Source organism: Phaseolus vulgaris, chromosome 7 (assembly GCF_000499845.2).
Source record: "Phaseolus vulgaris cultivar G19833 chromosome 7, P. vulgaris v2.0, whole genome shotgun sequence".
NCBI lineage: Eukaryota > Viridiplantae > Streptophyta > Magnoliopsida > Fabales > Fabaceae > Phaseolus > Phaseolus vulgaris.
Window position 1 is genome coordinate 29,373,364 of NC_023753.2, and position 72,089 is coordinate 29,445,452.

Sequence of the window (72,089 nt, forward strand, 5' to 3'; positions counted from 1 at the left end):
TGACCCTCGTCAAAAATGTTAGATAGAACCCTGATTCTCAATGATTATTGCAGAATATGGATCGAAATTGGATAAATTTTGTTCGTATAAGTGATGAGTACGAAAGAGGAGCAGAAGAATTTATACAATTTGCACAACGTAACGCGATTAATAGTGGTCATGATGGAACAAAGATCAGGTGTCCGTGCGTTAATTGTTTGAATGGAAGGATATTGGATGTTAATTTAATGAGGGAACACCTGTTATGTGATGGGTTTCTTCGATCGTATACAACCTGGACATGGCATGGTGAATTATTAAATTTACCACGTGTTTCCGTAACTGAAGAATATGTGGGGTCCACCATGGATGAAGCAGTACACGATGATGTAGAAGATGATCGATTGGAAGACATGATTCGTGATGTAGGAGCTGAGTCTTTTGCAAAAGTGCATGGATATGGAAGTATGTCAAGCGATGCAGAGACTCCATTGTATCCTGGATCAACTAACTTCACACGGTTGTCGGTGGTATTAAGATTGATGAATTTGAAGGCAATAAATGGATGGACTGATAAAAGCTTCACGGAATTGCTCCAGCTGTTGAAGGATATGCTTCCAGAGGGAAATACTCTACCTAATCGTAATTACGAGGCCAAAAAGATTCTTTGTCCAATGGGTATGGAGTATAAAAAGATACATGCATGTCCTAATGATTGTATATTATACCGGAAAGATTTTGAATTGTTGAAAAGTTGTCCGAGGTGTGGGTTATCACGTTATAAGTTGAAACAAAAAGATGATGATTCTATTGATGAGATGGAAAAGCATGGACCCCCAATGAAGGTTATGTGGTATCTTCCCATCATTCCAAGGATGAAGCGTTTGTTTGCAAACCCAGACGATGCTAAGAATCTTAGATGGCATGCAGATGAGAGGAAATGCGATGGCATGTACCGACATCCAGCTGATTCTATTCAGTGGAAGAAATTTGATGATGAGTTTCCAGAGTTTGGTAAAGAATCAAGAAATATCCGACTTGGTTTAGCTACAGATGGAATGAATCCGTTTGGTAATATGAGTACAAATCACAGTTCATGGCCTGTTATAATGGTTATTTACAACTTACCTTTTGGATTATGCATGAAGCGAAAATACATGATGTTGTCTATGATGATATCCGGTCCGAAACAGCCAGGGAATGACATAGATGTTTATCTTAGTCCCCTAATCGAAGATTTGAAGTTAATGTGGGATCAGGGTGTTGAAGTATTTGACGAATTTGGTAAAGAAACTTTCAGGTTGCATGCCATGTTATTTTGCACCATCAATGACTTTCCGGCATATGGTAACTTATCAGGTTATAGTGTTAAGGGTCATAAAGCGTGTCCAATATGCGAAGAAGACACTGCTTCTCAACAATTGAAACATGGAAGGAAAACAGTATATCTTCGGCATCGGAGGTTTCTTAGAAGTCATCATCCTTACTGGAGGTTGAAAAAAGCCTTTAATGGACACCAAGAGGGTAGTGGTCCACCAACTCCATTAACCGGTGTTGAGGTTTACGAAAAGGTAAATAACATAGACCACATCTTCGGTAAGTCAAAAAAAATTTCATCTGTGACAAATATTTGGAAGAAGAAATCAATCTTCTTTGATCTTCCCTACTGGTCGAGGTTAGAAGTCAGACATTGTATAGATGTAATGCATGTTGAGAAGAATGTGTGTGATAGCTTAATTGGTACACTTCTTAACATTAACGGGAAGACGAAGGATGGTCTAAATGCTCGTTTAGATTTGATTGAGATGAACATACGCGGCGAGTTGGCACCCATAGAAATGGGTAAGCGTACATATTTGCCCCCAGCCTGTTACACAATGTCAAAAGATGAAAAAATTAGTTTTTGTCAATGTCTAAAGGGTGTGAAAGTGCCACAAGGACATTCCTCAATGCAAGATTTGAAGTTAATTGGGTTGAAGTCTCATGATTGTCACATCTTGATGCAACAGTTGTTGCCGGTAGCTATCCGTGGGATCTTACCAAAAAATGTTAGACATACCATAACCCGTTTGTGCTCATTCTTCTCTTCCATCTGTTGTAAAGTCATTGATCCCTCAAAACTAGATGAACTTCAAAATGAAATTGTTGTTATCTTGTGTGAATTGGAGATGTTTTTTCCTCCGTCTTTTTTTGACATCATGGTTCATCTAGTGGTGCATCTGGTAAGAGAGGTTAGATTGTGTGGACCAGTGTACTTAAGATGGATGTATCCTGTTGAGCGGTATATGAAAATTTTGAAAGGTTATGTGAAAAATCATTATCGTCCAGAGGCTTCAATGATTGAAAGGTACATAGCTGAAGAAAGTATTGAATTTTGTTCAGAGTACATGACAAAAGCAAATCCAATAGGTGTTCCAGCTAATTCATGGCACCACAGGCGTTCTACAACTAAATGTTTACGTGGTGTGAATATTGTAAGCAAATCTCGATCAGAAGTCTTGCAAGCACATTTGTACATATTGAATAACACAGATGAAGTTGTACCTTACATAGAAGCTCATAAAGCCATTGTGAAGGCAAATAACCCAAGACAAGCAGAGAAATGGGTCTTGATGGAACACAATAGAACTTTCATGCCTTGGTTTAAAGATAAGGTGTTCAAGGATTCAACGGCATCAGAGACCTTGACTTGGTTGGCTGCTGGATTGAAGTTTGATGTCATCTCATGTACAGCGTACGGAGTGAATAATTGTATATTTTACACGAAGTCCATGGATGAAAAGAGTACAGTTCAAAATTCAGGTGTTACTCTTGAAGTCGAGTCAATGCAGTTTTCGACTTCGAAAGATACAAATCCAGTACTTGGATCAATGGCATACTATGGGTTTATAGAAGAGATATGGGAGATTGACTACACTAAGTTTTTCGTTCCAGTTTTCAAGTGTAAATGGGTTGACAATAAAAGTGGGGTTAAAATTGATGAATCAGGATTCACACTAGTGGACTTTCGAAAGATAGGGTATCGAGATGAGCCATTTATAATGGTTCAACAAACATCTCAGGTTTTCTATGTGAAAGATCCTACGTCAGAACATTGGTATGTCGTTTTACACGGGAAAAAACAAGGGGAAGCCATAGATGATATTGAAAATGGCGAAACTCGTTCATTCACACCAATGATAACTAATAAAGATGACGATGTACTTGATGATGTACATGCAACCCGTAAAGACCACAGTGAAGGAATTTACATATAAACATTCAACCCACATGCAAATAAGACAAAACAAAATTCAAAGGATATTTAACTCTTGAAGATGTACTGGAAACATTAATATTACAATGATAATCCTTTATATACTCAGGTGGTTTTTTTTATTCTTGTGCTCATTCGGACAGACGGATCTGATTCAGAACTTTGTTCTATATCATGATTTTCATTGAGGTTTTTGGTCTATATGTGAACAATCTTCTTCTGAAACCTCATTTTGTGACTCACAATTATTATCACTGCTATTTTCAACATTATAACAAGGTGTATTATCACAAGGTGCAAGAATGGCTTGTGATGGCTGACTTAAGACAAATTGATCTTCAGCATACAAAATTTGATCATTAATGTCGGGACTGTTAGTTTCATTGCTAGTATCTTGAACCCTTTGGTATGGAAAAACATGTTCATAAAAGACAACATAGACACAAAAAATTCTCTTGATTTAATATTCAACAAAATATATCCCTTTGTCCCCTGTTGAAAACCAATAAAAACACATTTTGAGGCTCTTGGATCAAATTTTCTTCTATTTGTTGACAAGGTGCTAGCATAACATAAAGAACCAAACACTTTTAATCCATTAAAATTTGCATCAGTTTTGAAAAGCATTTCATGAGGAGAAGAATAGTTTAAAACAAGTGTGGGAAGCATGTTTATAATATGCGCAACATGTATCACATAATATGACCAATAATTTTTGGGTAAATGAGATTGTATCATAAGAGCTCTTGCTACATCTAATAAATGACCATGTTTCCTTTCAACTATACTATTTTGTTGTGGAGCATTGGCACATGATGTTTGATGTATTATTCCTTTACTGACAAAAAAATTAGTCATGAAAGATTCAGTTTCATTATCACTTCTTATTATTTTTATTGTTGTCTCAAACTGTGTTTGAACAAAAATAACAAAATTTTTCAAAACCTTAACAACTTCCGACTTTTGTTTCAAAAGAAAAATCCATGTGTACCTCGAATAGTCATCAACAATGGTCAAGAAATATTTATGACCATGAATCGATGGTATTGAGTATGGTCCCCAAATATCTGCATGAATCAAATCAAAACATTTTTTTGATTTAGATGTACTAATAGGAAAAGAAAGTTTTTTTTTGCTTTGCAAAATGACAAACTTCACAAACAAAAGATTTGTTATATTTAACAAAAGGAAAATTATTCTTGATAACATCAATACATTTATTTGAAATATGACCTAATCGAAAATGCCAAAGAGTTTCTAGATCACTAGCACTGACATTAACAATATTGATGGTGTGTGTACATTCGAGGGGTTTAATTTGAAGTTTCTAGTAAGATGGGATCCTGAGTATATAAAGTCTATCTTGCGTCTTAGCGATTCCAATCATCTTCATAGATATCTTGTCTTGAATGTGACAACCATTAGAGTCAAAGGTAAGAACACAAGATAGTTTATCAATCAATTTTGCTACAGAAAGAAGATTAAAATTGAAGCAAGGAATGTACAAAACATTGTCTATGACATGATTTTGATTGAGAAAAACACTTCCAGAATAATTGGCAATGACTTGATTTCCATTTGGTAATTTGACATAAATAGGATCAATTTGATGATATGAAGTGAAATAAGTTAATGATGAACAAATGTGATCAGTAGCACCACTATCAATAATCCAAGAACGAAAAGAAGAAATAAAATTATTACCTGTTTGATTGGAGGGAATAACAGAGACTTGATTAGAAGCATTGTCACTGGATTTGGTCTGTTGTAAAAGAGCTAACAATGTTTGATACTGCTCAGGAGTAAAACCAATTTGTTGAGACTCCACTTCTGACTTTGAACCTTCATGATTCTGCTCATTATTATTGAAACTTGTATTCTGAAAAACTACATTAGTATGACTCTGATCATGATTCTGATTTTTAAACTTGAAATGAGGTGGAAAACCATGCTTTTTATAGCATGTATGAATGGTATGCCCTGTCTTTCCACAATGACTACAAATTCTCTTCCATTGCTTCCGCTTCCATATGCAACACCTCTGCCATAGGTTGTAGCATTGTTTTTATAACCTCCTTTTCTAGTAGTAATCATTGCCTTGGATTGATCACCAAATATTTCCCTCTCTTGTTGTGTAACAAGAGAGCAAACTTTATTCAAGGATGGCAAAGGGTCCATCAATAGAATTTGAGTTCTCACAATCGAATAATTATCATTTAGCCCCCTTAGAAATTTGATAATTTGGTCTTGTGTTTTATATTTAGAAACATTCACAAGAGTATTGCATTTAGAGGCACATGAAGAAGCAGATAGCGGGCGGAAAAGATCAAGTTCATCCCAAAGAATTTTTAACTGGGTGAAATAGTTTGTAACAATCAACTCACCTTGTTTAAAAGAAGAAATCATCTCTTGGATATCAGAAATACGAATCATGTCTCCTTGTGAAAACCTTTCCTTTAAATCATTCCATATGTCAAAGGCATTGTCCATATAGATGATGCTCTGCGCGATGGATTGAGAAACATTGTTTAAAAGAAGAAATCATCTCTTGGATATCAGAAATATGAATCATGTCTCCTTGTGAAAACCTTTCCTTTAAATCATTCCATATGTCAAAGGCATTGTCCATATAGATGATGCTCTGCGCGATGGATTGAGAAACAACCTTGAGAATCCACGAAACAACCAACATATTGGCTCTCTACCATGTTGGAAACAATGAGTTGGTACTGTTGGGAGCTTTTATAGTTCCATCAATGAAACCTATTTTGTTCTTTGAAATTAGGCTCATTTGAAACGAACGAGATTAATGATGATAATTTGGTCCCTCAAGAATAATAGGGACAATAAGAAATGAAGGATTATCTCATGAACTAACATGGTAAGGTGAACTAAGATCTTGTGAGCGATCATCAACTTCACCCATGAATAAATGTAGCAAGCAGAGCTCTGATACCATATTACAAAATATTACATAGATGAACAAAAGGGAACAGAGATGAACAAAAGAGTAAATTGAAGACAAAGGATATGAGAATGAATATCTCTTCTTTCTTAATGGTCTGAATATATACAAGTAATACACTCATTCTAGGTTTAACTAAAGAAACACAAAGACAAAATAAAGGTTATTCACCACTATAAAGAGAAACAACTGATAATTAGAAAAAGACACCCAATTATTCTTATTCTCCTCTATAAAGAGAAACAACTGATAATTAGAAAAGACTCCCAATTAATATTAGGATCCTTCTATAACCGTATCCTTTAATAATCTTAATAATCTTTGTATTAATTTTGCCATTATATTAACATGAATATCATGATTAATCTTTGTATTAATTTTGTCATTTAATATGATTTAATTACTCTAGAACATAAATAAAATATTGTTTTAGGTGATCAAGATATATTCAAATACGTTGTTGATATTGGATTTGCTAGACTTTCTCGACTTTTAGTACATTTTATACATGTTAGTTATGAATATTAAGAGGACCTTTATTAAAGTGAACAACAAAGATCCGTTTAGTATATTCAGATCAGAAGTTTTAGTTGATTTTAAAATGGTTTAATTAATTTTTTAAGTGTATAATATAGTGTGTTTTTTTTAGCAGACCTTTCTTACTGGATTGGACCTTTCTTACTGGACCAGATTAGGGAATTAGGTCACGTTTATGAATATATTACCTAACTCTTGATTGTTAGTTAGTCTGACTAACTCTACTTAAACGTAATTGTATTTGTGGTGTCGGTCAGCCCATTGACAAAGACTAAGGCATGGTCTCGGTCGGACGGACTTTACCAGTACAAATATCATAATTAAGAATAATTATGAAACTAAAACTAAAATAATAAAAAAATGTAAATTAGAACCAAAACATTTGTATATTAAGAGTAGGAAAGAGTTAAGTGAATGTGTTAATGTTAATTCATAAAGGAATTATTGAGTAGGTAGGAAGATTAGATGTCGTTTTACAGCAATCTTATTAACGATGGTAATATATTGATTTTATTCCAATATTAAAATTAATTTTTTATGAAGAAGTTGTTTCTATTTAAATTCGTTTCTGGCATTCAGCTTATTAACTTTACTCAACATGCATCATGTTCTTCGTCTAAAAGTAGAATTTTTTATTTATTTTAAATATTTCAAATATTCATTATAAAAATCACATGCAAACGAAAAAAATTACAATTTTACATCATCAAAATAAATAAATAAAATTATAATATTTAAGTTTATAATAAAATTATAAACTTAAATATGATTATTCACATCAATAATCATTCTTACCTTCATACAAAGGTTGTTTTAATATTCACGTAATTCATGTTAATCTTAACTTTCATAAAAGTTTACCAAAATATTTAATCATCACACACTCCCCTTACTTTCATAAAGGTATAATAAATCACACATTCTCAATCTCCACAAAAAATTTACCAATCATGCATAAATATCTAATATCCACAAAAATATGAGGAAATCGAAACATCTTCTATAAGAATCATGTTGAGTAAGTCTTGTAAAAAGTTCATCTAACTTACACTAACACATTGATCCAAAAATCATAATTTGATGTAGTCAAAGTAGTTCATTGCACATGTTCCACAAAGTCATCTCCTTTAACTTTTCACCATATGATAACTTAGCCTACTTGGTTTAGATTGTCACTAAAGTCATAATATCTCATTTTTATTTTTATTTTGCATTGGATTTATTTACTCAACATTACAACCAAAAGAGATGTTAGATTACCATCTTAGATAACCATCTATTTCCCAACCAAGTCACATAACTCATGTTATATTCACATCCCAAATCAACTCATCATTTCAAACCAAATTGCATGATATATATTTTTAAGGATCAACTAATTTAATCCCCCAAAATATATTCACATACACGAAAAAAATGTTGATTGAGTGACTAATGTGACACTTGAACATTATTCTTCTAAGATGATAGAAAATGATATTGGTATCCCTCTCACTTGAATGTCTATTTAGGTGTTTATGTTATCAAACCCTTAAAGGATAAATATTTGTTTAGCTTTTGTATCGCTCACAGAGCCAATGGAGTTTGAGTAGCGAACCTCATCACTCTAGCACAATTGGATGCTTAAAAGATGGTTTTCTCTCGTATCATTAAGGGCATGTTTGCTTCAATAGAAACACTCACGTGGATGGAAGTGCATTGATATCCCTCATTGGTGCGCGGAAGAGGAAGAGAAAGATCATCGTGAACAATGTTTTGAATCCCCCCGATGCAAAGAACCTTGTAGAAAGCCACGTAAGCAAGTGTGTTTTCCCCATTTTAGTCTCATTTTTGTCTTTGCATGAAAATGATAAATTACTTTTTTTCATTATATAGTTAAAATATATAACATAATATAATCCAGATAAATAATATTAAAATTATCTAAATATAAATATTAATTATTGCATAATTTAACTAACACAAATATTTAATGATATTATTAATAAAATGTAATAATAATAATTCATAAAATTAATAATAAAATAAAATTTTAATATAACACAAACATATATTATTATAAATATAATAATACTATTTGCATTTAATACAAAATAATTTTATAATTATACTTTTTAAATTTAAAAATATTTAAATTATTTATTTATATATAACAATTTACTATTTAACGGTACCAGAAATAATTTACAAAATTTTAATTAACTCAAATTAATACAAAAATACATTATATATCATTATTTAAATATTTTTAAAGACAAACGTAAATTTGTAATTTTACAATTTTACACCTTTAAAAAAAATCAAAAGTCTCTCATAATCATCACATTAATCACAAACTTCAATAAATTTTCATCACACGTCCAGTTTAACATGCCTCAGTTCAAATACACACACTTTCTTCACATTTTCCTCTCAAATCTTTACACATTTACTCCCTGAAATCCTCACACATTGACTCCTCAATCCAAATACAATCTAAATGTCACTATTTAAATTTCACTAAAACAATCAACCAATCATTCGATCGCTAAAGTGACAACTCAAAATTTTTCAAACCAACTTCATTTCCAAATTAAAATGAGTTTTATTTTCCTAAACATTTCTCCACAAAAGACTAAACAATATCTTCTTGTATTGATTTAATTTGGTTCAAACATTTTATGTACTTTTTAAATGATAAAACAACAAGTCATCACGCAATGAAAATAACAATTACAACCAAAAATATTTAAGGGTTATGCAAACTTTATTTCCATATCAACATAATCACCTGTATGATTCAATTACCACAATATAACATAATGCAGTTATATTACAATCTATGGGTTATATAATCCCATACGCATCCATAATATATTTTTTCTCGTCTACTTTTATTGGAGATCTCAAATCGACTAGAGATAAAGACATTTAGTAGCATATAAATGGATGCAAATTTTACCTTATAAGTCAGTTTTATAAGGTTGAGATAGGCTTAAAGTCAACTTCTTAATATAGTACTAGGGTCATTTAAAATCTATTATAATGAGTGTTTGTTGGGCTTATCAGGTCACTTGCTATCGAATTATTATCGAATCACCCATAATATATAGTCTCACGCAGTGGATACAAACCTTACCTTATAAGCTAATTTTATAGTGACCTAAAATCCATTTCTTAATATGGTATATAAAAAAATATAAACAATTATAATAAAATATCCTAATACACGTTCTACATATTTTTATACAAGCTTAGAGGTTTTCAAAACATTCCTAATAAATGATTAGGACTTATAGAAATACAGATATTTACAAATCCATAACTCAAAATAAAACTTTAAAGCCTTTAAGACTCTCCTGTACCTGTATGATCATCTGGTTGTGTACGTAGTACAGTCATCACATTTCAAACACAACAAGAAAAACAAGGGTAAGTTAATGAAAAGAAATTCCATAACATATTTAATTCATGCAAAAAGAACCAATCAAATTAATCATTTATAAACATTTCTTTAAATGTTGTTATATAAAATTTCAATACCAATTCCATCATTCATATAGACCACACAAGGATCTATTTTCAATCACAATCATTGGATTTCATTTCAATCTTATCGTCTCCCGAAAGACTCATTAAGTATGCACTTACTAGAGACTAACACCTAATCCAAAGATTACCATTGAATCCAATAGAAAGGATCAGGATAAGTTCAAACATTCAATACCGAGTGTCTACAGCAGAACCCGGTGTGTATGAACTCCCTCCCACCTTATCACCATCTAATATCTTAGTCTACATGACTTAGATCACCAGTGAAGCTAGAGGATCTTTGTTAAACATAGGTTTTTCATACTTAATGTCATAAAACAACAACTCATACATTGTCTCAAATGTATGACATCAATTTCATACTATTTTCATCATTCATATATAATACATATCATTCAATCACATAACATTTAAAAATTCATAAAATTCAAGAACCATTCCAACATCAAAAACAATATTTACCTTTCAAAGTATCAAATATAGTATTTATACATGTTCACACAGTATAAATCAAACAATTTTATCAACTAACATCTCTGCAAGAGAAATTGAAACTTGGGACCACGTCCCCTCCACATTCATATATTCTAGTCTAAGGTACTATTGAAAGTTAAAGTTAGCTTCCCTTATTTGAAATTCCTTATTCGGATGGAAATTCTACCTCAAATAGGGAAACCACTCAAAAATTTAGGAACCTAGAGCAAGTTATTCAAACATTACCAAATTTTAGTATAAGCTTAATCAAGTTGAGAGAAACATTTTTCTCAACCGACCCTACTAAGATTAATGTCTAAATCAGGGAGAAAAACAGAGAATAAGTGATCTTTAGAGTAAAAATGAACTTACTCTGTTTGAAAATCTGATCGAGTAGAAATGTATCATAACTCCTCAGCTACATCATGATGTTATTAGATTTTAGAATATATGAGATATGGAAGAAAAATTGAAAAGAAAAGAGAGAGGGAGAGAGAAAAAAAAGGTGGGGGAGTGGGGTTTCAGGTCCTTATTATTTTATTTTTTTACGAAGGGGTTTAAAAAAACAACCACAACTTTATGTTAACATCAATTACCTCAAAATTTCATAATTCAAAACAATGCCAAAGAACAAGAGAGATTATGGAATTCCAAACTTTCTTCGAATAAACCTGATTTAAAAACGAAATCTATTATTAGAATCTTAAACTAACAGGAAATTATTCCTACCAATAATTTTTTCCATGCAGACAAAAAATTAGACTCATACAACAAAGTTTAAAGATGGGTCAAAGATTTGAGAAGATTTATAAAAGCTTATTCAGATAAAAACTTCAATTAAACAAACTTATTTTAGTCTTGACCATTATCAGAAAAGAATATGAGGTTGGCTTTTGAAAGTTAAAAAGAATTCATGCTTACAAATTTGAGTTTTTCTTTTTTCTTAACTTTCATAATTTAGAAATTGTATATTTATTTTATTTTTAAATTAAAGGTTAAAATTAGAAAGAAAAAAAAAAGTAATGAAGTAGAAGTAGTTATAAAAAAAATGAAAAATGAAAAATTACAATTTACGATTTTCATTATATATTATGAAGATTATTATCTTCATTTTGACAAAATGAATTATTATTTTTACTTATTTATAATTGGTTCCTTCAAAGTTAATTCAACATAAGTCATAATTTTTCATTTAGAAAACGTAGATAATATATTGTGATATTTCAATATTTGTATGTATAATAACTTCTATTTAATAATTATTTTTTTAATATTTCATTTTTTCACATTTAATTTTAAAAAAATATACAATTTCTAAACTATCATATAAAAAAAATTAAAAAAAGTGAAAATTGTATTTCCAAACACAATTTCAAAAAAGTAAATAATAATAATAAATCAAAGCCACATTAACTCGTACTACTTCTACATAATCTACTAAAAAAACTATATAATAAGCAAAGTCATATTAGAAAATATGAATTCATATTTAAAGAAATAAAATAAAATTGAAGTTATTCCTTTATTATTTTGTGTTCTTTGGTTCTTACATTGAACCAAACATCTTTCCATTTTCAAGAAAGGTCCAGGTTAATATCACATGGTTACACAAATAATATAATTTTCGGGAAATAAAAGTTATATTCATATAAAAAAAATTAAAATGTGATTTTTTTTTCTACAAATGTTGTCGTTTAAAATATACGTTATCATGAAAACGATTTTATTGTTCATTTTCTTATACTTATTTGTTCCTGCTAGGGAGATGGACCTAAAAAACTATTGAACACTTCGTCTTCCTCCTTCCTTCGGACAGGTTGCTAAGGTTTCAGTGTAATCCTTCTGGTCTTCGCGCTACTCCTTCAGTTCTTAGTCTTGGGTGAGTGCCAAATGGGGAGGTACCTGCAGAAGACACTCCAACGCTCAAGTCAATAAAGAGGGTATTCGACATTCGGGTGTGTACAGTAATAATGACGTACCTTATTCCTTAAAATGTGTGTTATTTATATTATTTTAATGGATTTACCTTATTGGACTCGATTAATGGAATGGATCACACTTATGATTGCATTACCTCATTCTTAATGGTAGTTTAACTTCATTGAACTTGGTTTGAGCGTTAATAGTTAAGTGTGTCGGTCGTCAGGCCATCCGTGAGGTCTCAATCAGCTCAGTCAGGAAGACCGAGTCTCGGTCATCTCAGTCTCATCCCATGCCATTACACTATTAAACATTTTAAGTTCTATTCTTTTATCACTATATCATACTATTTTATATATTTTTATAAGTAGTCTCAAAGAAACTTAATATATTTAAAAGCTCAAGAGATCATTTCTGTTTCATTGATATTTCTTATATCAGCAACTTATATTTTATTAACGAAAAAAAGAAGAGATTGTGATGTTTTGAATCACTACGACGTGACGACGACGTTGTAGGTTATAAGGAGTTTTAATATATTTTTATTTATCCGTAAAAGAAAGTGTTTCGTTTACAATTTAAGGAACCCAAATTAAAACATATAACTGTTGGTATTTTAGTTTTTCAACACTCAAACCCAACAAATAAGTGATATGAATTTTTTAGTAATATTTTTTAACCTAACTCATCAAATGCTTGATCAAGCTTACTCATTTAACTGAACAAAAAGTAATAGTAAAACATTTTAGAACAATTTTAATATATTTTTTATGAATTGTTATTTTTTCAAAATAAAAAAATGCCAATAAATGTTTATTAAATTAAAAACGATACTTCCGAAAATTTCTAAATTTTAATAAATTTCAATTAATATTAAAGAGTGATTATGAATATTTAAATGAACTCAAACTTTATAATTTATATACTAATGACTTATACATATGCTCCCTAAGACGATTAAATCAAGATAACTTCATATTTTTTATTAGAGTAAATATTCAGTTTTTACTATTGATTAACTTATTCTTCTTTTTCTTTTGGATTTTGAGATAGATTAATAAACAAAAATATTTAGAAATTAATATAATCTCAAATCCTAAGTGGAATGAAACTTCTAGATACATTAAAACAGTTTTTCTAATTAACACGTAAGAAATAAAAAAATAAAAAATAAAAACTTTTTTTATCGATGATAAATGAAGACAAAATTATGAACTAAAATAAATTAAAATTTAGATCTACTATTTCTTTAGCAAATATTGCAGGATTATCTGATGGTGCTAGTAGTTCGGATACAGTCTCTCAGTTTTGGACAGGTGCTGATTGGAATATTCCATTGTCTTTACAACATATGCCTCATCTTTTTAGTCATATCATGGTTAGGGCAGTACAGGATATTCCTAATTGGATTCTGATGAGTCTGGTCGTCTCACTCTTAAATCAGCTAGGACTTTTTTCTTGGATCCAGGGGTTTTCTGTAGTTGGGGTAAATTTATTTGGTCTTCATATATTCCGCCTTCCAAAACTCTTGTCCTTTGGAAAGTTTTTCATGGGCGGCTTTCTACAGATCAGCATATTCAAAATAAAGGTTTGCATATTTGTTCTATGTGTACGCTTTGTGAAAAGCACGAGGAATCTATTCAACATTTATTTTTTGAATGTGCTAATGCTTTGCGTATTTGGAGTTGGGTTCAACACATTTTTCCTACTTATCATTCCTCTAATAAGGATGATCTTCTTTCTTTTATTAAGAGTGATGGTAGTCCGTTGGTTAAATTGATTAAGCTAGCTGTGATAACTTTTTCTATTTGTATGATATGGCGTATGAGGAATTATGTTCGTTTTCAGGATAAGATTGAAGTTTCTAGGGCTATTTTGGTTATTAAAGATTTAACTTGTCTAGTGGGTAATTCGTCTAAAGCTTCAATGAAGAATGATATGTTCGATTTCAATGTGCTCAAGTTTTTTGGTATTAACACTCGTACTGGTAAAGTTTTACGTTCTCTTCCTGTTAGATGGGAGTTTCCTTCACCAGACTGGGTTAAAATTAACATTGATGGGGCTGCTAGGGGGTATCCTGGTCTTGCTACTTGCGGAGGTATTTTTCGTGGGAGTATGGGGGAATTTATTGGAGCTTTTTCTGCATTTCTTGAAGTTCAGACTGCTCTGGTTGCTGAGTTTTATGGGGTTATACATGCTATGGAGGAAGCTCAAAAGATGGGGCTTACTAATGTCTGGTTGGAATGTGATTCTGCTTTGGTTTGTGCTGTGTTTACTGCTAGGACAACTGTTCCTTGGATGCTTCGTAATTGATGAAATGCTTGTCTTAATTACTGTGGGAAAATTAGGTTTACGGTTACTCATATTTTTCGTGAAGGAAATGTGTGTGCTGATAAGTTGGCTAATTTATGATTTTTTTCATAGAGAGCCTTTTCTTTGGTATAATAGGCTTCCACCTTGTCTATTCTTAGAATTCTTTATGAATAGGTATAGTCTACCTATGTATCGTTTTTGTTAATATATGAGTTTTGGTATAGTCCCCCGTATTTTTGTTATTTTTTTATTATTTTTCTTTTGTTCAATAATATTTTTTTCATGTGATGGTAAATGATTGTTGTAACTTGAGGTGTCAGCCTAGCTAAGATTTTAAGTTGCATAGTGATACCTAACATGGAAGCTTTTATTTAAAAAAAAATTAAAATTTAGATTAAAAGGTAAAAAAAAAAACTATGCAAATTTTAAAGGAAATAAATGGTAAATCTAATCTAAATATTTTCAAACTATAAAAACCTTCAAAGAAGTATCTTATATGTTTTTCACAGATTAAAAAATTAATATTTAAAAAAATATTCTATGACAAAAAAAATTAAAACAAAGAGCTTATTTGAAATACTTAAAAAATTCATACACATTTTAATCTCATAAATAGTGTATCAGGATATATTTAATATTACTGTATGAAAAATAATAACAGATTAAATAAAGTAAAAATAAAGAGCATGATTGAAATGATTAAATATAGAAAATTTCTGTGTGCAGAAGTAATGGTAAAATACACATTCAAAGAAAAAAACATTGACAATATTAGAATGTTTGTTATAAGAAAACAACGAGTCACTAAATTTGACGTTTACCAGCATGTTTGAATAGAAACAAAAACATTTATTTATTTTATTTCTAAAATAAAGGTAAAGTCTAATTAAAGTAGTCGCTTTTTATATATTTTTATTATGTTAAATATACATTATTCATATCTTAAATCAAACTAAAAAGTTGAAAATAGGAAAGTTTTTTTCCCACTATAATATATCATCAATTCCCACCCTACAATTCATGGTTTCTAAAAAAAGAATATAATTAATTATTTATAAACAAACTTTGTTAACCACATTTTACATTCATAAAGTTTGAGCTTCAAATATTATTTAAAATATTAAAACTTGATTTCACTCAATAAATAAAATAATGAATTATTGTTATTAGAAGTTATGTCATAAATGAGTAAAGAATAGAAGAGTGATAAATGAATGTGATTAAGAAAAGGTGTTATATAATTTTATTATTATATAATAAAGAAGAATAAGTTATATGGGTAAGGGAAAAGTTACGACCCACCCACCTCCGAAAGTCGCGCGGTTTCTCTCCCTTTGAAGTTTGAATGATCAATGGGGGCCACTTTCACGCGCTTTCCCATGTTACGTGGACCCCACTAAACCTATATACTTTCAAATGCCCTTTTTTCCTTAATTTTTTCCCTCTCATTTCTAAGTGTTTTCTGTCATCTCACATTCTGTCACTCTCATCTCAGTTTCTACTCTCCCACGCGCCACCGCCACCAGCACCACCAATCCGGTAACATGGAGCTTACAATCAAAACGAAAATACATTTCATAATTCAAATTAGGTTTGAATACATTTTTTATTTTTTAAATGTTTTATTTTAATTTTTAAATAATATTTATTTAAGTTTTCGACAATAACCTTATAAGATGACATATAAATCTAATAAACCTTACTATAAAATATCATATTAGAAAATGACCTTTAAGATAAAGTTTACCTTTACTTTAATATTATGATATATATTATAATTTTCTATCATTTTTAATTGATTTAATTTTTTTATACAGTTACTCACATCTCAAACATAAAAACTAAGAGAACTAATAAAAAATAACATAAAATCCAACAATTTATTAATATAGACTATACATAGTAAAAGTTTTGCCAATACCTTGATGTGTCCTTTTGTGTTGCTTAATACTGTAAGCATAATCATAATAATAATACTAACAATAAGAATGGATCTTTCGTGAAATCAGTATTCATGGCACTGTCACATAGAATAAATGAATAATAATGTTTTAGGATCTGCATGTGTTGTAAGTAAACTGTTGTAACTTGTCACCAAACTTTTAATTCTGACATTATCTTAAATTCAAAGAAAAAAAAAAGAGAAGTTGTTGAAAGTGACAAAAGTTGTTAATTATTTGTCTATTTTGAACTTGCAGCCAAACGACCATGTATCTTAAACAACGTTTCATTCTTTTTGTAATTGTCTTATGTTAGGTATCAGGTTAGTCTTTAACCCTAATTCTCTTTTGGATTCATACTACATCACTATCAAAATATCAAAATATATAAATATATTTATATATATATATATTTATTTATTGATTGAATACACATTTAAAGCAATTACAATAAATAACAGTTAACGCAATTGTAATAATTTTTTAAAAATTCGAGACACGTCCCACTAAATTTAGGTAATGAAATTTGAGAATCTTCCTAAAAATCGACTAACACTGATATATAATTGTTCCTGCCGGTTGACTCAAGGGCCTTCGTACGTCTCACGATACTCCCATGCCCGATTCTTTGTGTCTTCGTTTGTGTCTTTCTTTCGATCAAACACCTAAAATCACAAAGACAGGGGGACCCTAGAGGTCGTTTGCACTCCGACGCTCAAGTCAATCTTAGGGCTAGGAAACACCAAAACTGTTAAGCGTAAAAGCTCTGTGTAAACTGTTTGTGTGAAGCGGCGCAAATGAATAGCGTACATTACTAGGTTTGTTACTTCCCTTTATATAGCCTAGGGTTTCCACTGTTTCTATTACCCAAAATAGGCTTTCTGAGGGTGGGCCTCAGCGCCGCTATTACCCACTCTTAGGGCAACCTAGCGCGTAGGGCTCCCTAACTAAAGTGTAACCTCTGACAGGATGACCACCAAGATGCCACCTCGTGCACCTGATCTCTGGGGTCACCCGTCCTGGGAGCGTCCTAGTTGTTCACGTGCCATGGATGCGGCTCACCCCTGGAACGTGACCCTCACAGGTCGTATATTTTCCAGTGGCTCTTTACTTGTGTTACGCCTAAACGCGTCATCCACACCACACGCATGGACCCTCGTGACCTAGGCTTCTCCCTAACTGATAACTGGTGAGTGGTTTGGGATCCACCTCTCGTGGCCCAGCTCTGCTGTTTGACTTGCCGAGATCCGAGGTCAACATATCCTGATGACCGATGTCTGACCACTCCTCGACGCCCTAGGCGTGCCGTCTGCAAGGCGCTAGCCTCTTGCTGCTCGTGGGACCCAACTTACGTAGCCCCACATCCACTAGCAGTCAACTACGTTCGAGCACTGGTCGGTACAATAATAAATTGTGTTCATTACAACAAAAGAGACATGATCAAACACTAGAAATAAACCCTCTACAAAGGAGTAAGATACCGTTCTTAATATATACTCCATATATTAAACATTTACTTGATCGTCGGAGTACTTTTTGCAAATCAACACCAACTGAGCATCAATAACTAAAGGTAGGAAACTTAAAATAAAGAGCAAAAGAACGACCGAACAACCAACACCTCAACAATTATACAACTAATTTCAAATAGTATCTAGACTCACTTTTTCTATACAAGTAAATTTTTTAACTTCTAATGTATTTCCATAAAATAGCATAAAACGATTAAAATAAATAGCCAACATAATTAGGATGATTTAATTAATAGTGTTATATGTTTCTATTTCTCTAAACTACTATCTAATATAACCCGTATTGTTGATGAAATACATATATGAGTGATATGGTTTATAAAAAAACTACAATTCACTTTTTTTATATTGATTCCTTTTTTTCTATAATTTATCTTTAATTCTTTGTTAAATTATTCTACCAGTTAAATGCCTTTTTCTAATCCGATTGATATATTTAAATATAAATCAATTAAATTTAGAGAATTTATAAACTTAAGTATTTGTAAATATGTTTCTATTGAAAAAATATATATTTTATTCACAGTTAAAAATAACTTTTATTTTCATTTAATGAAATGACGTGACTATTATTTGTATTTTTTCATTTCAACTCGATAATTAATTTAACTTGTTTATTCTCTTCAATATCTTCCAAACTCCTTTGTTCCCTTCTCTACAAATAGTGATTTGTGGTGACCCATCACAATGAGAGGAGAGGACCCCACCTACAAAAATTCTTTGACATTCAAGTCGGTAAGAGCAAGAGTATTTTTTTAGTATAAATAGTGTAATCAACAAGTATAATGAGTATGAAAAGAACTCAAATACTCTCGGATAGTGACATACTATTTATTAGGTCTTCGTTGATTCAAACTGTTTAGGAGGCAATGAAGAACATTTATGATTTATATGTAAATATTTCGCAAATGACTGTTTAGTCTTAATTGGGAATTAAAACAATTTATTCAGAATCAGAATTTTTTTCGTTAATAATTGAATCTTCTAAACTTTTGTTAATGATGAGATTGAGCCCTCGAGAGTGGTCACCCTTCACCCGAACTCGAACTGAAACACAAAAATGATGTTCAATCGCCAACCAAACATTATATCTTGTCATGGGCCACGACCTAATGTTGACTTGAGTTAGAATGACACAATGAGTATTGATGGATTTACACATTATTGAAGCTCAAAAAATACATATACTTCTGATTTCTCTTACTCATTACTCAATTTGTCATTATACCCAGCACAATAAAATTATTGATTAAATGTAATTATTATAATGTCAGAAAACACACATGAAAATATTACTTACATGAACCAAAGTTGTATGACTTAAATATTTAACACAAAGGTTCCCTCAATAACCTTTAATGTGTCCGTAAGAAAATGTTTCCCACTGTATAATTATAAAGGTTTCCTTCTCAACCTTGGTAATGTGTTCAAAATTTGAGCTATGAGATCATCCTTAACTTTTGTCATATCATCAATCACAAGTTCTCTCCTAACCTACATGTCCATATTGTATAATTCTTAACAACACCAAAGATAAACATGTAACCACTTATCTCCCCAAGTTCCTGACCCATCTGATTTGGATAATGAATGCATGGATAATAATGTCTCATTCATTGGCTTTTCCATTTTGTTGAGCAAATATAAAGATTTCATCAACTCCTTTTTTTCATACTCTTCACTTATGTGACACATTTTAATCCAACTTCAACCCACAACTACGTATGTTACAAACTCCATCATCATCAATCATGTAAAGTGATCCCCACTTTTGTAATTGAATATAGGACCATACTCATTAAGAAAAACATTTTTCATGATTCATTAATGCGTACAATCTATGTCTATTATCTTAAATTTTGACAGCATTCCACATTGGTCTCCAAAGTACGTGAAATTAAAGTGGTCACAAAAAACACTTCACAATCAAGTATGCACTCATAGATCAACATTAAGTATTTGTTTGCTTCAACATAAATATTGCATCCGAGGATGGAAGAGTGCAAATTGATTATGTTTGGAACAAAAAGATTGCGATGATTTGCGAACAAAGAAATGTGGAAAATATAGGAAAACGAATCCTCACTCAAGTACGAATAAATACGACGAAAGTTAAGCGACTTATTTTAAAAAGTCTCACTTATTCTCAAATGTACACTACTCTAATTTTTGTTGGCATGTGATATTTTTTAAAATTTGTTTTAGCTAAATTAATTATTTGTAATTATTTATAAAAACATAATTTTATATAATAATAATAATATTGATTATAAAAATAATAATAAAATATTATTATTTAAATTTGATATAGAATTCTTTTTAATTAAATTTTTTATAATTAGGAATATTTAAATATTATTTATTTATTTTTATAATTTTTTATGTTTATGAAAACTTTTCATATTTCGACAATAATAAGTAACTTGTATTTTTTTTTAAATAATTATTCAACAGTATTGGAAATAATTATAAAATTTTAATTAACACAAATTTACATAAAAATACTTCATATTTTATTATTGAAATATTTTAAAAACAAGAGTAAATTTGTAAACTTACCTTTTAAAACCTTTTAAAAAAATTAAAAATTCTCTCACAATCATAAATCACTCACAAGCTTCAATAAATTTTTCACTAAATTCCACTTTAGATATCTTAATCCATACAACTTTCTTTACATTTTTATCTCAAATAATTTCAAATTCACTCTCTCAACTCCTCACACAACCCCTCCCTAATCCAAACATATCATAAATGGTTTGAAGTGAAAGTACACTAAATTTGAAACTAGACATAATGTGTGTGAAAAATATTTTTCCTAAACTATTCCATTGTACAACTCAAGATTTAATACAAATTATTAATATTTAATCACTTTTACTACATTTCAAACTACAACTAAAATTTACTGCATGTGTATATCAAAATAAAATAAAATATAAATGAAATTACAAAAAAGAAAACAACAAATGAAAGTCTTAACATGATTAAAACATTTACCAAAACACATTTTGGTCTAATATGTTCCTTATCTCTTTAGAGACGTAATTTGACTGAGTAACCATAATCGAATCTTCCTTTAAAAATAATTAAAAAATTAAATAGAAAGATGGATCTCTAAATAAATAAATTTCTATAATCTATTTATATTTTTTTATTCTTTATTAGTTAACATTTATCTTTAAAAAATGTAAGTCTTGTAAACTAAATTATTATAAATTTGAAAAATATGATTTAAAACCATATTTATTAATAATAGTTCAAATAATTAAATTCAGTTCATTTTACTAATTTAATTATAATCATGTGAATAATTATATAATTTAATTCAATTCAGTATTTTCAAAGTTTAATTCTGCAATAATTCAGTTATTTATATGGTAACTTTATGTATTTGTTTCAAGACTTGAATTTTAGGAAATCAAGTTAAGGAAAAATGTTGTTTTATAATTTAAGTCCATGTTAAATATTTTTTTTAAAATATAAATTTACAGTGATTGATATAATATTTTTTTTGTACGTGGTATTTCCAGATTCATCAATTTTTTACATTTTCATTCTCCTGCTCTAGTTTATTGATTATTCAACCATTGACCTCGATCAATACAGTCAAAGTTTTGGATACAGAATATTTTTTCCATAGACACCAGGATTATGGGTGCTTTTGAAGATTATATTTAAAAATATAAAAACATAATTAACTTAATAATAAATTTATTTATTTTTTAAAAAATTACATAAGAGATAATTTTTACAAATCATCTATGTAAATATATAAAAAAAACATTCTCATATATCTATATATATATATATATATTATTGTTGGAAACATTTTATTGCCAATTATTTTAAATTCATTGTATCAGCTTTAAAATGAATATAGATTCATATGGAATTAACCAATGTAAACTTTCTATTTTTTCCCTCATGAATAAAAAAAAACATGTTTCACTCAAACTATAATTTATCTGTTGTAAACTATTATTTTTTAATTGATATACACTTTCTGTTATGATGAAATGTGTATTTTTTTTATGAGATTAGATATTTGTGTGTGATTTAATAAGAGTTTTATAACAAATACACGATAAATTTATCAAACCTCATTATAATAAATTATTATTCATATTAAAAAATAAATTTAAGACTAATTCATAATAAGAAAATAAGTTATAAGATGATAATTGTTTTGACTTATATAGAAAATATTAACTTGATTTTATCTATAATCATTGTAAGATTTTTAATATTTACTGTAAATCCGATTAAAAAATAAGGTAATAAATGTTCATATTACAATCATGAGCTAATCACTAGAACTAGTCTCTAAAAACATATGTTACTAACGTTTAAAAGTGATTATAATATATAAAGTCACAATTTTTAATTTATAAATGTGTATTGGTGATGTTAAATTAATTTAAAGTTCAATTTATAATATAACCAAGTTTGTTTAAGTAAAATTTGTTTAGTCAATGTTATTAAATCATTTATTTAATTTTACGTTTAAAATATTATATTATCAACACAAAAGAATGTGTTAAAAATTACATATTAATTAAAAATATAATAAAAAAATAATTTTTATAAAATTGAATTAAATATATTATTAATTTAAATAAGTATACAAAATTTATTATATTTATCAAATTATCACTGTTTGACTTATTATAATAAATTAATTATAATTTTCATAATACATAATCATAATTTTTTTTATAATATATACATTTATATATATAAAAGATGAGACTAATTTTTGTTTCATCACAATTATTTTAAGTAGAATGAGTGAGTAATTATATTTCTGAGTTCTATTTTTAGAGAAATATATATACATAAAAGACGAGACTAATTTTTGTTTCATCACAATTATTTTAAGTAGAATGAGTGAGTAATTATATTTCTGAGTTCAATTTTTAGAGAAAAATTTATTGGTTATTGTTGATAATTTTATATGTATTTCTTTTAACGTGTTATTCATATTGAGAAGTTGATGATAAATTTGATCTACACTTAATGTTACCTGTTTGTGCATAATTTTTCAAAGTGTTTTTTTTAAGTTTGTTTTGTTATTAGGACAAATTTATAAGATTGAGTTAAAGTTTAAATTTCATTCTCAAAAAAGTATTAATAATTTTTTTAAAAAAATGTACACTGTTAATGATAATAAGAATATCTAATTTTTTAAATGGAAAACGTATCATTAAAAGTAATTATTTGTTTTAATTCACCTACTATTTTTAAAACTAAATCAAATGGTTGAAAGAAAAACCCACCTAAACCACTTAGTTTTAGAACATTTTAAACTCATTTTGGTCTTTTTAACAGCTCATATGCCATTTGAGACGTCAAAAGTCTCACAATTGTCACCTCAGTTACTATTCATGTTATGACTATGGTCATGCTTATTACTATGATATATGCATGCAATATGATTTATTTTAATTTACATAAATTACTTTATTTTCCATTTGTATATACACATACCATATGATTTGTTCTAGCTGAAATGTCATGTAATTTATACAAATTAATTTATATTTTTCTTTCTTTAATTTATATTTAATATATTAACAGCCCATTCCTTTCAATATGAATGTTCTTTAGTTATATATATATATATATATATATATATATATATAAATAAATAAATTCATGGTTTATATTAAACAAATATATTTTATTTGTCTAATTAGATATTTTTATTTTTATTAAAAAGAATTAATAAATAACAACTAATTTTTAAAAAAAATATAATTAGTTATTATAATAACTAAGTTAGATATTATTTTATAAATTAATAATTATTGGTATTTAAAGTAGTTTTTATAATTAATAAAAATTTATAAATTGGTTTCTAAGTTGATAAATTAACTATCAAACTTTTAACTACCAACAATTTTAAATTCTAAATTAGTTGACTAATTTCTGAAATTCTCCATATTTGGTTGGTCAGTTTATTGAGAAGTTGTAAAACCTCTCAAGTCTTTCCAAATTGTGTTCCACTGAAAAGGAAAAAATTATAAGTCAAATTATGAGGTGACAAAAGAACATTGTTATAATTGGGTTAAGAGCTTTCGCGTGGAGCTCAAATTGTCTAGGCAGATTCTTCCTACACCATATTATTTCAGATTGGCATCCAACAAGTTAATGTGAAATTATTATTGTACCTTAATGAAGTAGAAACTAGGTTAAATTTAAGGTGCATCCAACAACCTGTTGAAGATGGTTGCTGCCCCTTCAAGACATGTGTTTGATGAAGACTTTTGTATACATTTCATGTATATTTACATTTGTTTTAAGAATGTCTTAGGTTGTGTTTAGAGGTTGTTTAAGAGTATGCTTTTTGCTGAGTAACTCACCTCTTAACCACTAGCCATGTGATAAGAACAAACACAAAATTCCTTAAACTGTTTTTCACTTGTTTTACAAAAAACACGTTTACTGCATAAAAATAAATTTGTTCTTTTCTAAATAAACAGATTCATTTTTAAACTGATGACTTGGCTAAGTCTTGTGAAAATTAGATTTTGTGCATCAAGCATTTTGACTAAGTCTTCTACCTTTCAAAACGACTGTGTTTTAAATAGTTAAGCTTTTTCTGTTTTCGTTTTGAAAAATAAATCATTTCATCTGTAAATGAATAGATTTTGACTCTGGTGCCATGTCTAGCTTAAACGATTTTCAGTTTTGTCCCTGCACCAGAATGGCTGACTAAGTCTCCTCACATAACAAATTCTCTAACTGTTTTTTGAAAATAAATCTGTTCATTTTATTTTCAATCTGTTCATTTTATAACAACTTTAACTGTTTTTCAAAAATCTGTTATAAGTTGGTTTTCTATAAAATGAAAACTTGTTTCTGAGTTTAAACACCGATCACACAATTGAGAAAACAAGTTTTGCATCAGAGAATTGAGAGTTTAAAAAGGATTAGCATCTGTTCTTAAAAGATTTCGAAAATCACAAAGTGCTTGTTCTTGTTTGGTTCCAAAAGCTTGGTGAGAGGTGTTGCTACTGTTCTAGCAATCTGTTCTACTGGTTTAAGGCAGATTTCTACATCCTCAATCAGGTGTAGTCGTTTCACATTTCTTTTCTTGTAAAAGTTTGGTTGTACACTCTTCTTGATAGGGTTTCTTGAAGAGTGTGTGTGCTGAAATAGGATTTTTCAGCAAGTGTACCTAAGTTCTTGTAGGGTTCAAGAACAGTGGGATTTGTGTTTGTTTGAATTGTGATTTAGTGAATTTCACCTTGGTTTAGGTGAAGACTGGATGTAGCTCAGTTGAGTGAACCAGTATAATTGCCTTGTGTTCATTCTCCCTCAATCTCTGCACTTAAATTTCGGCTTATCTGTTAAACTGTCAAGAAATAAATCTGTTCAATTAATAATAAATTTGTTCTTTCTGGGCTTGTTTCATATTGTTCTTAATTTTTGAAAAAGCTGTTTGATTCTGATAAGAACATATAACATTTGTTAAAAGCCACTGGAACAGATTGATTGTGATAGGTTACTCAAGTAATTGTCAAGCTATTAATTGAACCTTAATCACTTGCTTAAATTGAAGCTTGTTGTTTTGTGATTCACTGTTTTTCTTCACAATATCAGTGTGTGTATATGGAAAATCAATATGCATAATCGTGTGATTAACTTGACTGTATAAACGTTTTTTTTCAAACACAAATAGTGCCAAAATAAATCTGTTCATTTCCAAATAAATCGATTTATTTTCTGTAAACTCTGTTAAACACTGATTCTGCGAGAAACTTTTAAAAGATCAATTCACCCCCCTCTTGAACTTTGGCACTATTAAACCCAACACAACCAACAACCAACACTGCATGCATTCATTCTTTCAGACCTTTGAGGCAAGGGGGCGAAACTCATATCCAGAATTCCTACACACAGTCAGCCAGCGTTCTTGAGGCACGACGGCGACGATAGAGAGTGGCAACATAGCGAGAAGGAGGTGTCGTCGACGGAGGAGAAGCAGTGTGCACCGGAGAAGGAGACATAGTGCAAAATGGTAAGTTTTTGTGAACTTTTTGGCTTTTGGATATGTATATCCGTAATTGTATTATTGTGTTCTGGACGTGTATATCCGGATCAATTTCGGATGGTTATGTCCGGAAGAATTTTTTGCTTTATTGGTTTTGGATATGAATATCCACATGGGTCCTGAATGAGAAAATGCGGAAGGTAGTGTTTTGGAGTGGTTCCAAATGTGGAAATCCGAAAGTCAGTATATGTGCGTTTTTTTTGCCCTTGTCATCAAAGATGTTCCCACTGCCTCTGCCCTAAAAACATTGGCCTTATTTTAGGTCAAAGTTTCTTTCTTTTGTTTCTCACTGAGTTGCTTTTCTAGTTGTCTTTTGGGTTAAAGTCCATATTTTAATTTAACTTGAAATATAAATTTCACACTAAATCACGACTATTTTGTTATTAATTTATAATATCAGTGATTAATTTAAATTTGTTACACATTCATGACTAAATCAATTTTTTCATTCTCTACCAAATTAGTCATTGCTTTTACTTCTGTAGTTTTCGTTTAGTGCACTTAGCTATTTATGACTGAACAAGTGTTTTATTTGGTTTTCAGTTTGGAACGATTAGTTCCTCAAATTACCCTTAATAACTTGTCTATTTTTTAGGGAACCAATTTTGTTTTTGATTTGATGGTATTTTATGATTAGTAAGATGGTTAGGACTAGAGGAGGATAATCTTCTAATTTGGACAGTGTGCGACTAGCTGCATTTGTGAGAAGAATGTGTGGTGGTCTTAGTACTTCAGTTCCAAATGAGGACTTTGAAGATTATATTGAACAAGAAGAAGTTAAAATTGATGACGAAGGCTATCCAGGAGGACGAATGGATAAGTCATTACTGATTAATTATGAAGATAATGTGGCTAGACAGTTATGGGATGACTTGGTAAGTAATGAACATTAATTGATAAGACATGTGTCCTTCACTGCATTTTTTACTTGAATAACTATCATGTTGTGAGTGTATGAAATCCACGTGTTCAAAATAAGAAGAGATTCTCTTAGTTGATCTCATGAATTTGGTAGGATGAGCCATCTTTATAGCACATTTTGTTTTGACCTTATCATGTAGCGCGTAGATAAATGTCTTCTCTGGAAAGACAATCTCTTGCAATTTATGTTAACCTTACCTGCAACGTCCAACTCTTTAAAGCGCTTCGCGATCACCTCAAATTCTTTCTCAATTGATAACTCAGATGAACATTGTTGAATTGCAATATCTTCAGAGCTTAATTGAGACCATATGACATGTACTGATTTAAGTGGTACGCTACCCACACCAAATGAAGCCAATTGACACGTACACGGAAGATTATGAGTACATGTAAGACTACATCCACCACACCTATTTTTATCAAACCCCACATATTTAACTCTATCAAGCTCTTCGACAATAAGGTTCAAAGCATATTTAGACACAAAATATAACAATTTTTTGTATGTTGTAACCTTAAACTGATGTCCAACCACATGCAAACTCTTTTGAAATGAAGCTTTCATTGCATTATGTTGTAAAATAATCATCTTGTTGATCGAATCCCAATAGAAACATAAATCTCTCAAGGAATTTTGAAGAATTCTCTTTAGACTCCAATGTGCTTCCTCAACCCTGTTACTTGTTGTGTTTTCTAAGTGCATCACCTTATATGTCCATGCCATCACAAATTTTTCTTTATGTAGACGTAACCATGTACCCATCACATAATTAACAAATATAGGCCATGAAGAACAAACAACTTGAAAAACATTGACACGATCTTCAATGGCCTCAACAATATCACAATTCACAACAGATCCACAAGCTTGCATTACTTGATCTCATGCCTCTCTTAGATGCACTAACATTTTACATTTTACTTTCACATTTTTATCTATGTGAAATCGACAGAGCAAATTATAAGCTTCAGGAAACACAATTATGATTGCATTCATTAAGGTAATATCTTTATCACATACCACCACCATAGGGTATGGATCACCTTTAAAAAACAACCCTTTAAGTATGTCAATGACCCACACAAAATTATTTTCCTTTTCAGCTGGTAGTAAACAAAATGCAACAGAAAAAATCAAACTAGTTGATGTAGTCCCAAAACCTCAGGTAACGACATCCTATACTTGTTCGTTTTGTACGTACTATCCATCGATATGACAATGTTAAATGAGTTCACTAGCTTTACTAAATTTAGGCGTGTCCAAAATATATATTGCACGACATTTGACACCTCTTCACACCTACACCAATGCACATACATGTCTTGCTCCAGTAACAACATGAATTGTTGCATTTCTGTTATGTGACCTCGTTGGGATCTTCACTAACACTCATTACATTATAAACTTGCTTTATCGTCGTTACATTCTTCTCATTTCTCTCTTTTATGGTTAGTAAAATATTTATTGGTTTCACTTAAGTCTTAGTCATATCCTCAACCATAGCTTTTTTCTCAACACTTAACCTTCCAGCATACAGATGACCCACCAATGTCTCTGTCAAATCATGATTGTGAGAATCACAAATTAATTCAACCATCCACCCTTGACCACCTTTGACGAGTTTGCCTCGCAATCTGAATGGACACTCACATTTCTTACTTCTAGTTTGATTGATATCTACGTCTTTTTTATATTGTTTGTATTTACCTCCTATCTCACAACCTAATAATATGTACGTCATCCTTTCTTGTTGCCCCGTCCATGTATCTGACCTTAATATAACAATAACAAATCCATAACTATAGTCAATACTTCTCGCCCACTCTAACAACTAATCTAGATTACGAAATCCACTCTTACAGCAGAACAATGTGCACCGCAACTAAGAGTGAAACTTTCTCTCCACCACCACACCAACATTGCCCCAACAACAACTCCTCTATAGCTTTTTTTTCAAAAGAAAGGAGACAATGGCAAAGTTGGATTTAGAAAGTTGTGTTGGATGCATATAAAAAATGATATGGTGCAGAGAGAATTTGCCAATTATCTAATTTCATTAACCTATATATGATTTTTTTGGATTCATTCTAAAATTGTAATCAATTTTCTTATTTTAATGTGTTTTTATGTTTATAATCGATTATTGTTGTTATTGGGGTAAAAGTTCTTACGTGGAGCTGAAACCCTATATTGTTATTGCCATAAAGGTGTGTTTTCTAATATATATTCTAATTTTTTTCCAAATTATTGAACTTTGACAATATATTGTAGGAAAATAATTTGTTTAAATTCATATTGAACTCTAACCTATATAGTATATGGACCACTACATTAAAATATCCCCTTTGTAAACAACTTTAAATTCACATCCTAACAATTTTTCTAACTATTTTTGTTACATTTGTGTTGTAATTATCTCCTCGAACAAGTATACCAGGCTTTTCTTTTCAAGATCGAGTAATACATTTTAAACTTGCAAAACAAAATCATATAAAATTGAAACACTATGAATTTTGCAATGTTCTAAAGTTGTAATGTAAAAGTTGGTTGTCTGATATTTTAGACTTTGAAACCTTTATTGTGTTTCATTTTCAGTTGTAATTTTGTTGCATATTTTATGGTTTGAAGTGAGACATTTTCAGTTCATATGGGATCTATTATCGTTACTATGAGGACATTCCTTGGACTGTGAGTTTTCCTAGTAGTAGGAATTTATTTATTATTATAATTGTTTGAACTCAATCACATTTATAATTTGAAAATTAATGACAATAGTTATTTCAAAAGAACTTTTTAGTTACGACTAAGTGGGTGTCTCATTAACAAACAAGCTTGTTAGATTATAACTTATAGTGTCCTCATAAATTGATCCACCTTTAGTTACGTCACATATCAATTAATGTCACTTGTAATAATCTTCCCTTTAGTAGTTACCCCATTGAGAATAATTGATGCACCTACAACCAATTGACTTATATGTTATGTTACGAGGATTGACTCATAAGAATATCAAATTAAAACATTTTTACAATCTAAACATTGACTTATATGTTATATTACGAGGATTGACCCATAAGAATGTCAAATTAAAACATTTTTACAACTTAAACATTGTCTTATATGTTTTTGTTATACTTATGTTTCCACTTATAATTGTTTCAAATTAAATTTACAATTAATTTGTATGTTCTACTATACTTATGTTTTCACTGTTATTTCTTATTGGTTTATTGGTTTGGTTACTAATGGCATTAAAAAGTATACCGTTGTATTTTTTTAGTTTGATTTTTAAAAATTTTCAAGTTTGTATTCTATTAACATCTTTTTAGTGATTGACAAGTGATATATGACACATAATATTTTCCATGATAGATTTTAAGTTAAATTTCAAAGTGCCTAATAATCATTATACTTTATTTTGATTTAATCATTGCATAATATTTTGATTACTCATGGTTTATAATCTCTCATTTCAAGTCCCTGTGACGGTTGAATTGAAGTCTTTTTCCTTTTGATGTTGTAATTAAAATTGAATGCATTCTTACTTCAAATTATTTTATACAAATTTTATCAAATTGAAGTGATTGCACATTTGGAGGTCTTTTAATTAGGTGTTGCTCATAAAATGGATATATACTTATTATATTTTGATGTTTTCATAATCTATTTTGGCATTTTTAATTATCAATTTCAATTTATTTTCTTGTTATTTTTATTTCAACAAATAACGTAATAAGTATACAAGTTAGTAATTATACAGATGCTTAATCAAATACTAAACAAAGAGCACTTGGAGTAGACAGAAAATTCGATTTTATAAATTTTTACAGCGTTGACTATTATTTTTAACAGACTAATGCTATATTTATTAATTATATTTAAAATTTATAACATTGGTTAGTGATGCTACAATTATATTATTTAAAATATTTGAAATTAGTGTCATTGACAAGTTTTAATAATTATTTTAATTGCACATCTTTATAACATTATGCCCAAATAATATTATACTAATTTATTTATATTGTAGCTACGTTCCCTTGGTTAATTCGATTAGTATTTGATCCTTCACGCTGCAGCTAGTGTCATAGTTTCCAATATTTTAGAATCGGTATGTCACGAGACACAATGCCAATACTAATAACTAGTTAGTGTCAATCATTCTACATTAATTTTCAATTTTTTAATGTTAGTTACGGTAGTCTCATTTTACTTACGAGTTGAGATGAATGATATTTTTTTTTTAATTATGATGTTTTTTAAGGATAAAATCGAGACGGAACACTAATTTTTAAAGTGGATAATATTTTGGATACGATGATTGATCTTAGTCACATGTAAAAACAGTGACGCAGAATACAAATGTGTCCCAAATCCTAAACTAGGAGAATTCCTTTCACTTAGACAATTTATATACTCATTCCTTGAACGCATCTAAATACTAAATATTCTTAAAATAAAAAATAAAAATAATAAAATTGAGTATTATATACATAAACATTCTTGTCTATTAAAAAACTATAATATATATTACACATATTTTGTATTATACATTTTCATTAATATAGAATAAATGTTTATTGTTTTCAGAAGAAGATACTCGTTCATTCAAAATTCTCCCATAACTCGAATTTTTTTTCTTTTTAAATATATGCACTTAATGGATAAGAGTGAACAGAGGCGAGATTAACTTATGATATCAACTGAGTACATAGGATTAGTAAGTTTTAATCATATAATCACACACGAACTATAAATAAAATTTATTTTATAATTTCATGATTGAATTAATTAAAATTTAATATCTAAATGACTTATTTAATGATAGAATAAATTGATCTGCCACCCCCAGCACAGTATAACGTTTGCAAACCTACTGTTCAATAAAGTGATATAATTCGTGTAAGTTAAATTTTTGACAAATTAATTATTTAAAACATATTATATGTATGTCTATATAATTAAACCATTTAATGGTTCATAAATAGGTTTTGTGTCATAAATAGATTAATGTAACGTACTGTCTATAAAAAAGAGCCCTGCAATTAATCAAATCTACCACCATGGATGAAAAAATCTAGAATCCTCCACACTTGATTAAATACTAGTTATGTACAGTATTTTTGGATCTTCTTCCAACTCAATTATATTTTTATATTAGGAATTAAAAATGTAACGTATATTAAATATTTTTTTTAATTTTATCTAGTAATACGGGAATTAACCTTTGCTTACAGAAAAAGGAATAGTTTTGGTGTGAGCTGCATTGGAAATAAATAAATAAATAGGGAAAGTATAGCGTGTTAAAGAACTTAATATAATGTAAGAAGAGTGTTTGATTTTGGTTGGTAAGGTGAAAAAGTAAAAATGAAATAGGGCAACAACTCCATTGCCATTTCTCCGACGCTAAGAAACCTTGGCGTCTTTGCCATTAAGAAATATGCAAAAATGTTTTCAAAATAAATAAATAAATAAATGTGTGACGTGGCAAAGAAGATTACAGTGATTTGAATCGAAGGGTATTGCATGAAGAAGAAAAGAGAGTGGGAGGGACGAGGGTTTCACGTATTGTCCTTCAATCACGGGATTCCACGTGGACCCTTCTCACTGGTGGACCCCACGATGACGTGGTGGAGGTGTGTGCGCGAAAACTCAAAACTCAAGAGATAGAGTTGATTATATTAATATGAGAAACGCGATTTGTTGATGCAACACCGCGGTGCGAGTGGCCGTCCGAAAGAGGAACACACAATTACACAGACACAGAGAGAGAAACGATTTCCGAATATTTATTTATTTTTATTTATTTTTAATTTTGAAAAAACTTAGAAACTGGCATTTATTTTTGTTTCTCTACCGAAACAACACTACTCATCTTTTTTGTTTATCTTTCGTTAGCTCCCCCTGCTTTCTAGGGCTGCGAACAACCCAAACATTTTCCGAAAAATTAGAAAAAATTAGATTGATCGAACCGAGTTAAAAAATAAAAATAAAAAAAAGATTAGGAAAAGGAAACGCGGAGAAGAACTGAATTGACAAATCGGAAAGAAGAGCCTGGGAATCGCAATCTGGTAGATCTTGCTGCCATTTTTGATCGGCACGGAGGGGCGCATTTGCTGCTGCTGGAATCGGAGATTGTTTGGTTTGGGAGATTGGTTTGAATGGTGTTTTGGTTTTTCCCTTTTCGGAGGGAAATCGGAGGGTGTGGTAGGTAGTTGGCGGATCTGGTGAATGGTCATCGGATGATAGAGGTGTTCATATGTTTAAAGGATCGAAAGGGAAAACGATGAAATGGGTTACATTGCTTAAGGACTTCAAAGAGAAGGTTGGCCTCACTCAATCGCCATCCTCTGCTGCTCCTTCTGCTTCTCCTCCCCCCTCTTCTTCCCGCGACAACAATGTCTTTTCAGCTTCGCAATCCTCTTCTTCTTCGTCCCCTACCAGGTCCTTATATTTATATCTTTTTTTTTAATTTTCTTTTTTGGGTTTATGGTACACTTAGTTACGTGGTTAAGTTTGAGCAATGAAAAATTGTTGTTCGAGTGGGATGATTTGAGTGTTGCATTGGCTTTGATTTGCTCGCAAACAGAGATTAAAATATACAATGGAAGATAGAGAGAGGTGGTTGTAGTTTCTGTCTTTTCAACTGTGGAAGGATGGAATAGATTATGGTTAAGGCATATCGTAGAGTTCGGTGCAGTTGTAAGATCCTATTACTTTCTATTTGCTGTTTTTTTTTTTTGAGGTGCTGTCTATGTGGGTTGTCAATGCTAAGTTGTAAGGAGCTAAGGATTGTTCTGAGGCCAGTTTTTGGTATATGAAAGGGACAGTGCTGGGCAGAAAAAAACTTGGTTCTTGAAGTATGGTGCTCAAAATTGTGTTTTCCGTATCTTATCAATTTCCTTGTAGAATTTGCAGTTGATTTACATGCGATAGTTGTATTTTTTGTTGCTGCACAAGATTGCCGTTTTTTATGATAGTTTTAACTTGTCCGCATGGTTACTAAATCTATTTCCCTGTGTGGGAGTCTGCAACTAGCTCCATTTGTTGACTTTTTTTCACTACTAACGTTCCAGTTTTGAACTGGTGCATGGTGCAAATAGTGGTTTATTTGTTAGTTATTGGAGCTTAACTGCATGATAGGTCATTCATGGGTATCCTAATTTCGGAATGGGGGTTTGGATTTTTGGGCATGTTGGCTTTTCTGCTTATTTAGTTATTTGCGGCTGCCAAAGCATTCTTATTTATTGGTTGCAAGATGGAAGACTAGCCAATTGTTTAAAATGATGAAAACATGTTAGTTTTTGGTTTTACACATCCATTCGACATGTTAGTTGATGCATGATTTTGTTGCCACATTGCAGCATTGACAGATTTCAGCACATTTCCTGCATTATATTACGTTTTGGTGAATTAGTGTATTAATTGTACTGTATATTAAAATACTTTTATTTGATGCATCAAATTTCGAGTTCTAATGTGTTTCATAATTGGTTAGAAATGATTTTCATGGATTGTTTTTTGTTATGACACACTCTCGTTAAGATGTTAGACGAGATTTTGACCTTTTATATATTTAAATCAGGGACAAACATGAACTGGAATTGGACTTCAAGAGATTCTGGGAAGAGTTTCGGTCATCCAGCTCTGAGAAGGTTTTTGTCATTGCTTATTTCTTTTGACGGTCTCATGCAAATTTGACATGTTGTAGTTGATGATGATAAATCAGGAGTTGCTCATGCTTTCTCATTTCCTTGCAGGAAAAAGAAGCGGCCTTGAATTTGAGCATAGATGCCTTTTGTAGATTAGTGAAGCAGCATGCTAATGTAGCTCAGTTAGTTACAATGTAATGAAACACTTTTTTCCTTAGCTTAATTGCACTGCTACCCATAACTTAATCTATATGAACATCATTGTTTTGATTAGGTTGTAGGAGGAAATGTTTTTTCCTCAAGTAATAGGGTTATTGGATTTGTAGAATGATAAGCCTAAACCTACTATGCATCGTCAGTTAGAAGTGTTTACATTCTTTTGCATGTATTTGCTTTGGTTGTTTATGGTGCAGTAATGCTACTCATCTGCTTAACTGTTATGTTCTAGTGTTTTGGAATGAATATATGAGGGCGAACATTGTGATATTTAAGGTTTTTGTAACTTAAGTGGAAGTGTTCTTGGTTATCAAGTGAACTTTAAATATCTAGTTGATGCACCTTGTGTTTCAGAAGACTAAAATCTATTTTAAAATTATGGATGTTCTTTGGTTGAAGGTGAGAACTTGTCTCATTCTGTTACAAAGTAGCGATTTAGGACCAAGAAAGAAAAGAAAGATTTTACATTATAGGATTAAAAGAACAATGAATAGAAGGGCAATCTCTCCTCTAAGGGTTTCCCCTTCTCAAAGAGCTAATACTCTATTTACAAACGAGTGTTAATCCTTTCTCCTTACATCCTCTTATTTATTTAACTCATTAGCCCCTTAACTAACTAATTAATATCCTGACTGTTTTAACTAACTGCCCTTTCCCAAAGTTGTAACAACTTCTGCCACGAGTATATGTCTGGATACCATTATCATAAAATGAACTTGGGAGTTGGTTTACATCTTCCCATTTTCATTCTGAAGATTTTGAAAAATATAGATTGCATATTCCTGGTTAGATATATATGGCATTCTTAAAAAGGCTAAAATATGTTAATTCATCTTGGTGATTGGAGTTTATTAACCGGCTTTTGCAATGTTGGTGGGAAACAGGTTAGTTGAAACCCATATATTCTCATTTGTTGTGGGGAGAGCATTTGTGACGGACATAGAGAAGTTAAAAATCAGCAGTAAAACAAGATCTTTGGATGCTGCTCAAGTTTTAAAGTTTTTCTCAGAAGTCACAAAGGTTTCTCTTAGTCATTTCTTTATGTCTTTCTTTTTCCTGCTTTTCTATTTGCTTTTAATATTTACAGAGATTCCTTTCCATGCAGGATGGAATCAGTCCAGGGGCAAATTTATTAACTTCAGTGGAAATCCTTGTTTCTGGGGTATGCTTCTAAAAAAGTTTTTTTTTTGCCAAGTCAGTTTTTATTAGGAGCTATAGAATGAATACGTGTTAATTTATTTACAGAAAAAAATATGTATGTGTTTCCATCTGTTATTTGTTTGGATTGAAATATTTGTGTAATCAATACTGGTGATCTTGATCTTGGTGTTACTGAGACCCATTGTGTTTGTGTAATTGTATATTGCTAAATTGTCTCATGAACTTTAAGCAGTAGTTTTTATGTATATAATTTTTTTGTAGCCTATTGACAAGCAATCTCTACTTGACTCTGGGATATTTTGCTGTCTCATTCAAGCTCTGAATGCCCTTCTCGATCCTGATGTAACCATTCAAAGGTCAAATAGTGCTATCGATCGGGAAGAAAACCTCATATTACAAAAAGATTTTGATGAAGTTGGGAAAAACCGCCGACTTGAGGTTCTGTTCTCTGCATGATATACGTTCCTTGAATATGTATTTTTATTTTTTTGCACATGATTGTAGGACAAACAAACCATTTATTTTTAAAGAGTTCCTCCTGTTTATTCTATTTGTGGTTTTGTAAACTCTATATTTCCTTAGCCTGAGAGCATAAACCATAAAAAATGACTTGGTTATGAGTAACTGGGATATTCTAAAATCACTTTTGTGCATTTTCTTAATTTGCATTTTAAACTATTTTGCTGATGCAGGTAGAAGGAAGTGTTGTGCATGTCATGAAAGCTCTAGCAAGTCATCCATCAGCAGCACAGAGTTTGATAGAAGATGATTCACTTCAGTTGCTTTTTCAAATGGTTGCCAAGGGATCTTTGATTGTTTTCTCTCGTTATAAGGCAGGACTTGTTCCATTGCACAGCATACAACTTCACAGACATGCTATGCAGGTAAACTGTGGTACATTTTTCTGCAGTAAAAAATGATATAAATATTGCATATGATAACGAATTTGAGCTGATATTATTATTCTGATGCTTGAATATTGAATATTTATGTTTTTTCTGCTCATAATTCTAGATACTTGGTCTTCTTTTGGTAAATGACTATGGAAGCACGGCTAAATACATCCGCAAGCATCATTTGGTATGTCATCTATCTTTCAAATCTAAATACTTCTGTATGTCAAAGAAGTTGTCTTAGAACTGATATTGTATTTCTTGTTTATATATTAATACCATGCAGTTTTTGTTCATTTTTTTATCACTTTGATGTCATATGTCAATGTTCAACAGCATCTGTGGGGTAATTTGCAATGATACATTATTATGTTATGTTTCCAAGAGGAGAAGCTTAAATTATTTATTATTGTTATTGTTGTTATTTTGCTTTTAGTAAATGGTGAAGGGGAGGGTTGGTGTAGTTTTAAGATTTATTGTTGTGACAAAAGGATCTCCTTTTGGTCTATTGCAATCTCATGTAACCGGAGGAGCAAACTGGTTTGCTATGCTATAAGATGTTCTACTCTTTACAAAACATTATATCACATGATCTTTTGCACTAATTACATACATGCAAAATATGTTGCGGGTTTGAGAAAAATGTGTTCTGTAGTAGAAATTAAGATTTGTTATCAACTGCAAAAAAATCTGTAAGGTCATGTCATGTTAGGCTCTTCCTTGCAAAGCTTAAGGGATGGGCGAGGAAAAAAAATTATAAACATGATGCAAGGGTACTAACAATTTAGCTTGGGGGAGAAATTATGAACAAATATAGAGTACTTGGATTTATAGTAACAGTCAATACTGTTCTTGAATGATTGATTTGGTTTCTTGACCAGTTTGATTATTCAGAGAAAAATACAATGGGATTGGTCTTACATTGACTAAGTTCTGCATTTGCCGTAAAATATGTATCTAACCAGTTTAGAACTTTTAGAAACATATCTCCAGCAATCAACTGGCCACACTAGATATTTCTACATAAATCTAGCAATCTTGGCAGTCTTAACATAATAATTACAATGTCATGAAACATTAATACTGAATTTTTCTTGTGTTCAAGCAAAAGACTGTTCTGAAAGTTGTCATATAGTTAAAGAAATTGTTGTAATTGAACTCATAACTCTGGTGTGCTCAAATCACATCTTAATAAAATAAATAAAATTATTAAACAATCATGTCTGATTGTTTTAAATTTGAAAGTTCTGTGTTCCCTGACTCTATTGGATGATGCTTTAACTGACTTGTCAATTATGAAGTTAGTGCACGTGGCTTTTATGCAGTTTCATTTTTGTAGAATATTGCACTAAGGTTGATCCATATTGTTCATAGTATTCATTATATGATTTTGAAATTAATCCTGTGATTACTTTTCCTCCATGCAGATAAAAGTTCTTTTATTGGCTGTGAAAGATTTTGATCCTGATTGTGGAGATGCTGCATATACAGTAGGCATTGTTGATTTGTTACTCAAGTGTGTAGAGTTGTCATATAGAGCAGGTAATTTTCTAATTTTATCAGAAGAGCAACGTATGGTGTTCAAATACACAAACAATATCATTGGCTAAACTGTAGTTAAATATATTTATTTTACGGTTATTTTTTAAAGGATGCCAACGTTTTGTAGTTCTGATTTGTTATATTGGTTCTGCAGAGGCTGCTAGTGTCAGACTTCGAGAGGATATGCATAACGGCCATGGATATCAATTCCTAGTTCAATTTGCACTAACCCTGTCCAACATGACAAAGAATCAGGGCTTTCAATCTGCTCATTCAGATACATTTGATGAGCAAAATATTGCTTCAGATGGATCCCAAAATAGCAGAGAACAAAATTCCAATGAACAAGAACAGTCCTCCGGTCAATATCTTTCGCCCACATTGTCTAGGTTGCTAGATGTCCTTGTTAGTCTAGCTCAAACTGGACCAAATGAGTCTCCACGTGCTTATGTAGGTAAGGGTTCTAAATCTACTCAGAACAAGGGTGGTGGTCATAGCAAAAGTCGTACCTTATCTTCTGATTGGCTCGGTGATGAACCTTGGGAGAAGGAAAATGATAAAATTAAAGACCTTGAAGCAGTCCAGATGTTACAAGATATTCTCCTCAAAGCTAATAGCTGGAAGTTGCAGGCTGAAGTATTAAATAGACTTTTTAAACTATTTTCAGGCCACATAGAGAACTATAGCTTGTGTCAGCAATTACGAACTGTTCCACTTTTAATCCTAAATATGGCCGGTTTTCCTTCTCATTTGCAAGAGATAATCTTGAAAATTCTAGAGTATGCTGTGACTGTAGTAAATTGTGTTCCTGAACAAGAGCTACTTTCACTTTGCTGTTTGTTGCAGCAACCAATAACCTCAGCGTTGAAGCAGACAATTCTTTCTTTCTTTGTAAAACTCTTGTCCTTTGACCAACAGTACAAGAAAGTTTTGCGAGAAGTTGGTGTTTTGGAAGTTATGCTAGATGATCTGAAGCAACACAGGATTTTGGCTCCTGATCAACAGACTGTTAACGCAGAGCAGTTGGAGAGGAAAAATAGCTCAAACAATTTCAAGAAACATATGGACAATAAGGATGTTATCATTACTTCACCCAAGCTTATGGAATCTGGTTCTGGCAAGTTTCCTATTTTTGATGTAGAAGGTACAATTGCTATTGCCTGGGACTGCATGGTGTCTTTATTGAAGAAAGCAGAGGCTAATCAAGCTTCATTCCGCTCAGCTAGTGGTGTGAATGTGATATTACCTTTTCTGGTGTCTGATGTACATCGATCAGGGGTCCTTAGGATATTGTCATGTCTTATAATTGAAGATACATCTCAGGTTTGTTCATATTCTCTAAAATAAATTCTGTTCTAAATTTGGACTGGATTTGTGCAGTTATTGGCTCATAATGATTGTTTATTAATCAGAAAACAGTAATTCTTGAATGTGTGCGGATGCATCCTGTCTACAAAACTACTTAAGTGTTGTTTCACTTTAAATCATCATGATGACTATCCGATTGTAACTTTTTCCAGGCTCATCCTGATGAATTAGGTGTGTTGATTGAAATTTTGAAAAGTGGAATGGTTACCGGTGCTTCAGGATCACAATACCGACTTTCCCTTGATGCAAAGTGTGACACTATGGGAGCACTATGGCGGATCCTGGGAGTTAATAATTCTGCTCAGAAGGTTTTTGGGGAAGCCACTGGTTTTTCCCTTTTACTAACAACACTCCATGGGTTCCAAAGCGACGGGGAGGACTCGGATCAATCTTCATTGAATGTTTACATTAAGGTGTTTACGTATTTGTTGCGTGTTGTAACTGCTGGAGTATCCGACAATGCTGTTAATAGAATGAAGTTACACACAATTATATCATCACAAACTTTCTTTGATCTTCTTAGTGAGTCTGGCTTGTTGTGTGTTGAGCATGAAAAACAAGTCATCCAGTTGATGTTGGAACTTGGCCTTGAAATTGTTATTCCGCCTTTCTTAACATCCGAGGGTTTGACAAAATCAAATGCAATTGAGAATGAGTCATCTCATAATCTTTTATCGACTCCATCAGGTCCAGTTAATCCTGACAAAGAGCGGGTTTACAATGCCAGTGCTGTTAGAGTTCTGATTCGTTCATTATTGCTGCTTACGCCGATGGTGCAGTTAAAACTTCTAGACCTGATTGAAAAGTTGGCCCGTGCTGGTCCGTTCAATCAGGAAAGCCTCACATCTATAGGTATGTACTATATTGTTTGTTGTTATTTGTTATTCCTTAATGCTAACTTGATTATTTATGTTATATATAGGCTGTGTGGAACTTTTGCTGGACACAATCCACCCTTTCCTTTTGGGTTCGTCTTCTTTACTCACTTATGCATTGAAAATTGTGGAAGTCCTTGGTTCTTACAGGTATGGAGAATATTCTTACTGCCGTTGTTCTAAAATTATGGCATTTTAATCTACAACTATACTTATATTAATAAAAATATGTTTCTATTGATTAGGCTATCTGCTTCTGAACTCCGTATGCTCATTAGATATGTGCTGCAAATGAGGATGAAAAATTCAGGTCATATAATTGTTGAAATTATCGAAAAGTTAATTCTGATGGAAGACATGACCTCAGAAAATATTTCTATGGCACCATTTGTGGAGATGGATATGAGCAAGATTGGGCATGCAGCCATTCAGGTTTCCTTGGGTGAAAGATCATGGCCCCCAGCTGCTGGTTATTCGTTTGTTTGTTGGTTCCAGTTTCGTAATTTTTTAAAATCACAATCAAAAGACACTGACGTTTCAAAATTTGCCTCTTCCAAGAAGCGCTCTGGTTCAAGTGGGTTGCATGAACGACATATCTTAAGGTTTTTTTCGGTTGGTGCTACAAACAATGATACTGCAACCTATGCAGAACTATATCTCCAGGAGGATGGTGTTTTAACCCTTGCAACCAGCAACTCTTCGTTCTTATCAATTTCTGGTTTAGAACTTGAAGAAGGAAGGTGGCATCACCTTGCAGTCATTCACAGCAAACCAAATGCTCTTGCTGGGCTGTTCCAAGCTAGTTTTGCGTATGTTTATCTTAATGGAAAGCTAAGACACACTGGGAAATTAGGATATTCACCATGCCCACCTGGTAAACAATTGCAGGTAACTATTGGGACATCAGTTGGAAATGCTAGAGTTAGTGACTTGACATGGAAACTACGCTCTTGCTATCTTTTTGAGGAAGTGCTTACACCAGGATGTATTTGTTTTATGTACATACTTGGTAGAGGATACAGGGGACTCTTCCAGGACACAGATCTTCTTCAATTTGTACCTAATCAGGCCTGTGGTGGTGGTAGTATGGCCATATTAGATTCTTTAGATGCTGATTTGACTTTGGCTGCCAATGGGGGTCAGAGACAGGATTCTACCAGCAAGCAAGGAGATTTAAAAGCAGATGGGAGTGGAATTGTTTGGGATTTGGAGAGACTTGGAAACCTTTCTTTACAGCTTTCTGGAAAGAAACTTATTTTTGCATTTGATGGAACTACCACGGAATTCATTCGATCATCGGGTAGCTTTTCAATGCTGAATCTGGTAGATCCTATGTCTGCTGCGGCCTCTCCAATTGGAGGTGTGTAACTAAATTTAGAAAGTTACCTGTTATGTTTCATTCTCTTATTTTGTTTGTTTCTTCAATCTCAGTCTTATTTTGATTTTGGGGATTGCAGGTATTCCACGCCTTGGACGTCTCTGTGGAGATATTTATATTTGCAAGCAAGGTGTGATTGGAGAGACAATCCGCCCTATTGGTGGGATGGAACTTGTTCTTGCTCTTGTTGAAGCAGCAGAAACAAGGGATATGCTACATATGGCCCTAACTCTCCTTGCATGTGCACTTCATCAAAATACTCAGAATCTTAAGGACATGCAAACTTATAGGGGCTACCATCTGCTTACCCTTTTTCTGCGTCGTAGAATGTCATTATTTGACATGCAATCTCTTGAGATCTTCTTTCAGATTGCTGCATGTGAAGCTTCTTTTTCTGAACCAAAAAAGTTGGAGACTATTCAGACTATTCTGTCTCCTGCTTCATCTCTGCTGGAAACTGGTCTCGAGGATAATTTTTTGTCGAAGTTTTCGGATGAGAATTCTTCAGTTGGATCTCCAGGGGACATGGATGATTTTTCTGCACAAAAGGATTCATTTAGTCACATTTCAGAGCTGGAAAATACTGATGTTGCTGCTGAAACTTCAAATTGCATTGTCTTGTCAAATGCAGACATGGTTGAACATGTTTTATTGGATTGGACGTTGTGGGTAACTGCCTCAGTTTCAATCCAAATTGCATTACTTGGATTTCTTGAAAATTTAGTGTCCATGCATTGGTACAGAAATCACAATCTTACAATTTTGCGGCGAATTAACCTTGTTCAACATTTACTAGTGACGTTGCAAAGGGGTGATGTTGAGGTTCCCGTCCTTGAAAAATTGGTTGTACTGCTTGGGGTCATTTTGGAGGATGGTTTTCTATCTTCTGAGCTTGAAAATGTGGTTAGATTTGTGATTATGACGTTTGATCCCCCCGGGTTGGTTCCACAGCGTCCAATTATGAGAGAATCAATGGGTAAACATGTAATTGTCAGAAATATGTTGCTAGAGATGTTTATTGATCTACAGGTCACTATTAGATCAGAAGAGTTGCTTGAGCTGTGGCATAAAGTTGTTTCATCAAAGTTAATTACGTATTTTCTTGATGAAGCTGTTCATCCCACAAGTATGAGATGGGTCATGACTCTACTTGGTGTGTGTCTTACTTCCTCTCCAACGTTTGCAATTAAATTTCGCACAGGTGGAGGTTATCAAGGTTTAGTTCGGGTGCTACCCAGTTTCTATGATTCCCCAGACATCTACTATATTCTATTTTGTTTGATATTTGGCAAACCAGTTTACCCAAGGTTACCAGAGGTCCGAATGCTGGACTTTCATGCCCTTATGCCAAATGATGGAAGTTTTACAGAACTGAAGTTTGTAGAGTTGTTGGATTCTGTAATTGCCATGGCAAAAACAACTTTTGATAGAGTAAGCATGCAAGCAATGCGTGCCCACCAAACTGGTAATCTTTCCCAGGTTGGTGCAAGCCTTGTGGCTGAACTTGTAGAGGGAAATTCAGACATGGCTGGTGAGCTTCAGGGGGAAGCTCTGATGCACAAGACATATGCTGCTCGCCTTATGGGTGGAGAGGCATCAGCCCCTGCTGCTGCAACTGCCGTTCTAAGATTTATGGTTGATCTGGCTAAAATGTGTCCCCCTTTTACTGCTGTTTGTAGACGTGCAGAATTTCTTGAAAGCTGCATAGATCTATATTTTTCTTGTGTGAGGTTTGTTACGAGATAACCTCTGTATCCTTTATTTTTATTGTATTAATTTGTATTCTCCAATTTTTTGTTTCCTCTTTAATCATATGTTGACTACTTAACCTGGTGATCATCAGTCCAATTGAATTGAGTTGTTGTTATTGAACCAAAACCTTTTGCTTTTGCAGGGCTGCACATGCTGTTAAAATGGCCAAAGAACTTTCGGCAGTGACAGAAGAGAAAACCTTAAATGATTGTGATGATACATGCAGTTCCCAAAATACATTTTCTAGCTTGCCTCTGGATCAGGACCAGTCTATCAAAACCTCCATCAGTGTTGGAAGTTTTCCTCAAGGACAGGTAAGTTCAAGTTCTGATGATATGATTGCACCACCAAACTCTATGGCTGGTGAGAGATCACAGAATAATATCCCTGTCTCCGAGCTGGAGTCAAATAAATCTGTCCGTGAAGACATACAAACTGTTCAGAGCTTGGATGGTGATAATGCTGATCTAGCCTCTGTTGCTTCCAGTGCCCACGAATTCAGCTTTCACAGCATCAAAGGCAATTTGGACATTCTCCAACCAACAGATTCCCAGAGTTCAGCCTCTTTTGTTGCGCTGGATTCTCCCGTATTTTCGGAAAAGTCCAGTTCAAGAATTCCCCATACCCCTTCTTCGGCACCAGTTGTTGCATTGACATCTTGGCTGGGAAGTGCAAGCCATAATGAAGCTAAGTCTCCCTTGACTGCCACTCCTTCTTTTGACTCTTCCATGTCTGCTACAGAGTTTGATTTATCTTCAAATCAAAAGTCTAGTTCTCAAGGGCCATCTTCTGCGAATGCTCACTTTACTGTTACGTCGAAGTTGCTTTTGGACACAGATGATTCTGGATATGGTGGTGGTCCATGTTCTGCTGGAGCTACTGCTGTGTTAGATTTCATTGCAGAAGTCCTTTCTGATTTTGTGACCGAACAGATCAAAGCATCACAGCTCATAGAGAACATCTTGGAAAGTGTTCATCTGCATGTTGATGGTGAGTCTGTGTTAGTTTTCCAAGGTCTATGCCTTAGTAGGTTTATAAACTTCCTTGAAAGACGACTGCTACGTGATGATGAAGAAGATGAGGAAAAATTGGATAAGATTCGCTGGTCCACAAATTTGGATGCTTTGTGCGGGATGATTGTGGATCGGGTATACATGGGTGCTTTTCCTCAGCCTTCAGGGGTACTGAAAACTCTTGAGTTCTTATTATCAATGCTGCAATTGGCAAACAAAGATGGTAGAATTGAAGAAGCTGCTCCTATTGAAAAAAGGCTTTTATCAATATCAAGAGGAAGTAAGCAATTAGAGGCTTATGTCCATTCAATTCTTAGAAACACTAATCGAATGATATTATATTGCTTTCTCCCATCATTCTTAGTCAATATAGGGGAAGATGATCTTCTTCTACGGTTGGGTTTGCTTAATGAACCAAAAAAGAGATTGTCCTCTACTTCCTCTCAAGATGAAACGGGAATTGACATTGGTACAGTCTTACAGTTGTTGGTTGCTCATAAAAGAATTATATTCTGTCCCAGCAACAATGATACAGATATTAATCGCTGTCTATGTGTGAATCTGATATCTCTTCTTCATGATAGAAGACAAAATGTACTCAATATTTCCATTGATGTGTTCAAGTATCTTCTGGTACATAGGAGAGCTGCATTAGAAGACTTTCTTGTTTATAGGTCTAATCAAGGGCAGCAGCTTGATGTGCTCCATGGTGGTTTTGATAAATTATTGACTAGAAGTTTATCTGAGTTTTTTGAGTGGTATCAAAATGTTGAACAGGTTGTGAATAAGGTATTGGAGCAGTGTGCTGGAATGATGTGGGCGCAGCATATTGCAGGATCAGCAAAGATTCCAGGAGCGAAAATCAAAGGCATGGAAGGTCGTCGTAAGAAAGAAATGGCAAGGAAGTCTCGAGAAGCTGCAAAATTGGATTTAAGGCACTGGGAGCAGGTAAATGAGCAAAGATATGCACTGGATTTAGTTCGTGATGCAATGTCCACAGAGTTGAGAGTTGTTAGGCAAGATAAGTATGGATGGATTCTGCATGCAGAGAGCGAGTGGCAATGCCATCTACAACAACTTGTGCATGAACGTGGGATTTTCCCACTAAGTAAATCCTTTTTCACAGAAGAGCCAGAATGCCAGCTTTGTCCCATTGAAGGTCCTTATCGAATGCGGAAAAAACTTGAATGCTGCAAACTTAAAATTGATACCATACAGAATATTCTCGATGGACAGTTTGAATTAGAGAAAGCTGAATTTTCTAAAGGAAAAATTGAAAATGGTCATGATGCATCAGACTCAAAACCTTATTTTCAACTTTTGACTGATGATAGCAAACATAATGGTTCTGAATGTGAGCAGTTTGATGAACCTTTCTTTGATAAGTTGGATAGTGTGAAAGATTCTGTTTATGATAAGAATGAGTGGAATGATGACAAGGCAAGCAGCATAAATGAAGCAAGCCTCCATTCTGCACTTGAGCATGGTGCTAAATCTAGTGCAATATCTATCCCAATAGAAGGAAGATCTGATATGGGTTCTCCAAGGCAATCCTCTTTAATGAGAATTGATGATGTTAAGATTGCTGATGATAAATCTGATAAAGAACTGCATGACAATGGTGAATACTTAATCAGACCTTTTCTGGAACCATTTGAGAAAATCCGATTTAAATACAACTGTGAACGGGTTATGGGTCTTGACAAACATGATGGCATATTCCTGATAGGTGAATTCTGTTTGTATGTGATTGAAAACTTCTATATTGATGATTCTGGTTGCTTTTGTGAGAAGGAATATGAAGATGAGCTCTCAGTTATTGATCAGGCTTTGGGTGTCAAGAAAGATTTTTCTGGCAGTGTGGATTTTCAATCCAAATCAACTTTGTCATGGAACACACCAGTTAAATCATTGGTTGGGGGAAGAGCATGGGCGTATAGTGGTGGTGCATGGGGTAAGGAGAAAGTACATACCAGTGGAAACTTACCTCATCCTTGGCGCATGTGGAAGTTTGACAGTGTTCATGAGATTTTGAAACGTGATTACCAGCTTCGTCCTGTTGCTATTGAAATATTTAGCATGGATGGATGTAATGATCTCTTGGTTTTCCACAAAAAAGAGAGAGAAGAAGTTTTTAAAAATCTAGTTGCCTTAAATCTTCCTCGGAATAGCATGTAAGAATTATCTCCTTGGCTTTAATAATTTGCTTGGTACTGGATTTTTTGTGTAGTTTTATGTCTTTCATAACGTATTTGCAATTGCAAGTAGCATATCTTTTGAAATTATTGCTAGTTTTTTTTTTGTCGTAGCATTTGTGCTACAATATTGATGAGTTGTAGCATAAAAAACCGAGGAATTAAAATATGTACAGTCATTCTGGTGCTTTTCTTTTTAAGCTGTTTAATACTCTCTCTGTCCATAATTATGAGACATAGTTTTTGAAATTTCCTGATCCCCTTTCTGTAAGACTCTTCTTTTATTGTACCTTGCATTATTTAAATTTTGACCAAAATAACCTTGATTATTTTAGTTGATAAATAATAAATGCTATGAACTGTTTCTTCCTCAAAATTTAGTTTTAAAATGTAAAACTCCACTACTATTACTATCTACCTACATAGATTAGTTATTTAAGGGTAGTTTGGAAATATATTACTATTAAAGATAAATTTATTGTTATTAAATTAGCCAACTTTCTTAACACCTGTGTATTAGTTATCAATGCCTTATATCTACAGACGGAGGGAATGTTGCACCATTTTAGCTTTTTTTCTAATTTGGTCCTCATACCACACGCTTTTGGTGTGTGGGTGCATCTCTTAACCTGTTTCATATGTTTTTTAATGTAATTTGTCTGCTTTGTATATCAGGTTGGACACAACTATTTCAGGATCATCAAAACAAGAAAGCAACGAGGGTGGCCGTCTTTTCAAGATAATGGCAAAATCATTTTCTAAAAGGTGGCAAAGTGGTGAAATAAGTAATTTCCAGTACCTCATGCATCTAAACACCTTGGCAGGACGTGGATATAGTGATCTCACCCAATATCCAGTTTTTCCATGGGTACTTGCAGATTATGAGAGTGAAAATCTTGATTTGTCCAATCCAAAAACGTTTCGCAGGCTTGATAAACCAATGGGTTGCCAGACACCTGAAGGTGAAGATGAGTTTAGAAAAAGGTTGGTCTTTTTTAATGTTCTATGATTTTGTTGTATGTTGTAATTTTTCATTTGTTATATATGTTGTGTTGTTGTGGTCATGCATAGCGTGGGGATTATTTGCTAAATGTTTTATGGGATTTCAGCAGCACGCAGACAAGTTTATTCCATTCAAAAAGAATTAGAAATATCGGGCTTACTCTAGAATTATAATACCAGGAAGGATACGCAAGACATTATTTGTATTTGCATGAAATTTATTTATAGTTTATACACTTATCCCTAAAGTAATATATATGATAATTATTAAATCGTACAAAGATAATTGTGACCATGGAATGTGATCACAGAGGTCAGTTTTTTTCTCCTACTGACACCCATTAACTAAACTTTTTTTTAGATATGAGAGCTGGGATGATCCGGAGGTCCCGAAGTTTCACTATGGATCTCATTATTCTAGTGCTGGAATTGTCCTATTCTATCTTCTTCGCTTGCCACCATTTAGTACAGAGAATCAAAAACTTCAGGGTGGTCAGTTTGACCATGCTGATCGCCTTTTCAATAGCATAAGGGATACTTGGCTAAGTGCTGCTGGGAAGGGAAACACATCTGATGTGAAGGAATTGATTCCAGAATTTTTCTACATGCCCGAGTTCTTGGAAAATCGGTTTGATCTTGACTTGGGAGAGAAACAGTCTGGCGAGAAGGTTATCCTATTATGAATATATACTTTGCTATTTCTAAATTATCCAGGAATCAAATATGCAAGTGAACTGACTAGTAAATTTAATTATTATGGTGTTTTTCAGGTTGGCGATGTTATCCTACCTCCATGGGCCAAAGGAAGCACTCGAGAGTTCATCAGTAAGCATAGGGAAGCTCTTGAATCAGATTATGTCTCAGAAAATTTGCATCACTGGATGGACCTCATTTTTGGATATAAGCAAAGAGGGAAGGTGGGTGTGTGTATCGTCTTGTTTGCTGTATTCTTGTCCCTCTATGACTATTATTTCTTATAATTTTTAAATCGTGTTATTACATTGTTACAGGCTTAGCTCTACAATCTAATGTCAGTTTCTTTAATTGTTCACATGTATTAAATTTCAGAGTTTGAGAGAAGTTTCTGTTTGGTAAAAAATAAATTCACTGCTCAAGTGTTTCTGAGTTAAAGTAGGTTTATACATTACTAAGAATATAGTCACTAGCTTCTAAAAGCTGTTATCAAACTCAAACTCTAGGTTAGTTAGAGAAGTCAGCAATGAAAGACCTTCTAAACTATCTGACTACTGCTGTACAAGAAAAGTAATAAATGGCAGTAAAACTATACTCCAATAATGACATGCATTTATGTATTAGGAGGGCGTGATGTAGTTAGTTGTAGAGCATGACCATTATGGAATTCCACGATGTCTTTATATTTTTTTTCGTTATGAAATTATGGGAAAATAATGCTTTTCTTTTTAGTAGTTCACTACCTTCTGTATAATTCCATGTCCTATTTGCCTCCATTCTGTTGATTGTCTTAATGTTCTATATTAGAATGAGTTGCATTAATTACTGCATTTAATTTTGTGCAATATTTTGCATTTACACTCTATTTGATAACCAGGATTTTGTAGTGATCACCAATGTCTTATTACTTGTTAATAGATTACAATGGTTAAACTGAGACATGACATCTCTTGATGATTGGGTCAATAAAAATGTTCTCAACAAATGTGATATAAAGACATACTCCTTCATTTTCTATTTTGTTTATAATATAATTTCTTTTACAATGGACAGGCCGCTGAGGAATCAGTTAATGTATTCTATCATTATACATATGAAGGAAGTGTAGACATAGACTCTGTTACAGATCCCGCTATGAAAGCATCCATTTTAGCCCAAATTAATCATTTTGGGCAGACACCTAAACAATTGTTCCTCAAGCCCCATGTGAAAAGACGAACTGACAGAAAACTTCCTCCCCATCCCCTTAAACATTCCAGTCATCTTGCTGCACATGAGATTCGCAAAAGCTCTTCACCTATCACACAAATTGTCACTCTTCATGATAAAATTCTCATGGCTGGAACTAACAATCTGCTTAAACCAAGAACATATACCAAATATGTTGCTTGGGGTTTTCCTGATCGTAGTTTGAGATTTATGAGCTATGAACAAGATAAACTTCTTTCAACACATGAAAATTTACATGGAGGTAATCAAATTCACTGTGTTAGTGCTAGTCATGATGGTCAAATTCTGGTTACTGGTGCTGATGATGGACTGGTTAATGTATGGAGAGTTAGCAAGTTTGGGCCCCGTGCACTTCGACGCTTGAAGTTGGAGAAGGCACTTTGTGGTCACACAGCCAAAATTACATGCCTTCAAGTTAGCCAGCCTTACATGCTTATTGTGAGTGGATCAGATGATTGCACAGTTATTATATGGGATCTCAGCTCCATGGCATTTGTGCGGCAGCTCCCAGAATTTCCAGCACCAGTTTCAGCAATTTTTGTGAATGATTTGACGGGAGAGATTGTTACAGCAGCTGGTATTCTTCTGGCTGTTTGGAGTATAAATGGGGATTGCCTGGCACTAATCAAAACGTCACAACTGCCATCTGATTCCATTCTCTCAGTGACAAGCAGTACATTTTCTGATTGGTTGGACATAAAGTGGTATGCTACAGGTCATCAGAGTGGAGCTGTGAAGGTGTGGCAGATGGTTCACTGCTCCAACCCAGATAGCTCACTTAGCAAATCAGGTTTTGGAGGGGCGGGAGTGTTAAATCTTGGTGGAACCGAACCAGAATACAAGTTGATTTTACGCAAAGTACTGAAGTTCCATAAGCATCCTGTTACTGCCCTTCACCTCACAACTGACCTGAAACAGTTATTGAGCGGGGATTCAGGTGGACATTTGCTTTCCTGGACGTTGCCTGAAGAGAGTCTACGAGGGTCATTTAATCGGGGGTGAAACTGGTAAATGGTGGTTCATTCTGCCGACTTCAGCTTTTGGCCAGCCTTTAATTGTTGAATCCTAACGTTGCTTCTTAGTGGATCTCAATTGTTGAAAGATGGATTCATCTTCATAATTTGAGAGAATTGCAAAAGAATGCTGGCCAGATTCAAACAGAGCTAACAAGGTTGTAAAAGAAAAGGTGAGAACACAGGGTATAGAGGGCTAAACATAATGCGTGTAAGAGTACAATGTATTCACTTGGTGGGTGATGCATCTGTGAAGAAAGATGGATTGTAGGTGGAAGAAGAGAAAGCAAATGTTGCCCGCGGTCTTGTATTTTGGATGACTGGCGGAGAATATTTTTTGATTTTGCCAGAGAAGTCTACTCTTTTTTCTTTCATGTAAATATGTGATTGTAGTGTGTAATAAAGTTGTATAGTAAATGGCTAGTCGTTAAATGAATTGCGATTGCAATTATAGGCCCAATGTGAGGTATGATTGTGGGTTGAGTGCAATCCTTTCTCCGGAATTCTTTTTCCATGATGACATTGGGGCATTTCTTTTATTGAGCCCCTGAAAGAAAACGAGGAAACTAAGATCATTGCCTTTCATTTGTACATCTTTTTTTTCTTCTGAATCTTCCTCCCATTTAATTATTTGCTTTGCTAGTTGGCTCACTTTTTATGTTCGCAGCTCCATAGTTTGTAGTCTAATGCGTTCGTACTCATAATTTCAACAGTTGCGTACTTTCTCAGTGGCTGCTCTGATCTCCTTCGTGTTAATATACATTGTAATACTGTAAAATATATGTTTTCATCAGTTAACATTTGGTAGTTATAATTATTACTTATCTTAACATTACACCATCTTATACTACCATAAAAATATGGTTGTTAAATATAGTCAAGCTTTATCTGATTGCGAAAAAAGCATGGTATTGAACACGTTATTTTTTTTTTTCATTTCAGGTTTGATGTAAGAAAATATCACGTACATTAGTTTGTTTGCTGCTGAGATTTCTAACACTACTTTGTAACTTGACTAGATATGGGTGAATAATTTACCTATTCAACATATATATATATATATATATATATATATATATATATATTCATAGACTAGAATCACTTTTAATATGGACAGAAATTTTCACTATTTTGTAACTGGAGAGTCCAGAAATCCCCTTAGTGTGCCCCCCTATGTCTTCAAACATGGACTACATACTTAACAATTTTTTGCTCACGGAATTTTGATTATTCATGAAAGTAGAAAAAAGACGAACATAAAAGAAAGGAAAACAGTATAGATTTAATTGAACATACTTTTATAATGAATGAAAATTATAAGAGTGCAGAAGGACAAAAGACATAACAGCTCAGCATAGGTACATTACATTAATCCATAAGAGCAGGAAAAAAAGGAGAAACATCGACACCAAGATAACAAATTCAAAGTTGCATGACTACGTGTAGGAGGCAGAATAATATATAGATGGATAATGGAAAAACAAGAGCTACGACCGAAATTAAATTCCTAATTTCTTTCTCCCAAAATTTTCTGTTCATTGTTGCTTTCATAACTCTATATACAACAAATCCCAGAGGTAGCCAACACTTCATTATATGAAATCCATATAACTAATACAGACTTATCATTCACAAAATTGATTTTTTTTTTCTATTAATATTGATAGAAGAGATTTATCAAAAAAAAGTATAAGTTGTCCATACAAGAGATAATATGATTTTTTTTAAAATCTTTGTGTTTATGGATTTTTTTTCTTTACTCAACTTTCTCATTTTATTCCATATGAGACTTTTAATACATATTATAAATTAGTGCTTTCGTTGCTGAGAATATATGCATGAAGAAACTCTTTACTAATGTCAAAAGGATCTTGGAGCTTATGGAAGCTAGAAATACAAATGATTTAAAATGGTTTGAAATAATTGAAGCTATTATTAATGCATCCATTAAGCACAAATTTGAGGAACAATAATAACATGGTTCAACATTAATCAATTTAGGTATAAAATGTGAAACTCAATTATTTTGATATTAAAAATGTTCTTTAATATTCTTTAAGGTTGGACAATTTTTCATTTTAACATGGATGTGTTTTACTTAGAGGTCTCGAGTTTGAATTCAAACCCTCTCCGTATGAATGTTCTTACACTATATTGTTTCAATTGACAGAAATTGTAGAGTGTTTGGTGGGATTGTTAAGACTCTTTTGGATTGCTTCATTGTGGGTTGAAACCAAATATCCGTCAAGATGTGATTTCATAAGCTTATAAGATCAAATCAATATCATTACCAAAATTGTATGGTGAAAAATAACTCCTAAACCAAAAATATATATATTTGTAACTACATTCCCAAATTACAAGCCACAAACACAAGCCTTCCCTTTACCACCACTTTTGCCTAGATCCAACATGAGTTCTCCAAATTCAAACCAAGGACCTCCAACGTTAAAAAGATGTCATAAATGATAACAAGGAAAAATGGACTAAGATTTACATGTAATGATAAATTTTCACCAAGTCATAAATGACCCCATCAAACACGACTTTTTGTTGGACTTAGAAAAGGATGATATTGTGAGACTCTTACTTGACCCTCTTGATAATGTAGAAAATAAGGAGATTCAACCCTTATAGCAATACCACTTGTCTTACAATGCTTTGGAGTGATCTTAGGATTGAGTACAATGAGATTTTAGGGTCCATCAATAACATGTTTTTAAGTCTTTGTTGCACATCAAAAGTGCTTATAACTTCCTTCAGTCAAGATTGTTTATTGTCTCAAATTTCATATTGAGCTTATTCCTAAAATCTAGGTGTAAAATATCGACTATTATATATAATAAATAATTATTATTTAATTAGATATTATGAGTAATTTTTTTATATAATAAGATTTTCTTATAAAGAACATTAATCATAACATAAGCTATGTCAATATTTTTTTTAAGCTTTAAATATCAATAATAATAAATTTAACGTACAAAACCAACAATGAGGGTTTCAGATTTGGAAACATAAGGATCCATATTGTATTTCCGGTGATGCACAATAAACTTCTAAAGTTACTTCATAAGTGATTAAAAAATTGATACAACCATAATTATTTTTCTCGAGAATATTGATAATATTGATGTTTATCATATCACAAAAGAGATATCAACTCACTACATAACATTGACAATGCTAGACAGGTATTAAATAGTCTCAAGTTTGACCTATAAATATTCTAGTTCATGGCATTATCTTCAACTATCTAGTGATTACAATTAAGATATGTCATATTTGTTTTAATCAATGATATACACACATCATCTAAAGAAATAAAAAAAATATATAAAAATAATAATAATACAAGATATAGGTAATTTTTTTTATTCAAGTTCATTGAATAAAAAAATTTACTTTTATTATTACTTTGTGTGTTTCTTCAAATTATAAAAGGATGGTACAAAATAAAAAAAATAAGAATCCAAATAATAAATTTAGATAAATAATTAGATATGGGTATATATTTCACAGATAAATAAAAATAAATAAAAATAAATTAATAAAAATGATCAATGTGTAACTAGAGATAAATTAAATAACATAATTATAAATTTAATAAGGAGGACCAATATCTAACTATAGAGAAATTAAATGACATAAATATAAATTTAATAAAAAGAACTAGTACGTAATTGGAGATAAATTAAATAACATAAATATAAATTTAATAAAAAGAATCAATGTGTAATTGGAGATAACACTACAAGAAAATTTAGAGACCAAAATAATTAGTAGCAATAGTAACTAAATTCGAGACCATTTTAGAAACTAAAAAAAATGGTTTCTAAATTAGTTTATATTATTGTTAAATAATTTCTAAATTGGTATCTAATTAGCAACCAAGGTTTTGCTACCAAATTTAGAAACTAAATAATTTGTAGTTAAAACCTTGATTGCTAATTAGATACCAATTTAGAAACTATTTAACAATAATAGAAACTAATTTAAAAACCATATTTTTTAGTTTTTAAAATGGTATCTAATTTAGTTACTATTGTAACTAATTATTTTGGTTTTTAAAAATTGGTTTATATTTGATAATTTTCTTGTAGTGTAAATTAAATTACATAAATATAAATTTAATAAAGAGAACGAGTGCACAACTAAAAATAAATTAAATGTTATAAATATAAATCTAATATAGAGAACTTGTGACTAAATATAAATTAAATGACATAATTATAATTTTAGTATTGAGTATAATGTATAAATGGAGATAAATTATATGACATGATTATAAATTAATAAGTAGGAGATGTGTAACTAGAGATAAGTTAGATAACATAATTAGTGGTTAGAATTTTATCTCGAATGTGACGTGTGACGTGTGACGTGAAAGAGTTATTTTGCTGCAAACTTATAAGCAAGTTTTTACTATCCTTATTCATTTACTTCCTAATAGATCTCAAAAAATCACTTTATTCCTTTGATACATTTGTTGGACCTGATAAAATGGGACCCTTAAGGTATCCTTACAATAAAAACTACAAATTGAGATTGTGATTTAAGACCTACTAAATGAAGGTATCAATGTTCCTAGTAGTAGTCCCTTTTCTTCCCTTATTCTTCTGGTTAAGAAGAAAAGTGAAAACAAGAGGATTTGTACAAATTATAAGGCATTGAATGTCATTATAATTAAATATAGTTTTTTTAATCCCAACTATAGATGAATTATATCACACTCATTACTTTCAAAGTTGGATCTTAGGTTAAGATAACATTCACATTTGGTTTTAAAAATATCTATGTTATATTTTAGTGTTTGATGAATGAAATGTTCCAAGTTCTTGAGGAGATTTGAGTTAGTATTCTTTAATGATATACTTGTGTATAATCTCTCTTAATATTCTCATCAATCCTTCTTAGTATTCTTTAATGATATATTTTGCAACTCTTATAGAAGCATAAATTATAGGGTATTTGGTTCACACTTTGTGAGGAACCGGTGTAACTATGGATGAAGAGAGTTTAGGTAGTTGTTGAGTTGACTACTCCTTTGAATCTAAAATATTTGATAGATTTTCTTTTCTTAATGTTTTGTTTGTTTCTATCTATTTACTGTTATCGAATAAAGATTTGTGGGAGGATTTGTGTTTGTTTCCACAAATTGGTAGAGATTTGTGAGCGGAGAAATGAGCTGATTCCTTGGAATGTGTTCATTGCATATAAACAAAGAAACTTCAGAGAAGAGATGAGAAAGACGCGTAACATTTATTTTTCCTACTTTGCCCATAGTTCATTTTTTAATTTTTAAAGCATAACCAAATTTCAAAAATAAAAAGATAAATAAATTTACAAAATTTTCAATTCTAAAAAATAAATATTTTATTATATGTATTTATAATAAAAATAAATATTTTTTTACATGAAATACTTTAATTAACTCAAATCTACAAAAAAAATATCTTATATTTATTATTTAAATATTTTTAAAGATAAGGATAAATTTGTAAATTTACATTTTACACATTTTAAAAAAATTAAAAATTTCCTTACAACCATCATATAACTCACAAACTTCAACAAACTTTCTTCAAAAATCCACTATAACATACTTTAATCCAAACAACTTCACTTTCTTCTTAAATCACTTCAAATCCATTCTCTCAAATCCTCTTCCCAATTCAAACACAATCTAAGTGACTAGTATAAAAAATTATTAAATGTTATACACCTATAGCCTGACCAATGACCAACTAACTAGAATTGGTCAATTTCAAGTTAGACTCCATGGTTGTTGGAACACTTGAACAAACTAAAGACAATTAAAAACAATTATTGCTCAAACTATTAGTTAAGCGTACTAGATTTTCTTCCAACCCTTCCTTTGAAAATAAATGCTTCAAATAGAATAGGTGCAATTTAGAGAACATTCCATTGCATTCTTTTCTAAGAATTTGATATTAAGACTACGACACCAATCAACATACATTAGAAAATTTAAGTTTAGAAATACTCGATCATCAATTTATCATCAAAACTTATGAAAAAAGGTTGAAAGATTGACAAGTTCTGAATAATAAAATTAGCTAAATAGAGAGTAAAAACGAATTAAGGAAAGATGAAGTGTCAATTCATATATTTAAAAATCAAACAATTATTCTTATTATATTTCTTTAAAAATTCAGATCCTACCCGGCTTTTATCTAATTATATGCAATCTAAATTTAATTAATTAAATTGAATTTAAAATTCATAATTTTAGATTTAGATTTAAGATAAACACATTAAAATAAATTTAAAATAATATGTATTTGAATAATTATAAATTAAATTTAACCACCTCATTCTTGTATTAATTGCTTGTGAATTTCTTACCTTTATTTTTTTTATTAATGATATTCCACTCTTTTAAGTTAAGTATTATTTTCAGAATATTTTTTTCATTGAAACATTAAATTAATTTCAAAATAATGTTTCAATGGAATATTAAATTATTTGTGGAGTGACATTTTAGAAAAAGGAAAAAAAATGTAGAGTAAAGTTTAGAAAACATTAAAGGTTAAATTGATAATTTCATTAAGGAAAAAAGGCCCTTACTAGAAGACTAGTAAAATCCCCATCTATGTGGATCCATTCTTGTGATCCTAGATGCCTCTGCCTTAAGAAGGGTTTCACCATCATTTTGTTTGGAGGAGTTAAAGTAAAATTTTAAAAAATCGATTTTAAGGGTTATTAAAAAGATAAACTAGGAAATATTTTTCAAGTAATAAAGACATAGCATTGAAAACACTAGGAAAAGTATCGTCATTTAATATACAGTTTTTTAAAATTTATCATATGAAAAATATGAAAAAAATTATTATATGTCGATCGATAAGTTATAAAGATTTTGAAGACAAATGGTGTGTTTGGATTCCCGCTTAAACGCAAAATTTCACTTTTTAAGGAAAAATGAGAAGCAATAACATTTTCTGGGAACGCAATAACGCAATCTATTTTTCCAACATGCACTAAACACATTTTTAAAGAGTGAAAAAATTTGAAGAATATTTATTTACTATAAGTGTTGAGAAACAAATGTTAAAATAATAGATAGAGTTAAACATTGTAAATATATCACAAAAAACTTATTACATTTTGTAAATATATAAATAAGAGATAATGTACTCATTTTCATTTAATTACAAACATTTATTACACTCTTCTTTCTAACCCTATCACCCCACCTACGGGATAAAAATATTAGTTTGTATCTAACTATTATATAAAATAATTAAATAAAAATTATTTTTAAAAAAAGTATTAAATAAAAATCAATTTTAAAAATAAAAAATAATTAATCACTATATTGATTAAATTAAATATTATTTTAAAAATTAGTAATATTTAAAGTAATTTTTATTATTAATAAAATTTATAAATTAATATTTAATTGACTATTAAAATGTTTTTTAAATTAATTTTTTATTTAATTGTATTTAAGCTTTGTGAATTTGTTTGACCTAATTATCCTTCTTCTACATTCCACCTTTTATTTTACCTAATGTATGCAATTTCTATTCATATAACACTTTCTACTTTTGTTTAGTCTTCTTTAGTTTAATGCTTTACATTAAACATTTTTATAAAAATAAAATTCTTGGAAACTTAATTGTTTTTATCAAAGGAAGATGTTGGGTTCTCCAACACAAACACAACACAGAACAGAGCAAAGTAGATAATTAATTGGATTGTCGATATGTTACAGGTCTATGAAGCTATACCCAGAGATAGATCAGAGTTCACAGAACTTAGCTGTCACAAACAAAACTCACAAACACTTCTTCAATTCAATTCAATTCAGTTCATAACAACGCATGCACATAATGCAATCTCAATTCCTATAATATAGCCTCATTCTTCAAATAGAAAAAGCATTAAATACGACAATTATAGTTACCATCATCATCATCATAGTAAAATTCATTTTTTTATCTCTATATCTCCCACCAAATATATGAACTCTGCTGATTCACAGTTTTTTCAAGGAACCCTCCTTTGACCAAATCGAATGCTTCTTTCTACTCTTTGCATCATAAAATGTTTTTCTTTTTCACTTAAAATTGCTTCTCGTTTTACTCTTTTCAAAAAATTATTTTACTTACTGTAAGTAATCTTGGCATAAAACTTTGGATCTAATGCAGAAGTTATCTGAAATTATGTAAATTCTTAACTGAAAATTAATTTATCAGTATAAAATAGATAATTTATTAAGAGGAAATGGAGGGGTGTGATGATGATGATGATGGTAGCAAAGGGATATGTGTATTAAGTTGGTTGCTTTTCTCGATTGGTGAGAAGTGGAAACTGAAAAACGACATTGAATTGAAGTAACCCAACATGAATTGACAAGTGAGGTTGATCACTCTACCCTTGTGCAATAAACAGCAGGAGAGAGAAGAAGACACATCCAAACCTAAATTTTGCATAGAAATTCTAAACCACACCATCTTCTTTCTCTTTTCTTCCCAAACCCAATAATTGTTGTGTTCTTGTGCTGTTGTAGGGGCTGTGCCCTCTTCTCTCTCCAACACTCTATTTATTACTCTGAATCTATATTCATAATTGCCCATGCCACACATCACTCTTCACATTCTCATTTTATACACCACCAACATTTTTATTCCATTCTCCTGTACTCACCAAAATTATTTATAAATTTCTTCAATGTTTAATATTATTCCATTCTTCTTCACCACACTACACTCTGCTGCTGTGTTTATGTTCTAATTTCTAATGACTACCTTAAATTATTAGAAAATATATTTCACATTGTTTAGTTAATATCAGGCATAAACTGAAGTGAAGTAGGATATGACAGTAAAAGAAGATAGAAGCTGATAGAATGCAAGAAAATTCTACATTCTACAACTTTTATATACTAGTAAACCTCCAAGTAAATCCCCATGCAATCTACATATCTGTCATGAACCTCTCATATTCTTGCTAAATTACCTGTTGTCAACTTTGAATCTGAGATCATATTATAGGATTTGTTGGACCACATAGCAAAAGAAAATTGATTCATGACCAGGAGACACATACAATTTTCTGCTACGGTTTTCACATTTAAACACTTTATTTCTGAATATCATATTGTTTCCTTTCCAAATATACTAGAGAAGATGATCTCATACCACATACCACTTTTTCTTCTCTTTCAAACCAAAATTATGTTGCCAAAGATTCTCTATCATCTTCTTGTTTAGAAGGCATTGCGTTAACTATCTCTCTTTCTCTTTCACAATTTTTTCTTTAATAACAAATATGTCATTAAATAACCTTCTGTAATGTTTTTAAAAATTAAAGTACATTTTAAGTTGATTGTTACAATTTCTTAATTATTATTAATTTTTTAAATGTGAAAAAACAATGAATCTACAACAAAACACATACAAAGGTGAAGGATAAAATTACTTTCCTTACTAGTATAAAACGAATATTAATATTGTTGTAAACATAATTATAAAAAAGAAAACTACAAGTATTTGTTTAAAATTGATTCCTATATAATTTGATTTTATAAAAGTATTTAAAGAAAAAGAAATGATTCCAACAAAGGAAATAGTTATTATAATATTGTTGGAGGTGGCAATTGGAATAGGTGCAACAGAGGAAGAAAAGGCTGAGAGAGTCAGAATCCCTCCACTGCCATGCCGCCCTAATAGCTAACTAGCTATGCCTCTGACCCCATTAGCCAACCAAGACAACTCATCATGCATCTTCTCACCTCTGTTATCTGTGTGCTCTTCAATTTCCCTTCTTAATTTCACTGTGCATCTTTCATACTTTCTTTTATTCACTGTTACACAAGGTGGGTTATGTCTCTCATCCCTTTCTCCTTTTGCATTTTTCACTTCTCCTCTCTATATATTCTACCCTTTCCCTCCTGCTTTCATGTATGTTCCTCCTATTCATCTCATTCATGTCTGAACTCAATCCACTTCTTCTATCAGCCTTCCTACTTTTCTTTTCCCTCCTCAAATCCTTCTTCATAGCTAGATTTAATTGCATGTGTACTTTTACAGTTGTACTGTACATTTTCACCTCGTCCATGTTCCAAGTGTTTCATACACTTTCCACCTTCTGTCTTTTGCAGTTTCATATGTTTGTTACCTTGTTTCTTTCCTGCACAAGATAACCATATCTAACTGCTGAACTTGGAGATGTGGTGTGCTGAAAATGATCACAAAGGAAAAAGTGAAGCTGCCAGCATGATCTAGCTTTGGTTAGTGTGAGCCACTGAGGTGCTAACCCTTACTAGGTCATGCTGTGCTAGCCTCACTCCTTCCTATTTGGAGACCACTACGCTCTTAACAATCAAACACACAAAACTACTTGAAGGGATGAAGGTGAGTATAAATTTATGTATACCATTTCATTTACCGGTGTTAGCTACTGTGGTGTATTCTTTTACTCCCCTTCACTTCTTTTTACTTTGCAATTTGTTGGACGTCTTTGGGTGGTGGCATTAGGGTTCCAGCCACAAGTTAAATATTCTTTGTTTCAGAATAAAGAACTTGTAGCTGGGGATCTGGAAATGTTTTTTTCAGAACAAAGATACTAGTAAATGTTTCATTCATCTTTAGAAAATAAATAAATAAACTTTTGGGAATTTATTAGCGACATAACGATTTGACTTTACCTCAGTTATTTCCTGATTAGGGAAATCGTTCGTGCATTTAGGTGACTAGAAAACGCAGTGCATGCTTCGTAAGATTTGAATGCCATTAATATCTGTGGATATTGCAAATCTTCACAAAATATTAAAAAATGGTGATTTTGGAAAAGCATATATTGCAAATCTGCTGATAAAAAAATATATTGCAAATCTTTACTAAGAATAAAAAAAAAATGGTGATTTGAGAAGCATATCCCAATCTTCCCGCATGGTTGATGTTGCTCTTTTTGTAACTGCGTTGAACTTTTTAAATGATATCCCTGAACATTTCTACTTGGTAGTTTCGTATGTGTACTTTCGAATTTATTCGTTCTATTATCAGTTGGTACATTCCTAACCTTTTTAATAACCACACCCTGTTTAAAAGCTTACTACAGACAAATATTGAAACGCCATTATTGTTAGATGTTACATGACTGTTCAGTCTTGATGCTGCAACTATACCACAAGATAAATTATCTGAACCATGCATGGCATTAACAGCTTTCCGATCTTTCTGTATGCTGTAATTTTGTCGGTGCGGTTTTTAGAAATACACGTTTCAATGGAGAGTCTGTCAACAAATATGGCTACTAACAGAATCTGCGCAATTTCAATTTTCTGTGTTTTAGTGGCTATATTTCTACAAATATTTATTGTTTGGCATTATTAGTTCGTACATTTTAAGATCGTGTTCTCCACTTGTGAGACTAAGTTTCAAATTCTTATATGAAAGGCGTAACTCTTAACATTTTTTAAGATTTGACTGTTCTAAGTAGGATTTACAGTCTTAAACCCAGCTTTTCCGTTTCTTGAATGTTAATCTTCAGAATGCAATTTATTTAGTTACCTCTCGAGAAATTGATTCTGAAATCATTTTAGCATTGGTTCTGCAATGAGTATTATTTAAGATGTGTGACTATTAATGTAAAGGTACCTCTAAACACTATTGAATCACCCTGTGCAAATAAGGTTAGTGTCAAAGCACAGGATTATATAGGGTAATTCCTGGTTTTTTGTTTACGAGTTTCGACTTAGATATTTGGTGAGATATGTGTTGTTTACTCACGTATGTCACAGATTTCATAAATATCATGCAATTCATAAATATCCACAACGTAGAAACATCATAGACCCTCAAAATAGGTAAGCAAACGAGGGACATGTTGTTGCAGATGATAATCTAGATTTGGTTGATGTCTATTTCTGATGGTTATATGAATTATCTGATGGATTATGATGTCCAACAAGATGATTTGCATATGGCGATGCTGATGCATATTCAAGTGGTGTAATAACTTATGACGATGGTATACATGCTATGGCATATGTCTGTAAACATCTGGATGATGTAGATGCTAATGTGGATGATGTAAAGCCAGCCGATTGATGTTCATTTTTTTCCGTATTATGAATATGAAATGCTCCATATATTCGAAATATTTTGTAGGAGCAAAAGTATATGGGGTGTAGCGTTAAAGTTATAATAGATAATGATGCAAGTTCCGTAAGTTCCACGATGCGTAGTGAATGCATAGAAAGAGTTTATGGGGAAATTTCCGAATTGTATTGTTTATTAAGGAGTTTTTTCTATGCGTGTTTATAGATTTAACAACTACGTTGAATTCAAGTTTAGTTAAAAGGGAAACATTGCGAAGTTGAAGTATCGCTGGTGACTTTTATGATATTCAACGTGAAGTCTACTTTAGGAAATGCTCATGTTGGATTTTTTGAATGTATTTTGTTCCAAATTCTAAGTTGTTTTAACATTTATGAAAAATACGCTTGTGGATAACATAAACAAGTTTTAGATAATAATATGTTGTATCTATTATTTTGACAATCATGTATATATTTTGAGTTATCCCAATTTTTATATATTGTTCATTAATATATTAATTTAACAAGCACTTTAAACAAAAATCACAATTTGTAGTTAAAGAAATTTGAATAAAGAACTCTCTCAGAACGCGTCACATAACAACATTTCGGGTGATGTGAGCAGTGACGAAAAAGTAGAACCTTCAGCTTTTTCATCACAACAACTGAAATTGAATAGTAACTAAATTCGCCCAATGCTGTGTCTTTCTTTCTGGACACAAGTGGTTTACATTGCACAATTTTCTTTTATTGATTTCCTGATAAAACATGGTCATCATTAAGTAACAAATACTTCACTTTACATGTTATAAAAAATGCAATTAACAATCACTAAAATTATCCTCCAATTATAATGGAAAAGTGATTAATTCGAAACATGATATCAGCTAGAACTGGGTTCATAGTAATTCCTACAAAGACAACGAAGGAAATGGCATGACATTAATTTTATATTTTACATTCTCATTATCTTTTGTTTAACATGTGATTTTACTAGTTAACTCTTCACCTAATTTGTGAGTACAAAAACTTACACGTGCATTATATTTTGTTTTGACATTTGAGAAATATAGTACATAAGACACGTGGTAATTAGATGAAGGAGTCAAGGTTTTGAAAGAGGGAGAGGATCAACATTTGGATGGCATTAATTGTGTCATAATTAATACAAAAGAACATAGAATGGTCAAAAGAAAAGTCAACGGTGTCATTTTGTCCTCAGAGACTTCCAAATTCAAATGAGATGGATCAATTTAATGACATAAACCTTGCAAATTCTTCATAGCTAACTCGACCATCCCCATCCAAATCTGCTTCTCTAATCATTTGTTCAACTTCTTCTTCTGTTAGCCTCTCTCCCAATTTCATCATCACATGTCTCAACTGTAAAAAAAAAAACATGTCATTGCAAGAAATGCAGATTGAGTTGCATGCCATGCTATATATATATATATATATATATATATATATATGTGTGTGTGTGTGTGTTTACCTCTGTAGCTGATATGTACCCATCATTATCCCTGTCAAATACTTTGAACGCGTCTTTTAGCTCCTCAGTCAGATTTTCCTAACAAAAGGAAAATTAAAATGTTTCATGATCTTTACTTAAAGCACACAATTATCCATAAAGAAAGATTTTCACCACTCTTAGATATTTAAGAACCCTACTTTTCTCAAGGTTTACCTTCATTGTCATTCCGATAACATTCAAGAACTCTTCAAAATTTACACTTCCTTTTCCATCGATATCGACTTTACTAATCTTTTCCTGAACTTCTTCCTTTGGCGTGTTCCCATCTAATGACTGAACAATGGATATCAGTTCTTCCACAGTAATGAAACCTAGACACGATCACAAACATTGGCAACCAAAGTTAACTACAAATGCTTTTATAAACCTATGCGGATGTTAATTAAAAAATGGATCAACATTTTATGTTAGAACCGACACACATATATAAATAGGTTAATGATGCAAAAGACCACACCGTCGGAATCCTTGTCAACAACATCAAAGGCTTCGTGGAATATAGCTATTTGATCTTCTGTCCATGCATTTGCCATTATTTTTCTGCAGCAGGGTAGGATCAACTGCAGTGGAAATTAACCAGAAAATTGTAAGAGTACTGTGAATTTGCTTATTGGTTATTGGCAGTGGAGGGTGGTGGAAGAACATGCAATACTATTTGTCTTACAATAATGTTCCATGTTCATTTTGGTTTTATAGATATGTTGTGCGCCATATTTTATTTATTTTTGGATTGAAATAGTCAAAAACACGTTCGCTCAAACACAACTCGGAATTCAAAATGCTGGAATTCTTCGAGAACGATGATAGAAAAGGACTCTTGAATGTATGAATTTTTCAATGCGTTTTTCTTTCTTTCTTTCCTGTTCCAACTCCCCCCTACAGAAGGAATCATATTTGCACACTTGCAAGTACGGTTGAGAATTTAAGTACCTTCTAATTAATCAACATCTCTGGGTCAACCTTTGTCAATAAATGAATCAATTTATAAAATTCCTCCTTTCAATTACTCTTAACAATAGTTTATTTTATTTTTATATTTTTTTTCAACAATCTCCTAAAAATAATTAAAGGATAAATTGATAGTATTATTTACATTAAGAATATAGACAAGAGTAATAAAAAAAATTAAAATATTTTGTTTAAATTTATTTATTGATTTTCTCATCTATGCATCATAATTTGAAGTTATTATTATAAATGATGGTTTTTTTTAATTAGGTTATTATATAGATTGTCGGTTAATGATTAACACTTTTAGGAACTTTGAGTTTACACAATTTAGATATTTTACTTTCAACTTAATTTATATCATATTCAAAGTAACATTATTAGAATTCAAACTCTATAAATGTTTGTATTTGTAATTAATTGTTTTATTACTACTTTACCTTATGTTTGTTATAATTTATTTTAAAATTAAAAACCATTTATTAACTCTTATCGGTTGGACACACATGATTTTTCTCTTTTTAACACTTTTTTTTTTATATATTCTCAGATGAAACTTTGAAAATACAATTTGCTTTAAGGATGATGTTTGCAAATTGAAAGCAAATTTTCTTAAGTAGTTATTAATTATCATTGTCATAAAATAAAATATGATAAAAAATAATAAATTATGATTTTACACTTTTTAGAGGCTGGATGAATATACAAATGGAGGAAGAAAAAGCCTTGTAGGACTTGAACTTTTTTTTATCAAAAACATTGTGTTCATTTATATCGAAGTACCAAAAACAACTACTTTCACCAATTAATAATCAACTTGCCTTTGAAAACCTTCGTATAAACACGTATTTCTTTATAAGGCTAAAGCTACTAAAGTTGTTAATTTTGTAACTTGGAATAGGAGCCATTTTCTTGAATACTGTACCTACTATTCTTATTCACACATTCTCCATTCTCTTGTTTACATCAAACATAATTGCTTTTTTTTTTAATATTTGTTTATACTTCTATAAAGTAATGATTATATCATTATTTTATTTAATGCAGGTTAATATATTATCTACTAGAAAAAGTGAGTCTAGATAGTATTTGAAATTTATCGTACAACTGTTGACGTGTTGATTGTCTCCTCGTTCCTTCCTTCAAGTTTTCTCTTTCGATTATTAGCACTCGATTGTACTAGGCCTAAAAGAGGTACTCCGACGATAAAGTAAGTACTCTGTATAAAGAGTGTATATTTGTAAAATTGATTAAAACGTACCTTACACATCTATAAAGAGTTTATTTATAGTGTTCAGACATGGGTTCTTGTTGTGATGGGCTGAATATAAGTTGTTCACGGATGTGTAGCGTGATCCCTGACTTATAGGAAGGTATATTGGTATATGAGTATATGGGTACATAAGTATATTTGAACAATATATTTAATATCGTTCAATTAATCAATATTTGGTTAATTTCTCGAAAATATCATATACATAATCTGAGACATGATTATGATTCATATATGACTCGTCTATTTATTTATTTCAAATTCATTACAACTACAAATTGCCAAGTTTAGGGTGTTTTTTTTTTACATTAATTAGTGTTTTTTTTACATTAATTAGTGACTGAATTACTTTTTTCCAAAAATTATTATTTGCCGTTAAAAAAGAAAAGAAAAGAGATAATAAAAAAAGGCCACTTCATTTTGCACCTTTTTTTTTTAAGGATATACTTTCTTTTCTTGACCAATTTAATAACAACATTTCTATATACAGTTGGATTCCTCTTTCTAAAAAATTAATTCTGGATATATAAAACATTTAAATAAGTCTGGAAATTAATTTAATGTACGAAGAATTAGGGAAGTTGTTCTCGTAAGATCATAAAAGCGCATGGATTTTTTGTAGTTGCAGAAGGTTCAAATTTGGCATACATTTTGTCTTTTGTGGTTGTCAAGTTTATGGACACGTGTCGTTATAATAATAACTCTGAAATTTAATTACCAAAAAAATTAGAACTTTACATACTGATTGAATTTAATTTTTGAAGAAACTTCAATACTTTTAGTAGAAAGAAAAACCTTTCAAAATTTAATTTTCATACTATTAGTACATCTTTCCAAAAAGTAGATTTTTCAAGTATTAAGATTTTACGCATTTCAGAAAAAAGGTTAAATATGTTTTTTTTATAAACTTTTCATAAATTTTAATTTTAGTTCTCATAGTAAACATTTTATTAATTTAATCATTATACTCTTACATAAGAACGATAATAGTCATATTCGCTAATGACATTAATTTTATTTATTTAATTAATATTGTTCCATCTTGAGTATGTTATGATGACATTAATTTTTATTTATATAATTAACATTATTCTACCTTGAATATACAAATAGGATATTATTATATTTTTAGTTGAGTAAAAAATATTATTTACTTTTTTAATTTTGATTAATATTTTGTTTGGATTTTATCATTTAATATGCATGGAACAAGATTTTATTATTCACGTTTGAATTTACTGAATTAGGTTAGTTGTCCCTTTTGTTATGCAATAAAAATGGGAGAAAAAGAGGTGACAAGAGCAGTTTTACACCTTTGCATTGGTAGTTCAAATTTGGTGTACTTGTAACTTTTGTACATTAAAGTTGTCAATATTTTGATTGAATTTTATACCACTTCTAAGTAAAACAACGTAAACTTTTTCGAAATAATTTTATTTTAGTTATGGTATGAGTGTATATTATAATTACGGAGTGTATATTATAGTTACTGTGTTGTACAACCTAAATTTTAAATTCTAATTTCTAAATATTAAACCTTTAAAACCATAATCAATTATAATAATTTATATAATTGATTATGTTAATATATATAATTGATTATATTTAATCGCATAATATATTATAATAATTTATATAATTGATTATATCTAATCACATAATACTATATTATGTATACTACCAAAATCGATTATATGTGACTTTAAATAATTAAATTTAAGTGACCAAATAATTCTTGAAATAATTATTTTTTTTTTAATTTTTTTTATCATATATGAATGTTAAAGTATGTGAGGAATGTCTTGTAATGTTTGCAAATTTCTTTAATCATTCATTTGCTTAAAAACCATTAAGTTTTCACAATTGGTAAACAAACACACCATAAACCTAACAAAATTGAAATAATTATATAAAAACATTTTTTTTATTAAACTAAATTTAAAATATTACACATTTTTCAACAGACTTTTATGTTTTCATATTTTGTATGAAGAAAAAACTTAACCTCATGTCCAATTCTTTATATATATATATATATTTAAAATTTTAAAAATATTTTTTAATATATTTTTGCATTACATAAAGTGATTCCTTCGTAAGTATTTATTATTCAAATATATTTTATATCCATTCTTAATAAAATACATCTAATGGCATTTTAATAATTCTTTATATAATGTCATTTTTTTTTCTCATCAATCATATTTATTATAAACTTTTAACTAACTAATTTTCACCTCCTTCAATCCTAACAATCTTACATTTTACTCTCTTATCTTTCTCTTTTCATCCCACTCCAAATAAGTATAAAGAGTGAATAACCTATGAAATTTTACTCTCTTATCTTTCTCTTTTCACCCCACTCCAAATAAGTATAAAGAGTGAATAACCTATGAAAGAAAATGTCTTTTGTGTTTGTGCTAAATCTCTTCTCTTCTTTTGTTCGCACTTTGGTTCTCTTCTTCTTTTCATGCAAAGACTATAGAGAGTTACATAGTTAGTGTATTCTGCATAAATGCATTTGTGTTTTATGCATTTGATGGAGAACTCGTTAATATTCAATAGGGTTAGTCTTTTAAGTTTTGAATTGATTTTGGTTAAAAATATTTACACAATAATAAATGTTTAGTTTCATTGTTTGAGGGTTTTTCTATATTTGGGGATTTATCTATTTGGGATTATTAGGAATTCATCTATTTGAGATTATTGGGGATTAACCATTTGATTAATGATGTTTTGTTCACTATATGGGTGAATGATCTGATTGTTGAAAATGGTGTTTTTTGTCAATTTTCATCACATGAGAAAGTTTATAATTTTTCCTATGTTGCATTAGGGAAGTGAAGAAATTGGGGAGTGAAGATCTGGTGGAAACCTTAGAATGAAATGATGGACAAAGATTTGAAACAATTATGTGTGGATAAGTATGTTATGTAAGGAAAATCTAACTTGCCTTGCCTTTCTTTTTCCTCTGGACTTTGCTTTGACTTCTATTTTTATTTGGTCAATATTTTGAATGGCTTTTCTTGGGATTAGATGGCCTTTTTTTTATGCTCCTTTCTTCCTAGGCCTCTAAAATTTACACCCCCAAACTTGTTAGGCTTAATAGACCAAAACACAAAATTAGTAGTTGCATTTGTTTTAGGCATGAAAGTAAATTTCTAATTTATAAAATTTACAATCAAACTCTACTATAAAATATTTATTTATTTAAGATTATTTAAATCCTCCTTATCCATGTATTTATCATTATGGAATATGCTGAATCTCTAAGTCACTAAAAAAAATTATTAAATAAAAACTAATTTTAGAGTAAAATAATTAGTTATTATTTGATTAAATTAAAAATAATTTTATAAATTAAAAAAATTATTAGTATTTAAATTAGTTTCTATTATCAATAAAAAATTATAAGATATTTTTAAATTAGTATTTAACCATTAGTTACCAAGATTTTAGTTATTAACTACTTTATATTTTAAATTAGTATTTATTAATCTTTTAAAGAATAATTTAGAATCTAAAATATTAGTAGCTAAAATCTTGATTGTGAATTTAGATGTCAATTTAGAAACTATTTTATAAATCTTTATTAATAATAGAAATAGTTATAAATAATCTTTTAATCTCTAAAATACTATTCAAGTGACCTTTTAGACACTTCATAAAAGTAGGGGTGGCAAAGCGGGCCAGCCCGCCCCACATTGACCCGCCCTGCGCTTGGCCTGCAAAAATGTGGGTTGGGTTGGCCCGCCCCGAAAAGTTATTGCGGGCTAGAATTCCTGACCCGCCCGCATAAGAGCTAGCCCGCGGGCCAGCCCGCATTCTTTTTTTTTTAATTAAATTTTTTTTTTTACATTTTGTTCTTAAAAAATTGTCAAATTAAACCTATATATTTTTTACTATCAAACCTAATTTTTTTTTTCTTCCTTTTCAAACATAGTCAAACATAAAAAAAATTAAACATTAAGATAAATATCAAATATCACTATTCTTCCACTTCCAAAACATTAAAAATACCTAATTCCAAAACATTAAACATAAACATAAACATTAATTCAAAAACATTAAACATAAACATTATTGACATTCTTCCATTTCAATAACATTGGATGCCGCCTTAAAAGAATTTTCATCCTTTTTTTCTTAATTATAATTTTCCTCGTCATTTGCACACATTAAAACAATGACAATTTTTTTTTCTTGCGGGTTAGCGGGCCAGCCCGCCCCGCTGCTGGCCCGCGTGGGCCGCGAGCTAATGCGGGTTAGCGGGTTGAAAAGGTCAGCCCGCCTCGCGTTTTTTACCAGCGGGCCGCGGACCGGTTCGCATGGTCCACCCCGCTTTGCCATCCCTACATAAAAGGTTTAGAAAATTGAGAAGGTGAAGATGTCAATCACTACAAGCTTACTATAAATAATGCATTCATAAAATATAGTAAATGTAATCAATATGGTTGCAATGTCAAAGGTTATAGAAATACCTTTGTTAATCCTACCAAAAAGCATGCACATATAAGTCTCACATTTCCAAGTAATAAGTTATTGTTCACTTAAATTCAAGCAACCTATTCAAGAACAATTGAGTTTTTTAAAACTAATATAACAATTAAGGGCAATTTTTTTAAAAAACAATTCAATTTTTTTATACAATTCAACTTTATTCAATATCAATTTGGTTCGATTCAAATATTCTTTAACAATCATAATAATAGTTCAAATAACATAAAAAATAAACTAAATATACTTAACTATTAGGCTCTGTTTGGATTGAGGAGGGAATTTGTGAAGAGGAAAAAATGTGGATTTGTGAGGATTAGAGAGGATGTGTGAGGTTGTTTGGATTGAAA

At 31.2% G+C, this 72,089-nt stretch overlaps 2 protein-coding genes across 2 annotated transcripts; one reads left to right on the forward strand and one right to left on the reverse strand.

Annotated features, from left to right (window-relative positions):
• Positions 1-33,139: 33,139 nt before the first annotated feature.
• On the forward strand, positions 33,140-52,005 carry LOC137829763 (protein SPIRRIG). The gene is made up of 19 exons (XM_068636664.1): positions 33,140-33,875; positions 35,017-35,086; positions 35,192-35,277; positions 36,184-36,319; positions 36,405-36,461; positions 36,722-36,898; positions 37,153-37,344; positions 37,475-37,540; positions 38,781-38,895; positions 39,050-40,218; positions 40,416-41,115; positions 41,186-41,288; positions 41,384-42,498; positions 42,596-44,246; positions 44,411-47,455; positions 48,152-48,460; positions 48,840-49,146; positions 49,249-49,395; positions 50,225-52,005. The coding sequence occupies exons 1-19, from the start codon at positions 33,691-33,693 to the stop codon at positions 51,401-51,403; spliced, it is 10,809 nt and encodes a 3,602-aa protein (XP_068492765.1). The 5' UTR covers positions 33,140-33,690; the 3' UTR covers positions 51,404-52,005.
• Positions 52,006-64,633: 12,628 nt separating this feature from the next.
• On the reverse strand, positions 64,634-65,554 carry LOC137828568 (calmodulin-like protein 11). Its single transcript, XM_068635188.1, has 4 exons — positions 65,479-65,554; positions 65,175-65,332; positions 64,980-65,057; positions 64,634-64,870 (listed from the first exon to the last, which is right to left on the reverse strand). Exons 1-4 carry the CDS (start codon positions 65,552-65,554, stop codon positions 64,736-64,738), a joined length of 447 nt encoding a protein of 148 aa, XP_068491289.1. The 3' UTR covers positions 64,634-64,735.
• Positions 65,555-72,089: the final 6,535 nt, after the last annotated feature.

Coding starts and splice junctions, on each gene's coding strand:
- LOC137829763 (XM_068636664.1), top strand. CDS start 33,691: ATGTTTAAAGGATCGAAAGGGAAAACGATGAAATGGGTTACATTGCTT. Junction 47,456..48,151: donor AATCTTCCTCGGAATAGCAT/GTAAGAATTATC, acceptor TTTGTATATCAG/GTTGGACACAACTATTTCAG. Junction 49,147..49,248: donor AGAAACAGTCTGGCGAGAAG/GTTATCCTATTA, acceptor GGTGTTTTTCAG/GTTGGCGATGTTATCCTACC.
- LOC137828568 (XM_068635188.1), bottom strand. CDS start 65,554: ATGGCAAATGCATGGACAGAAGATCAAATAGCTATATTCCACGAAGCC. Junction 65,333..65,478: donor TGTTGACAAGGATTCCGACG/GTGTGGTCTTTT, acceptor GATCGTGTCTAG/GTTTCATTACTGTGGAAGAA. Junction 64,871..64,979: donor GGTACATATCAGCTACAGAG/GTAAACACACAC, acceptor TTTTTTTTACAG/TTGAGACATGTGATGATGAA.